Source organism: Sminthopsis crassicaudata, chromosome 2, assembly GCF_048593235.1.
Source record: "Sminthopsis crassicaudata isolate SCR6 chromosome 2, ASM4859323v1, whole genome shotgun sequence".
NCBI classification, from domain to species: Eukaryota; Metazoa; Chordata; class Mammalia; order Dasyuromorphia; family Dasyuridae; genus Sminthopsis; species Sminthopsis crassicaudata.
This window is the reverse complement of record NC_133618.1, coordinates 97,819,214-97,891,302: the sequence shown is the minus strand read 5'-3', so window position 1 is coordinate 97,891,302 and position 72,089 is coordinate 97,819,214.

The following is a 72,089-nucleotide window of genomic DNA, read 5'->3' as shown; positions in this document are numbered from 1 at the left end:
TAATCAAATCTGTTCCTGAATCATAGTGGAATGAAAAAAGATGGATCTTGAAATAAATGAAGGCTGGAATAAACAGAAACCAAACTAAAGACAAAGTTTTCAGAATTGCTCTGTTCTGCCAGATCTTTGTCATTTTTCAGATTATCTCAAAAAATACTGTTTGCCTCATTGTAAAACAGTACCCTAAACAATAGCACTATAATCACAATTGTTCCTTGGGCTAAAAATAGGTCATTAGCATGAATATCAGACACAATGAAATCCTGGAACATAATTATTTTGTTCAGGCTGAAATATTTTTTTGTATGTCTATCTCCTGAAAAAATTCCAAACATTTAAAAATTGGCTTATTTTTATATTAGCTGGAAAATAGAAAATAGTCTGAAATTCCAGGCCTCTTTTAATGCACTTAGACAGACAGTCCACTGGAGAGAAATGGAAAAGAAAAACATTTTTCAAAATGATAAAGATAATTTTACATGACAAAGACATTGTTATTCTATGCATTGTAAGGACAAAGTTCAAAATAAATTTCAAAGTAGACTATATTTAATTATTGGAGAAGTTACATTTGGTTTCTTCTTTGGGATAGGTTTGAACATAACATATGAAAAAGTGGATTTAAGTTCATAAATGAATTTATGCTTATTCATCTACATTTTCACATTATTCTTTCAGATTTCTAAGATTGCCTATTCCAGACCTAGTAAAAAGCATTGTTTGCTATAGGAAGGAGTGTAGTTTGTGACCTTGCAGTGGAATGAAACTAAATGGCTTTAAGAACTCTGTCACTTTGCCTCATTAGCCCCCTTGTTCTCAAAAACTGAGTTAGTGTCTCAAAGAGTGCTAGCCATATATATGAGACAGTTCTAGGTACATAATTATGAACACATAAAATTCATTGACACTTTCTCCCATAGAGTAATGTTATTATTTCTGACATTCTAACATTTCATTAATAATAAGCTCATTTATTCTTTAGTATCTTTTATTTCTGTCTTCTTCACTTTTTATTTATATATTGCTTAATTATATCTTAAATCCTGCCAGGAAAACTCAAAATGGTTCATAAAGAATAAATAACTGACTCAATAACAATAACAACATATATAAGTTGGCATAGATGCAAGCAATTGTGGTCAGATATACAAAAAAGATATTCCTTATTCTGGTGCTTCCAGATTGGGGTTGATATCAATATCTAATCAGAAATCCTGGACAGACATACTTTCTTTAACTCAGAAATGCAAAGCTAATCAAACTAACAACATATGTATATTTGTTATAAACAAAGGCTTTTTAAAGGGATTATAAATTTCCATTTGTATTTCATATTTTTAAAAAGTTTTTCAATTATACATAAAAAGAACTTTATTACCTTGATTGTCTACAATTTTGAGTTTCAAGTATTCTTTCCAGCCCCCCTCCTTGAAAAGACAAAGAAATCAATAAATCTTATATATGTGATGCAAATTCATCCATATTCATCATCTTCCAAATGAAAACAGAGACAAAAATCAAGAAAAACAAAGGAAAAAAAAATTAAACACAATATGTTTGATTTCCTTCAGATTCCATCAGCTTTTTCTCTGAAGATGAATAGCATTTTTCACCATAGGTCCTTCAGAATCTTGGATCTTTCTTTTGCTGAGAATAATGGAGTCCTTCACAGTTTATCATTATATGATATTGCTATTAAGGAATGATGTTGTTTTTAGATATCTTTTTGTATTTCATATTCACTTTCCCAATATAAAAATAATTGATATTTATTTATGACTTAAAAATTTCCAAATTTTTTCTCACTCCAGTTATAGCATGAGCAAGAGAAAAACATTGATTTAATGTGTCCTTGTATAGAGTTTAAGGACTTTCTAAAGTTAAACACAGCAAGTGGTTTGGATATTTTTATATAGTTAACAGCATAGTGAAATTACAGAAATATTTATGATTCCTAATTCTCCCAAATACACTATACATTATATCATGTGTCCTCACCCAACAGAATAATGTCCAAAATTTTAACAAATGTTCCTATTCTTACAATTCAATAATGAAAAATTCAATAACTTTAATTTGAATATTAATCTAAATAGAACAATATGCAAGATCTCTACTTAGCAACTGAAAAGAATGGAATTTAAATACTTGTTGAGAGGACACATCAAATAAAGCTTGTTTTACAAAAAGTACAATTGTGTGCACATTCCTCTACAATTGTGTACTTACTGTTAATAGAAACTATCAAATAAATATAAATACTAATTAAAATATTATTCAAAAAATAATAATAATATTGTTAATGCTCATTCATGATACATACATTGTTTCTCACTTATTCTCTAGGCCCACATATCAGTAATTAAATCAAAATGGAAAAACAGAGAATAGATTAATTTATGATATATGTCATTTAACTGTCTGATTTATTTTCTTTTTTTTTTAAATTAATTTTATAATTATAACATTTTTTGACAGTATATATGCACAGGTAATTTTTTACAACATTAAACCTTGTTCTCCCTTCTGTTACGAATTTTTCCCCTCTTCCCTCCACCCCCTCCCCTATATGGCAGGCATTCCCATACATATTAAATATGTTATAGTATATCCTAGGTACAAAATATATGTGCAGAACCAAATTTTGTTGTTGTTCTTGTTGTTGTTATTATTGTTGCAAAGGAAGAATTGGATTCAGAAGGTAAAGAGAAAAACAAAAAATGTTAATAGTTTACACTCATTTCCCTTTTTTTGGTGTAGCTGATTCTGTCTATCATTGATCATTTGGAATTGGATTAGTTCTTCTCTATGTTGAAGATATCCACTTCCATCAGAATACATCCTCATACAGTATCATTGTTGAAGTGTATAATGATCTCCTAGTTCTGCACATTTCACTCAGCATCAGTTGATGTAAGTCTCTCCAAGCCTCTCTGTATTCATCCTGCTGATCATTTCTTACAGAACAATAATATTCCATAACATTCTTCTACCATAATATACCCAACCATTCTCCAGTTGATGGGCATCTGTTCATTTTTCAGTTTCTAGCCACTACAAAAAGGGCTGCCACAAACATATTGGCACACAGGTCCCTTTCCCTTCTTAAGTATTTCCTTGGGATATAATCCCAGTAGTAGAACTGCTGGACCAAAGGGTATGCACAGTTTGATAACTTTTGGGGCATAATTCCAGATTGCTCTCCAGAATGGTTGGATTCTTTCACAACTCCACCAACAATGCATCAGTGTCCCAGTTTTCCCACATCACCTCCAAAATTCATCATTATTTGTTGCTGTCATCTTAGCCAATCTGACAGGTATGTAGTGGTATCTCAGAATTGTCTTAATTTGCATTTCTCTGGTCAATAATGATTTGGAAGACTCTTTCATATGAGTGGAAATAGTTTCAATTTCATCATCTGAAATTGTCTGTTCATATCTTTTGACCATTTATCAATTGGAGAATGGCTTGGCTTCTTATAAATTACAGTCAATTCTGTGTATATTTGGGAGATGAGGCCTTTATCAGAACCTTGAACTGTAAAAATGTTTTCCCAATTTACTTCCCTTCTAATCTTGTTTGCATTAGTTTTGTTTATACAAAAGCTTTTTAATTTGATGTAACCAAATTTTCTATTTTGTGATCAATAATGATCTCTAGTTCTCCTTTGGTCACAAATTCCTTCCTCTTCCACAAGACTGAGAGGCAAACTATCCTCTGTTCCTCTAATTTATTTATGATCGCTTTCTTTATGCCTAAATCATGGACCCATTTTGATCTTATCTTAGTATGTGGTGTTAAGTGTGGGTCCGTGCCTAGTTTCTGCCATACTAATTTCCAGTTTTCCCAGCAGTTTTTGTCAAATAATGAATTCTTATCCCAAAAGTTGGGATCTTTGGGTTTGTCAAACACAATCTGGCTATTTTTATTCACTATCTTGCCCTGTGAACCTAGCCTATTCCACTGATCAACTAATCTATTTCTTAGCTAATACCAAATGGTTTTGGTGACTGATGCTTTATAATATAGTTCTAGATCAGGTAAAGCTAGGCCACCTTCATTTGATTTTTTTTTTTCATTGCTTCCCTTGAAATTCTCGACCTTTTGTTCTTCCATATGAATTTTGTTGTTATTTTTTCTAGGTCATTAAAATAGTTTCTTGGGAGTCTGATTGGTATAGCACTAAATAAATAGATTAGTTTAGGGAGTATTGTCATCTTAATTATATTCGATAGGCCTATCCAAGAGCACTTGATGTCTTTCCAATTATTTAAATCTGACTTTATTTTTGTGGCAAGTGTTTTGTAATTTTGCTCATATAATTCCTGACTTTCCTTTGGTAGCTATATTCCCAAATATTTTATACTATTGACAGTTATTTTGAATGGAATTTCTCTTTGTATCTCTTGCTGTTGGATTGTGTTGGTAATGTACAAAAATATAGAGAATTTATGTGGATTTATTTTGTATCCTGTAACTTTGCTAAAATTCTGAATTATTTCTAATAGCTTTTTAGCAGAGTCTTTGGGGTTCTCTAAGTATACCGCCATATCATCTACAAAGAGTGATAGTTTGATTTCCTCATTACCTAGTCTAATTCCTTGAATCTCTTTCTTGGCTCTTATTGCCAAAGCTAGCGTTTCTAGTACAATATTGAACAGTAATTGGTGATAGTGATAGTGGGAAACCTTGTTTCACCCCTGGTCTTACAGGGAAAGATTCCAGTTTATTGCCATTACATATGATGTTTACTGACGCTTTTAAATATATGCTCCTTATTATTTTAAGGAATAGTCCATTTATTCCTATACTCTCCATTGTTTTTAGTAGGAATGGATGTTGGATTTTATCAAATGCTTTTTCTGTATCTATTGAGATGATCATATGGTTTTTATTAATTTGGTTATTGATATGGTCGATTATGCTAATAGTTTTCCTAATATTGAACCAGCCCTACATTCCTGGTATAAATCCCACTTGGTCATAGTGTATTATCCTGGGGATGATTTTCTGTAGTCTTTTTGCTAATATTTTATTTAAGATTTTAGCATCAATATTCATTAGGGAGATTGGTCTATAATTTTCTTTCTCTGTTTTCAGCCTAGCTGGTTTAGGTATCAGTACCATGTCCGTGTCATAAAAGCAATTTGGTCGGACTCCTTCAATCCCTATTTTTTCAAATAGTTTATATAGTATTGGAGTTAGTTGTTCTTTAAATGTCTGGAAGAATTCACATGTAAATCCATCTGGTCCTAGGGGTTTTTTCTTAGGGAGTTGGTTAATAGCTTGTTCTATTTCTTTTTCAGAAATGGGACTATTTAGACTATTTACTTCTTCCTCTGTTAATCTGGGCAAGCTATATTTTTGAAGGTATTCTTCCATTTCATTTCAGTTATCGAATTTATTAGTATAAAGTTGGGCAAAGTACCTCCTGACTATTATTCTAATGTCCTCTTCATTAGTGGTGAGTTCTCCCTTTTCATTTTTAAGACAATCAATTTGCTTTTCCTCTTTCCTTTTTTTAATCAGATTTACTAAGGGTATGTCTATTTTGTTGTTTTTTTTCATAGAACCAACTCTTAGTTTTATTAATTAATTCAATAGTTTTTTTTTAGTTTCAATTTTATTAATCTCACCTTTTATTTTTAGAATTTCAAGTTTCATGTTTGTCTGGGGGCTTTTAATTTGTTCCTTTTCTAGCATTTTTAGTTGTAAGCCCAATTCGTTCACCTTCTATTTCTCTATTTTATGCAAGTAGGCCTCTAAAGATATAAAACTTCCCCTTATTACTGCTTTGGCTGTATCCCACACATTTTGGTATGATGTCTCATTATTGTCATTTTCTTGGGTGAAGTTATTAATTATGTCTATGATTTGCTGTTTTACCCAATCATTCTTTAGTATAAGATTATTTAGTTTCCAATTCTTTTTTGGTCTATTTTCCCCAGGCTTTTTATTAAATGTTATTTTGATTGCATTATGGTCTGAAAAGGATGCATTTACTATTTCTGCCTTACTGCATTTGATTTTGAGGTTTTTATGTCCTAATATATGATCAATTTTTGTATAGGTTCCATGAACTGCTGAGAAGAATGTGTACTCCTTTCTGTCTCCATTTAGCTTTTGCCAAAGATCTATCATATCAAACTTTTCTACTATTCTATTTACCTCTTTGACTTCTTTCTTATTTATTTTGTGGTTTTATTTATCTAATTCTGAGAGTGCAAGGTTGAGATCTCTCACTATTATAGTTTTGATGTCTATTTCTTCTTGCAGCTCTCTTAATTTCTCTTTAAAGAATTTAGATGCTGCACCATTTGGTGTGTATATGTTTAATATTGATACTGCTTCATTATCTATGCTACCCTTTAGCAGGATATAATGCCCTTCCTTATCTCTTTTAATTAGATCAATTTTTGTTTTTGCTTGATCTGAGATGAGGATGGCTATCCCTGCTTTTTTGGCCTCACCTGAAGCATAGTAGATTCTGCTCCACCCTTTTATTTTTATTCTGAATGTATCATCCTGTTTCAAGTGTGTTTCATATAAACAACATATAGTAGGATTCTGGTTTTTAATCTAGTCTGCTAACTGCTTCCTCTTGATGGGGGAGTTTAACCCATTCACATTTATGGTTAGAATGACTAATTCTATATTGCTTGTCATCCTGTAAACCCCTGCTTATGCTTTTCTCCTTTTCTTCCCTCTTACCCCCCTACCCAGTATTAAACTTGTGAGCACCACTTGTCTTTCACAGCCCTCCCTTTTTAGTATCCCTCCTCCACCTTAAAGTTCCTCCCCTTATTTTACCCATTTTCCTCACAATTTCTGTATTCCCTTCCCCTTAGCTTACTCTTTCCCTTCCACTTTCAATGAAGTGGAAGAAGTTTCAACATAAATCAAATATGTCTATTGATACACACTATGTTCATCTCCCTCCTTTCTTTTTCTCAGATATAATAGGTTACCTTTGCCTCTTCATGAGATGTAGTACCACCACTTTACCCTTTTTTATATATAATTTCCTTTCCACCTTTGGTTTCTAGGACAAATACATGCGTTCTTTGAATATCTCTATGGCAGAAATATAATTCTCAAGATTTCTTTTCACCTTTTTAGAAATCTCTTCAGTTCTGTATTTGAAGATCAAACATTTTGTGTAGATCTGTTTTTTTCATCAAGAATATATGGAATTCATTTATTTTGTTAAATGTCTGTCTTCTTCCCTGGAAAAGGATGGTCATTTTTGCTGGGTAAGTTATTCTTGGCTGCATACAAAGTTTCTTAATCTTTTGGAATAGCATATTCCAGGCCCTTTGTTCTTGTAATGTGGATGCTACTATATCATGGGTTATCCTTATTGTGGCTCCTCCATATCTGAATTGTTTTTTTTTTTTTTTTTTTTTTTTTAGCAGCTTCCAATATTTTTTCCTTCTTCTGATGGTTCTTGAACTTGGCCACTATATTTCTTGGTGTTTTGATTTTAGGGTCCCTTTTCAGTAGTTGATTAATGAATTTTTTCAATGTCTATTTTACCCTCTGTTTCTTAAATGTCTGGGCAGTTTTCTTTGATAATTTCCTGGGAAATAGTGTTCAGGCTCTTTTTTTCCTCACATTTTTCAGGGAGTCTGATTATTCTCAATTTGTCTCTCCTGGATCTGTTTTCCAGGTCTGTTGTCTTTCCAATAAGGTACTTGACATTCTTTTCAATTGTTTTGTTTTTCTGGTTTTGTTTGACTACTTCTTAGTTTCTTCTTGAATCATTCATTTCTATTTGTTCAGTCTAATTTTCAATGATGTATTTTCTTCACTCACTTTTTTATATCGTTTTGTAATTGTCCAATTGAGTTTTTCAGTGAGTTTTTATCTTCTATGGAATTTTTTTTTCCATTTCATCCATTTATTTTTTAGAGAGCTGTTTTCTTTTTCCAACTCACTAATTTTATTTCTCAATGATTTGTTTTCTTTATCTACTTTGGATGAGTTTTCCAGACTCTCTTGCCAAGCTTCCCTTTCCTTTTCCCATTTCTCTTCTAGCTCTCTTGTGAGAGCCTTTTTGATTTCCTTTATGAGAGTTTTGTGTATTGAGAAGCAGCTCATATACCACTTAGGGGATTCCTCTGGAGACAATCTGCTTGTAGTCTCCTCAGGGTTTGAAGTCTGCTCTCTCTCCATACAGAAGCTGTCAATGGTTAGAGCCCTTTTAATTTTTTTTTTTTTTTTTTCATTTTGTCAGAGCAGGAATTGAAGAAAACAAATTGACAAGAGAAACAATTGGTCTGTTTCTGGGGTGGATGAAGCTGGATGGTGTTACTGAGCTTCCTCTACAGACTGCGTGAGACAGCAGCGAGACACTAGCAGGGCAGAGATGGCTGTGCTGTGGCTGTGCTGAGTTTGGGCTCTGAGGCTCTAAAAATGTGCTGAGTCACCCTGGGTGGGGGTGGGGTTGGCTGGGTCTGGAGAGGCTAGCTTTCCAGGTTTACCTCCAGTGTTTATTCCTTCTCTGCTACTCCTGGCTTGCTGCCAAGATAGAGTATCCACACTGGGGTAAAGATCATTTCACAGAAATGGCAGAGATCCCTTCCCCCTCTGGTCTGAGCAGTGTGAGCTGCCTGCCTTGCTCTTGCTGCTTGCCCACAGGCTGTGCCAGTCTGTTCCTCCCCTCCCCCAAACAAACACAGACCTTTTCTATGGAATTTCAAGGATATCTTCTGTTGGTGACTATTTGTGGGTTTCTTTTCCAGTCAAGCATTAATTCCGAGGCTTGTCATGAAGTAAGTCCTGAGAGAAAATGCGGAGCTCAAGCAGCTGTCTGCCTCCACGCTGCCATCTTGGCCCTACTGTCTGATTTATATGATGAATTGAAAACAGCATGAATTAATCTGTCTTCAATTTGATTAGTTATCATTTGGAAATATTGATATCACTGTGTAAAAAATTTTCATGATGACTAACTCAGAAGTATTTTTCCTTTCATTCCTTGGCCTGAGGATTTGCTGCTCAACAAAATCTTGACATGTACCACGAGAAGTGAAATTTCATGGGGTTTCATATACCTTTTCTGAAGTTACCTTCCTGTAGCATCATTATAATTTTATATTTAGTAGCAAGAACAGGTTAATAGGGCTAACTCTTCTGTTCTAAAGTTTCACGTTCACTTTGACAACAGGGTAAATTTTGAACAACTAAGTACAATTTCAAACAGTAGCTGAACAAATTACCCTCTATTATCTTTGTCTTGCCCAAATAAAATGCATTGTGCCCACAGGGAAGTCCAGAATCATAGTTTCATTTGCTACTATAAATTGACATGACTCATTCATTTTCCATTTAACCAACACCATTGTGCTTCTCCAGGGAATTGTGTAGTCCCCATCTTCTGGGCTATAGCTAACACTCTTCATGTATTCTTAAGCTGTGCTCCCTCCCACATGAGTTCTGTTACTCCTGGAAGTCACAATGATTGTCATAGATATGAGTGGCTAGGAGCAGTAGAATGTAAAGTCCAATGTCCAAATAAAAAATTAATATACCCTAATGATGTCAATAATCCCACAGTTTAAGAACCCAGTAATGAGAGAGACAGAGACAGAGTGAAAAAGAAAGAAAAAGAGGCAGAGACAGAGACACCAAACTTAAGGGGATACTTATCCTAAATTTGTGAAGAGTTCCCTGGAAGAATGGACACATCAAAATTATTTGATCCAGAAGCCATGAAGGCAGCAGAATTAGGCCCTCTGGATTACTTTTGTCTTTTCTACAATTAACTAAATAAAATTAGGTTTTATGTGTTACTCTGTGGTATCTCTTATATACATATATATATATATATTTAACTTTTTCATATATGTAGTATTTTATTTAATTGACAGCATATCTCTGATACATGTTCTTTTATAATACAACTTTTCAAGGGAACAGTGGAAATGCAGCATTGGTCAGACATCAAAGATGCCAAAATCATCCATTGCATCCTGGGCTATCTCCATTCTTCTAGACTTTTGTTGTATCAGCGACTTTTGTTGACTCTGAAAGAATGAGGCTGATGACTTTGTGCTCACTTAAATCTAAATAAAATGTAAGTCAAGACATTAACTTGAGATGTCATTAGTCTGCTTTGAAAAAAAAAAAGACAACAATGTCCTATGTCAACACTTCAACTTTTTCTTTGTTAAAAAGTTCATCTTATTCAATTTTTCTCAGTACTTTCCTCTTTCTTAATTTCTTTTTTCTTTCTTTCTTTTTTTTCCTTTTTTTTTTTTTTTTTTTTTTTTTTTTTTCTGTTGCTCTGAGGAAGCCAGAATAAATGTGAGAGAGGTGAAGTGAAACCCCTGAGGGAATTAAGTACTGGGAACCACACTGTATTCATCAGTAAAAATCATGTTAAATGGAAATGGTATTTCCTTTCTTCCAATTTGGCTTTCAAGAAAAATGAGAGTGAGAAACCAAGAACCACTATTTTCTATAAAGTTTCTGTTATGACTTTAACATTCAAAGGAATAAAAATTAAAATGCAGGTTAAAAGATGAAACTACAAAAAGCTCAATTGAAAATTTAAAGCATTGTAATCTGTCCTGCACTTAGCTTATAACTTCAAGGACATTGAATAAATTTCCTGAACTAGACTTTCCAAGCATTTCTAAGTGAGTGGCTCAATGGAATACTCAAGACCTTCTTCCTCTAAAGAAAGTAAGAAGTTAATCTCAGTTTTTCAATGAGTAATAAAGGTACTGATGTGGGTTATAGTCCCTTTCTGATTCCCAACCCTCATGGCTGACCTTTGATTCACAAATCCTGGTCAACACCCTTTTGAATTCCAATGGAAGATATCCAGGTTCTCCCAGCCCCCATTGGATCTGAGCCAATTTGGTCTGTCCCAGCCCCCATTCTAATGATCTGCTCAGGTTTCCCAACCCCCACCCCAAGCACAAATAAGTTTCCTCCTTATCTAAAATACCCTTTGAATTCTATTCAATTCTATTCAAATTCTAACCCTGGTTGATGCTCAAGCCAGAAGCCAACCTGGGACTCCACCCATGAGCCCCCTCAGATTATCAAAAGCCCCCCTATTATAAAAGGGGCAAAACTGGAGTCCACTCTTTGCAGAAATCCCAAACATGGCATCCTTATGCAGTCATGTCAAGAGTTTCTGCCCACCATCTCCGGTGCCCTTTTATCTCTACCCTCAACTTTAGTAACTATATTTTATTTCCAAACCCCATAATAAACCTCTTTTATAAATCTAGGTTTTCGGGTCTGTAAATTCCTTTACACTTTTGCACCGCTACTGACCTCATTTAACTCTGTATCTTTGTGCCAAATCTAAAGGGGTTGCAGGGGAGCTCTATTTGACTCCCTGTACCCAGAACCTGCCACTATTAAACCTAATTTCATTTAGATATTCCTTATCTAGTTCTCATCAGTATCTTGTTATCCCCTGAGCAGAGGAACAAAAGATTATTATGTTTGTAAAATCCTGTGTTTCTGAGCTCTAACTTTTTAGAAGTATTAATTATATCTAAAATAAATTATCATCTAATTGTAGAAATATGTATATATATAAAACAATTGCACATGTTTAACATAGTTTGGATTACTTGCCAACTAAGGGAGGGAGTAGGGGGAAGAGAGGGAGAAAAAAATTTTGAAGCACAAGGTTTTGCAAGGGTGAATGTTGAAAACTATATATTTTGAAAATAAAAAGCTTTATAAAAATAATATAAACCATTATCAAAACAAAACTTTTCTTGATTGAGCATCTACCTATTTCTCCTGAAACTCATTCATTTGTATTATTGTTGTTGTTCTCTGTTTTTCTATTTTTCAAAGTACAAATGGTTGTTGATTAACATCCTCTATGGAAATTCATCTACTTTGCAAGTAGAGACTCACAATTCCTCATGAAAGACTATCTTATAAAGAAATGAGGTAGTCAATCATTATCAATTAATCTCATTAAAGCTTTGGGCCATCTAGTAGCAGATAATTGGTAACATTTCCCTGTCACCAGGCCTATATATGTCCAAAAATCAAGTGTTTAATAATGAAAAGCTGAATTTTGTTTTAGTTGCTTATCAGTTTACTGTGTGACTGCTTTCACCAAGCAACATTGTTAGAACCAGGGTTGAATTATTTTCAGTACATTGCTGATTGAAGTCTTGGAATTTTGATGCATTTTGGGCATACTGTAAGACATCATTGACTTTACTGAAATCATTCAAAGCTATCTAGAGGTATTAGCTAGAAATGAAAAATAAAATGTAAATATGCACACTATTGTATCTATCTGAACCTGCCAAAGGCATGATATAAATAATAGTTTAAAGTTTTTATTCTAAATGAAAAACATTTTAACCCTCATCTTGGAGTTATTTGCTCTGATAGCATTTTCTTTCTGAAATTCATGAATGCTATGGTCAGTTAATTTACTGATTCTGTAACTCTCATTTACAACAATACTTATAAACTACTTTGTTATCATTTAAAATTCCTAAAAATAATCATTTCCCCACATACCTCTTCCTTCCAGTTAGTTATAAAAGTCAACTAGAATATAATAGAGTTGAAGAAGCATTGTTTCCTGAAGCATCAAGGACCCTAGAGAGTAAGATTTTATCTTGGCATTGCTTTTATAAAACTGATCATGCAGGTGATAATTTCCTTCAGGAAAGAATGAAATAATGAAGCAATCATTTTTTTTAAAGCACCAACTATATATAACAAACTCTGAATATATATAGATATAGATATAGATATATAGATATATAGATATATATTTAAAAAAACAACAACAACAATGATTTATACCACCAGAGAGCTTATAGTCAATTAGAAAAGGATATTTATAGTTTAGTAAGGCTAATGGTTCTTCCAACTTTAAATATTTTTCTCCTCCAAATTATTGTCTGATTTTCCCCTTTATTTCTTTACTTGTCTTCCTATTTTTTATCTAAATAAAATTATTTTTGTTAATTATTGCTCTAAAATGATGTTTGAAAGTATTATTTCTCCTTCATTGCTACTTTTTTCACTATTTCCCTTTATATTCTAGATTGTTTTCTTTGTATAAAATTAATTTTCTTCTTGTTTTGTTCATCTCTGTCAAATGTCTCCTCAATTATTATTAAATTTTAAGTTAATTTTAGTAACCATTTTTATTGTTGATTTAGTCCAGTCATGAACATTAGTATTTCTCTAATTATTTTTGTTGTAAATCTTTTTATTTTTAATCCATTTTGCAATATGAATCATGTTGGGAATGAAAAATCAGAGCAAAAGGGAAGAACCATGGGAGAGATTTAAAAAAAAAAACAGAAAAAAAGAAGTTAACATAGTATGTTCTTTTTCAGAATGCAGATAACATTTTCTTTGCAAAATCTGTTGGGATTGCCTTGGATCACTGAACCACTGAAAAGAAACAAGTCTTTCATAGTCGATTTGCATATTCTTGTTATTGTGTACAATGTATTCCTGATTCTGTTTTATTTGCTCAGCATCAGTTCATATAAATCTTTCCAGGTCTTTGTAAAATCAGCTTGTTTATCATTTTTATAGAATGATAATATTCCATTATCTTCACACACCACAGCTTGTTCAGCCACTCTCCAACTGATGGGTATCTACTGATTTTCCAATTCTTTGTTACCACAAAAAGAATTACTACAAACATTTTTTGCACATGTGAGTCCTTGTCTCTCCTTTATTATTTTCTTGCATACAGATCTAGTAATGGCACTTCTGGGTAAATGAGTTTGCCTGGCTTTTATAGCCTTTGGGCATGGTTCCAATTGCTCTCCAGAATGATTAGATCATTTCACAACTCCACCAATAATACATTATAGTCCAAGTTTTCCCACATCTCCAACATTTATCATTATATTTTCCTGTCACCTTAGCCAATCAGAGAGGTGAGAGGTGGTGCTTTTTTTATTTTAAATATTAGTTTTAAATTTGATCTGTATATGTGTATTTGCATTTTGTTTGGCTTACTTCCAAGTATTTTATGCATTTTGTATTAAGTTAGAATGGAATTTCCCATTCTATTATTCTTCCAAATTCTCTTATTTCTACATTAAAATATGCTGGATTTTATTACAATTATTTTGTAACTTGATTCATTATTGCAATTATTCATTATTTAAATATAGATAATTAGCTTCTCTGTATCTGGAAAGTAAATAGCTTCACCCTCAAATTTGTGAAGAACAAAACATTTTTTTTAAAAAATATATCATTTACACAGAGAGGTGGTCTTACAATTTAAGGGAATAATACATGAACAGATCATTATTTCTGATATTGTCATGTGACTACATTTGACCTGGGGAATGAAGGAACTAAAATCCCCTTTTAGATCTATGCTTTAATAGAAGTGAGGAAAGAGAACATATGGACATGTATGTATGTGTTCTTCAGTTATTCAGTTGTGTCCAATTCTTTGTGACCCCTTGGAGTATAGTACACCAGATCCTTATATTCTCCACTATTTCTCAAAATCTGGTCAAGCTCATTGTTTCTATGTCATCAGTTATTCACCATTCACCTCAACCTTTGTTGTTCTCTTTTTCCTTTGCCTTCAATCTTTTCCAATGTCAGGATCTTTTTCAGTCTTTTTCAACATCAGGAGACTGTTTTGTTTTGGGTTTTTTTTTGTTGTTTTGTTTTTTTTTTGTTTGTTTGTTTGTTTGATTGTTTGCTTTTTTCATTAAATAGGCAAAGTACTGAAGTTTCAGTTTTACTATTTGAATTCCAAGTTAATAATCAAATTAATTTCTTTAAATATTGACTAATTTGATCTCTTTGCTGACAAGAGATTCCCAAAGTCTTCTCCAGCACCATGATTCATAGGAATTAATTCTGGGGCACTCAACTTTCCTTATAGTTCAACTCTCATGCCATACAATTTTATTGGAAAAACTATAGATTTAACTATATGGATCTTTATTGCAAAAGTTGTTTCTGCTTTTTAGTATGTTGTACATTTTTTTCATAACTTTCCTCCCAAGAAGTATATTTTAATTTAATAACAGCAATCACTATCTGTAGTAATCTTTCAGCCCAAGAATACAGTATCTGACATTTCTTCTCCCTCTATTTGACAGGATGATTTGAATCTAGTTGCTAAGATCTTTTTTTTTTCCATGTTAAGTTTTGAACCAGCTTTTATGCTCTCCTTTTTTATCCTCAGCAAGAGGCTTCTTAATTATTCTTCACTTTCTGCCATCATAGTGATATAATTTAGCCAAGATCACTAAGTTTCTCCAGCAACCTTAATTGAATGTTTTAATTTTTGTTTTTACTTTTTGAGACAATAGTATTTATTTTTCCTAGATACATTACAAGAATTAGCTGAATTAGCATTCAATTTTACAATATTTTAGTTCAAAATTTTCCTCTCCTTCCCCTCTTCTCTTACAAAGACAGTTTGATCTAGTTTATACATGTACCATCATGTAAAACATATTTCCATGTCACAGTTGTGAAGGAAGAATCAGATCAAAAGGAAAAAAAAAAACACAAAAAAGAATAAAGCAAGTGAAAAATATATGTTTTGATCTGCATTCAGTGCATCAGTTCTTTATCTGGGTATGGATAGCATTTTTCATCATAAATCTGTAAGTGTTGCCTTAGATCATTATATTGCTGCAATAGTTATATAATTCACAACTATTTATCTTACAATATTCTTGTTACTTTTGTACATTATAGATTTCCCTTTGCATCAACTCATGGAAGTCTTTCCAGGTTTTCTGAGAACATCCTGCTCATCATTTCTTAGAACACAATAATACTCCATTATAATATCATACCATAATTTATTCAACCATTTCTTAACTAATAATGGATATCCCCTCAATTTCCAATCTTTTGCTGCCAGAAAAGAGCTGCTATAAAATTTTTATACACATAGGTCCTTTTCCTTTTTGTTTTTTAATCCCTTTTGTGATATATATCCATCAGTAGTATTGTTATATCAAAGGATATAAATGGTTTTATTGCTACTTATAGATACAAATTGCTCTGTGGAGTGGTTGAATCAGTTCATAACTCTACCAGTAATGAATTGTCTTTTTTTTTTTTTTTTTTTTACCAAATCTTTTCCAACATTTATCAGTTTCCTTTTCTGTTCTATTAGCCAATCTGATAGGTAAGTGATAGTATCCTGCAAATTTTCAATTTGCATTTCTCAATCAACAGTGAGATGGAGCATCTTTTTTTCCATATCACTGTAGATCTGATTACTTCATCTGAAAACTCTACCTTTTAATCATTTATCATTTGTGAAAACCTCTTATTTTTACAAATTTGACTCAGTCCTCTATATCCAAGAAATGAGGCCTTTATCAGAGATACTTTCTTCAAATGATTTTCACAATTATTATTATTAATTGTATTTCCACTATATTTATTTTCTTCCCTTCCTCCTTTCACTCTGTTCCTCCTCAAATGTGTTTTGCTCCTAATTACACCTTCCCACAATTGGCCTTCCCTATTACCAACAACCCCCATCCCTTTTTACTCCTATTCTGTAGAATAAAATAGAGTTGTATAACCAATTAACTATCTATATGTTATTCCCTGTTTGAGTCAATTCATATGAAAGTCAGGTTCATTACTCACTCTCATTCAAAAGATGGTTAAAATGCATAAAATTGCAATTTCATCCACAGAAGCACAGCCCTTTCTCATATAGACTTTTTTTCCTAGTAAATTTACTAGGAAATAATTTTACTAATTTACTAATTTAATTAAACAAATTTACTAGGAAATAAATTTGTTTATTTTTTAATACACATTACTTCATGAATCATATTGGGAGAGAAAACTCAGAACAAAAGAGAAAAACTATGGGAGGGAGAAAAAAACAACAAAAAAAGAAGTGAACATAGCATGTGTTGATTTACATTCAGTCTCTTTAGCTCTTTTTCTTTTGGATGCAGATGGCATTTTTTTGTTCAAAGTCTACCAGAATTGCTTTGGATCCCTGAGCCAATGAGAAGAACCAAGATTTTCATAGTTGATTCTTGAAGATTATTGCTGTTATTGTGCACAATGAATTCTCATTTCTGCTTATTTCACCTGGCAGCACTTCATGCAAATCTTTCCAGATCTTTCTAAAATCAGCTTGTTCATCATTTTTTATAGAACAATAGTATTCCATTATCTTCACATACTATAATTTATTCAGACATTCCCCAATTGATGGGCATCTATTCATTTTTCAATCTTTGTTACCACAAAAAAAGCTGCTACAAACAGTTTTGCACATGTGGGTCCATTTTCTTCTTTTATGTTTTCCTTGGAATCCTGTTGGAGTCCAGCTCCTATAGTGATAAAGGACATGACATACCGGGGCCAGGCAGAGAAGTCCTGGTTATGGACTCTTTGAAGTTTATTGATCAGAGATACAAATATATAATATATATATATATATATACCTCAAATGCTTATAGGTTGGATACAAAGTACACAATTAAAATTTTCATAGCCTAACAAAATTCTACTATGATGTAAATGATTAAACCCCTTAAGCTCCAGATCTTGGTTATTTAGACAGAGATGTAAATAGTTGAGATAAGCATCAAAGTAAAGTTTATTATACCATTATCTCATGTATCTTTCTCCCAAATACTTTTAGTCCCCTTGTGGACATTCTTTCCTGTCCTAAATTCAAAGGTTTAACTTTTAATCCAAAGAGTAGTGTTTGCATTTTGCATCAGTCATTAGATTATTAATTTGTTATGTTGACAAGCAGTCTCTGCTATTTCAATAAGGGAGTTTTGGTGAGCTAAGTTACTGTAAGACTCAAAACTTGGAATGGAGTCTTACCTCCTGGCTCTCTGTACAGCTCCAGTAATTGTATTGCTTCATCAAAGGGTATACATCATTTTATAGTCCTTTGGAAATAGTTCCAAACTGCTCTCCAGAATGGTTGGATTATTTCACAATTCTACCAACAATGCATTAGCATTCCAGTTTTCCCACATTCCCTCATTATCTTTTCCTGCCATCTTAGTAAATATAAGAAGGATGAGGTGGTATTCTATTGGTTTTGTTATTGATATGATCAATTATGTTAATAGTTTTCCTGATATTGAATCAGTTCTGTATTCATGGTATAAATCTCAATTGGTTATAGTGTATTATCCCGCTGATAGATTGTTATAATCACTTTGCTAATAGTTTATTTAAAATTTTTGCATCAATATCCATTAGGGAGATTGGCCTATAATTTTTTTTTTCCTCTGTTCTGTCTCTTCCTTGTTTAGATATCAGTACTATATTTGTGTCATCAAAGAGATTGGGCTCCTTTTTCACCTAATTTTTTTTTCAAATGATTTATATAGTATTGGAATTATTTTTTCTTTAAATGTTTGGAAGAATTAATTTGTTAATTCAGCTGGCCCTGGAGATTTTTTTCTTAGGGAAAACACCAATGGCTTGTTCAATTTGTTTTTTTTCTAAAATGTGACTATTTAAATAATTTATTTCTTCTTCTTTTAATCTGGACAATTTATATTTTTGTAAATATTAATCCATTTCAGTTAGATTGTCAGACTTTCTACTATAAAATTGGGCAAAATAGCTCCTAATTATTGTTTTAATTTTTTTTGTCTTGGTGATAAGTTCACTTTTTCATTTTTGATGCTGGTGATTTGTTTATTTTTCTTTCTTTTTTTCTAATCAAATTAACCAAAATTTTATCTATGTTGTTGCTTTTTTCATAAGACCAACTCTTAGTTTTATATATTAGTTCAATAGTTTTCTTAGTTTAAATTTTATTAATCTCTCTTTTGAGTTGAAGAATTACTAATTTGGTATTTATTTGGGAGTTTTTAATTTTTTCTTTTTTTTTAGCTTTTTTAGTTGAAAGCCCAACTCATTGATCTCTTCTTTCTCTATTTTATTCATATAGCTATTTAGAGGTATAACATTTTCCCTAAGTGTTAAGTCCAAGCTAGCTCCCTGGAGGCTTCCAGATCAGCCAGAGTCAGGATAAATTAAAGTCCTTGGTCTTTAGGGGGAGAAGTGAAGGAGGCAGACAAATTGCCATGAGGCTTGCCACCAACTTCTCTCTTCCTTGTCCTGCCGCTGCCAAGTGAGTTCTCACCTCTCTCACCCCACCCTCTAATCCTTGCCTACAATTATCTTAACATCAAACATTGAGTGAGCACCAATGGTGAGAAGGGCCATTTTCCCAAACATATGCTGATAGAGTCATTGTCTCATATCAAATAGGTAATTAGCCTTAAGTGCTCAGTTTTTTGTTTTTTTTTTGTTTTGTTTTGTTTTGTTTTGTTTTGTTTTTGTTTGTTTGTTTTTCATAGTTTCATAGTTTCAGCCTTTTACACTAAGAATTGATTCGGCTGAATCCTATAGGTTTGGCTATGTTGTCTCATTGTCAGCATTTTCTTGGATGAAATTATGCAATGTTTCTGTGATTTGTTGTTTGGCCCACTCACTTTGTTTTGTTTGTTTTGTTTTGTTTTGTTTTGTTTTTAATTTGATTATTTAATTTCCAATTGGTTTTTATTCTATCTTTCCCTCATTGTTTATTGAATATATTTTTTATTGTATTGTGATCTGAGGAAGGATTTATTATTTTTGCCTTTCTGCATTTGATTGTGATGTTATTAAAAGCTTAATCCATAATCAATTTTTGTTAAGGCGCCATGTACTGATAAGAAAAATATGTATTCCTTTCTATCCTTATTCAGTTTTCTCCAGAGTTCTATCATCTAGTTTTCATAGGATTTTATTAACCTCCCTAGTTTTTTTGTTGTTGTTGTTGTTGTTTATTTTGTGGTTAGATTTGTCTGATTCTGAGAGGGAAAGATTGAGATAGTCTCACTATCTCACTAATGTGGTCTTGTTGTCTATTTCTTGATCTAACTGGCTTAAAACTTTCTCTAGGGGAAAGGGACCACATGTGCAAAAAAGTTTGTGGCAGTCCTTTTTGTAGTGGCTAGAAACTGGAAACTGAGTGGATACCCATCCATTGGAGAATGGCTGAATAAATTATGATACATGAATGACATGGAATATTATTGCTCTGTAATAAATGACCAAATGATGATTTCAGAGAGGCCTGAAGAGACTTACATGAATTGATGCTAAGTGAAGTGAATAGAACTAGGAGATCTTTATACACAGCAACAAGAAGACTATAGGATAATCAATTCTGATGGAGGTGGCTCTCTTCAACAATGAGATGATACAAACCAATTCCAATTATTCAGTAATGAAGAGAGCCATCTACACCCAGAGATAGGACTATGGGAACTGAATGTGGAGCACAACATAGCATTTTTATTCTTTCTATTATTGTTTGCTTGCATTTTTGTTTTCCTTCTCAATTTTTTTCTTTCTTTCTAGATCTAATTTTTCTTGTATAGCAAGATTACTGAATAATTATGTATACATATAGTGGATTTAAAATATATTTTAACATATTTAACATGTATTGTACTACCTACTATCTAGGGGAAGGGGTAGGGGAAAGGAGGAGAAAAGTAGGAACAGAAGATTTTGCAAGAGTAAGTGTTGAAATATTACCCATGCATGTGTTTTGTAAATAAAAAGCTATAATAAAATAAATACAAAAAACCAAAAGAAAAAAAAAAAAGAAAACTTTCTCTAGGAATTTATTTGGCTGCTCTACTACTTGGTGCACCCACATTTAGTATCATTACTACTTCACTGTTTACAGTACCCTTTATCAAGATGCACTTTCCTTCCTTATCTCTTTTAATAAGATCTATTTTTATTTTGGTTTATCTGAAATCAGAATCACTACCCAGCTTTTTTTTTTAATACTTCTGCTAAAGCATAATAAATTCCATTACAGTCTTTAACTTTACTCTGTATGTGTCTGTCTCTGTCAAATATGTTTCTAGTAAACAACATATTGTATGATTGTGTTTTTAATCCACTTTGCTATTAGTTTCTGTTTTATGGGAGAGTTCATCCTATTCACATTCACAGTTATGATTTCCTGCTTTGGATTTTCCTCTATTCTGTTTTCTCCCCCATATATACTTTTGTTTTCTTTTTCCACATTGGCCTTAGTCTTGTCTTTTTTAATTACCCCACCAATTACCTTATCTCCTATCACTTCTTTCCCTCTTGTATCACCTTTTCCATAGTGCTTCTGCCTTTTCTTCTGTCCTGTTCCTTCCTTTTCTTTTCTTTTTCTCCTCTTATTTCTTTATAGGCTTAATTAAATTTCTTTACCCAACTGGATAATTACATCATTCCCTCTTAAAACTTAAACTGAGCAGATCAAGCTTCAGACAGTGTTCATCTCCTCCTTTCTTTCCTTCAATATTAATAGGTCTTTTGAGCCTCTTCATGTGAACAAATTGCCCCATTATATTTTTCCTTTTCTCTTTTGCAAGTACAGACCCTTTTCCACTCCTGAATGTCTTTTTCTTTGATGCTATTGTAATGCAGGAGAAACTGAGATAAGATAGAGATTAGAGAGTTTTAAATAATTTATTTGAAAAGCAAGATTGTGCTAGGGGCATGCTGCCCCCAGGGCTGATGTCCAAAGCATCCAGCAGCCAATGTGAGTTCTCAATGGCATTTATATGCAGGTGACTATAGGGATAGACTGAGGCAGAGTCAGAGCACCAAGAGTGGGAAGGGACTATCAATCCGGTTTTGACAGAGTGTCACCAGACATTTTAATAAATTGAGATTACAGAATAGGGAGAGGCACCAGACATTGTGATAAATTGGGATGGGAACATTCTGATGATATCTAAGATAGAAGGTCTTTCTCCTTATCTGAATCATCATGATTAGGAGGAGGATATGGTGTTGCAGGATTGAGTAGAACAATTAGAAACTGAGGCAGAATAATTCAGGAAACAGAGGCAGGACAATTTAGGGAAACTGAGTCAGGACAATAAAAGGGAACTGTGGAACAACACTATCAAATCAGAGTCTATTTCCAACTACACACTCAGTCCATGTGATGGTCCCCTTTGTCTCAGTTCTCTCAAGAGTTACAGATTTTGTTTTCTCATGTAGGTATGTAAACAGTTAAAACTTAAATTATATCTATTTCCCCCTGTTTATTTTTCTATGTTTCTCTTGAGTCCTGTGTTTATAGATAATGGTATGAAATATTTATTGAGCAAGGAGACAATATCAATTCTTTAGGTATCTTTTACTTCTACTCTTACTTCTATTTTTACTCTTTTGGAGTATCATGCATACACTTCTGTGAAATTTCAGGAAGGAGATAGGACTCATTCTGAGATGACTTTTTACTTCAGCCACTAGCACCAAGAAGCTACTTTCAATCTTCTGAGCTTTATCCATGTAAATAATTCATTCTCAAGAGTGCTATTATCATTTTGATGGGGGCCTTAGCATATATTATTCCTACCCTTCTTGACCATTGTCTTCATTTAATAGAATGTAAACCACTACAGGGCAGAGTGTATCTTTTTGTATTTATATATCTAGTACTTAGGTCAGTGTCTCATATGCTTACAACATTCATTAATTTATATATCCAATCATTTATATAATTTGTTAAAACATTTTCTTTTTAGTTCTCTTTGTCCTTCAAGTGACTTTGTCTGATGCTCATATGTGTTAGCAAAAACAAAAAATCACCTAATCAATTTGGTTCTATTTCTTGCTATACAGATCATTTATCCTTTGTAAAATATGCTTATAGGGTTCCTTTTGTCTTTGAGTTCTCAACGTGCACTTTAATGCCTACTAACAGTAGCCATTAGAATATGATTACTGAATTGAATCAAATTGATTTGAACTAAGTTGAACAGTCCTCTAGTGAGGGAAAATTCACCATTTCTTAAAGCAATATGTTGTATTTATCAATGGTTTGGTTTCAAGAAATCTGCTTAATTCACTACAGTTCCAATTGACAACTTAAATAACTTCAGATAATGCAATGTTGGCAAATCTTTCACCAGTTTCCCATCATGCTAACATCTAAGGGCATATATTTATTGCCTTTTTAGTCATTTAATCAATGGTCTCATAATTCCTAAAGAAAAGCAGTAAAATAAGTGTAAAGATGACTGCCATAAGAGTCAGAGAATCAGGATTAAAATCATACTTTTGACAATTTATGACTTTGAATAAGACATATCAACTTTTTAAACTTCAATTTCCTTTCTGTAAAATGTAAAGGTTAGATTAGGTAGTCTTAGAGGACTAGAATTTTGATCCTATTATGGAAAATAATTAATTTTATAGCACAAATATGATTATTCTTCTCAATAATATTTTACAATCCATATAAATTGGTTTGTAACATTAATTTTTTAAATATTCATTTTTATAACATTTTTGAATTTCAAAATTTTTCTCCCTCCCTTCCTTAATTCTATCTCCACAAGACGACTAGAAATCTGATATAGATAGCACAGGTCCATTCATTTTAAGCATATTTCTATAACTGTCCTGTTGTTAAAGAATAATCAGAATAAAAAGGAAAAAAAAGGATGAAAATAGTATTATTTGATCTATATTCAGTTTCCATAATTTTCTTTTTGAAAGCAGATGGCATTTTCTTTCCCAAGTTTGTTGGAATTGTCTTGATTTACTGTATTTCTGAGAAGTGCTGTCTATCATAGTTGATCACAGTATACAGTATATTTGTTACAGTATATAGTTTTCTCCTGTTTCTGCTCACTATACTCAGCAGCATTTAAGTCTTTTCAGACTTTTCTGAAATTAACTTGCCCATTATTTCTTATAAAACAATAATATTACATTACATTTATATGCCATAATTTATTGAGCTCTTCCCAGGTGAAAGGTATCCACTCAGTTTTTAATTCCTTGTCACCACAAAAAAGGGCTGCTACAAAATTTTTGCATGCCAGTTCTTTCCCCTCTTTTTATGATCCCACTATGTGTTGGTTACAGCTTCCCACAAGTCAGATTTTACTATCATTCATAGACACACACACACACACACAATGTATTTGTGTTTCTGTGTGTGTGTGAGAGAGAGTATGTGTATATGTGTGTGAAATACTAAATGTCAAATGTCTGAAGTAAAATATGTACTCAAGTTTTCCTGACTCTAGAGATGGTGTTCTATGCACAATGCCATCTATTTGCCCCATAAAGCGATATATACATATAGTTCATTATAGTGTAATGGATTCATAAAGAAAGTCCTTATTTCTCTATTAACCCTGAGACCTTTTTTTCCAAAGTTCTCATAAATGCTTACATAAAATTGCTTGAGTTCATGGTAAAATCATTCAGTGACCTTCATTATACTCTCTTGTTTATTCAAAAATTCCAAGGCTATTGAAGTGGAAATTTCTGAATAATATCTTATTTTTACTGATTATAGGTAAAAACTATTTTAACAATTTTTTTGTTTTGTTTTGTTGTTTTGTTTTTGTTTGTTTCTCCTTTCCTCTTTAAGTAGTAAGCACTTTAATGTGGGTTATACATGTGCAATTGTGTAAAACATTTCAATACTAGTCATTTTGTAGAAGAAAATGAAAGGGGTGAAGACAAGATGTCAGAGAGTAGACAGATCATTGCCTGAGTTCTTCCTGGCTTCCCTCAGATCAACATCACATTAAGCCTCTGAATGGGTTCTGGAGTGATAGAATCTATAAATATTTTAAGTGAAACAAATTTGCAGCAAACAATATTTTAGAAGAACTTTAGGAAAGATCTGTCTCAATCAAGCAATGGGGAAATTGCAGGCCAATGCAGGTGAACCATAGCACAGTGTAGGGCTGAAAGGCTTCCACATGCTGGGGGAACCTAGTGGGAGGCTTATAGCCAAAATGTAATAGCTTTTGCTACTCTGACCTGGTTCAGAAGTCAGTGGATCAGCAGATTATCTGTGAGGCTTCCAACAAAGCTACAGAAGGTAAATAGTAATCTTTGAACCAAAGCACAATAGGGGCATTGGCCATACCCAACCAGCATAGAAAGGAAGCCTGCAATCCTGGTCCCAGTGAAGCTAGGAAACCAGCTGTTTCTTGTAGAGGGTGCTTGATATAATCTACCCTTTACTCTAAGAGCAGACCTCAATCTTTAAAAATAAAAATAAAAAATAAAAAACAACAACAACAACAACAAAAACTAGCTCTAACCATGATTTGCTTTTATGGAAAAGGTAAGAACAGGCCTCAAAGTCAAAGACACTAAATGCAATATATGTCAAGATGAAGCCTCAAAGAGTGATATAGATTAGTCTTGGGCTGTCTTGGTAGAATTCAAAAAGGATGTTTAAAGAGAGTTAGAAGAAAAATGGAGAAAGGAAAAGAGAGATCTAGAAAAGGAAACACAGAAATTGTTTGAAGAAAATGACTCCTTAAAGAATAGTTTTGGTGAAATGGAAAAAGAAAACAGTTCCTTGAAAAACAGAATTTCTGAAATGTGAAAAAAAAATCTGTAAAGGGCTAGAACTGAGCAAATGCAAGATAAACTAGCACATAGGGCTAATTATCAATTGAACAATTTTCTATTAACATATGCTTGGAGAATGACCCTCCCCAGCTATTCTGCTCCTTTAGAGGAGATCATCAGATGCTGTGCCACAGTGAACAAAGAAGGAAAAGAGAGAGAGATGAGAGGGTGGAGTATGAGAGGCAAGATCATTCTTTTGGTGGTGGAGAGAGAGGAAGGAGGTTTGGAGATTGCTAGATCCAATTGCCTGACTGCAACCCCAAAAGAAGAATTAAGGCTTTTGCTTATCCTGACTCTGGCTGATTCTAAGATATCCAGGGTCACAACATTTGGTGTCCAAAGTGTGGGCCAACCACTCTACTTCCCCTGAAGTTCTCTGGTGACCAGGAAATTAGGTAAGCACTTTAATAGACAAACAAGGAACTTACTTTCTTAAACTAGTATCCTTTTATAGCTGAAATGGGGCAGATGTTAGGAAAAGATTTTCCCCTGTCCCCAGCCCCAGCCCCACCCCCACTTCCACCCCAAAGTGGCACTATAGAAAGAATGCTTAACTTAATTGAGAAGCAAAGTTTACTTATAACCTGGGTACAGATTGCTAGACTCTTGGGCACATTAAAATACACATCCTCTTGGTATTTAGAGGAAGAAGAAATAACTGTAGATAAATGGAAACTCACTGGAGAACAACTTAGTGAATTCTACAATAATACAGGTCCTCATTCAATTTCCACAGAGGTATTTTAAATATACAAAATAATTCAATTGGCTTTAAACAATCTTGCAAATTGTAGAAAAAGGAAAAGTTTTAGAAACATCCAGATGAGGAAATATGAGGGAAAAAAGAAAGACAATAGTCTCAAGACCTGACCCAAGGGCAATGGGACTTAAATGAGGTTCAAGGGCGTGGTGATTCTGGCTCTCTTGAGGCAGCTTCAACCCTGACTAGGGAGCAGTTTATTGATAGGCCTCCATCAACTCCATCTTCAAGGATGGAGGGAGGAGAAGTAGTGTGAGGGGCGGTGATATCACCAGTACCTCCTGCCCAGCAATCACCCCCTCCTAGGACTAGACTGCAAGTCTCTACTTAAAGCCACAGAAGAAGGGAAGGAAATAGGTAGTTATCTGAGACTTCAAAATTTTCCCCTGATTCAACAGTTTAACTCTTCAGGTCAAGAAAGCAGAAAATATGCTCCTTTTGATATAGACATCCTCAAAGACCTGAAAAAGGCTTGCACTCTTTATGGGGGTACATCAGCTTATGTTAAGATGTTATTACAGAATTTGGCTTATGAAGTCTTAAGCCCTAGTGACTGGAAATCTATAGCAAGGATATGCTTAGAACCTGGACAAAACTTGTTGTGGCTTTCTGAATATAGTGAACTCTGTAGGATACAAGCCCAAGAAAATAGTCAAAGTGGAATTAATACTTCACTCACCTGTGACCTACACCAACAGGTGTAGGTTCTTATGCAGAAGTTTCAGTACAGATTAATTACTCCATAGCAACATATGAGCAAATTGCTGCTGCTGATACCAAAGAATGGGTTTCTCTCACCAATAAAAAACAATAAGGGGGAGACCTTCACAAAAATTGTACAAGGATCAAATAAACCCTTTGCTGATTTTGTGGGATGTTTGCAGACAACTGTCATATGGACTAATGTGGAAAATACAATAACAGACATATTGGTAAGGCAACTTGCTAAAGAAAATGCTAATGAGGATTGCAGAAGGATTATACTAGGACTCCACAAGGCTGCTCCTTTAGAGTAGATCATAAGATGCTGTGCCACAGTGGGCACAAATACTTTTTATAGCCGGGATATGATGCAGACTTCCCAAGATCCCAATATGGGAAGACAGAGTCCCTTTTGGCAAGGGACTTCCAGAGAGAATCATCAATGCTTTCAATGTGGTAAAGAAGGACATCTGAAAGCTCAATGTTGGCATAGAGATAGAGTGAGAAAATAGGGTGGGAGAACAAGACCCAATACCCCATGTCCAAAATGCAACAGAGGGTTCCTTTGGGCATCAGAGTGTAGACTGATTCAGGGAAATGGGATGAGGGGCCAGATCCCAAGCAAAAAACACTTGGGGCATTATGGCAGCCAATGACACACCCAGAGATTGCTTAGAAGTCCAATACTTAGACATGACCAATCAGCCAGGCAGCCACCTGATGAGAGAAAGGGATTACACAATCAATCATCCAGGAAGCAACTTGATGGGAGAAAGGCATTATAATTAGGGAGAATAGAGTTGACAACTGAAATACCCCCTGGAGAGGTGAAATCTGTTCCTCTCCAGCCTATGGATCCTTTGCCTCCAGGCACAGAAGGCTTGACCATTTCACCTCCTGAGAGTACTTACAAAAAAACAGTGTTCATTCATACATTGATGTGGGAAACTAGGGAATGTGTAGATAATATCCCAGTCACTAACACAGGTAGACAATGTGTGATTTATCAATCAGGAGAAGTAGTAGCATCGGGTTTATTGATATTCCTAATAAGCAACCTGGTGATAGTTACCCATATTCTGACTCCAAGCAGCAAAACCTAGGAATATACTAGACATCAGCTGTGACAGCTGACTGACCTATGCTCACCATCTAGATAAATAGCATACCATTAGAAGGACTGGTAGACATAGGTGCAGATCGTACAGTCATTAGAAGTGCCAACTGGCCCAGTCACTGTCCAAAGACTAAGGCAGACACCTACATGTCTGGGGTAGGAGGATCAATAGCAGCTGAAGTTAGTGCTACCCCTTTGAGATGGATATTTGAAGGCAAAACAGGAGTTTTTACTCCTTTTATAGTTGAAAAAATCCCCATCAATCTGTGGGGAAGAGACATTTTCCAACAATTAGGGGTGAAAATGAGTACTTTGTTTTTTTATGCAGGGCTGTTTTTGAAGCCCTGCCAACACTTCCACCTGTTCCTATCCAATGGAAAACTGATATACCAGTGTGGATAGAGCAGTGGCCCTTAGGTAGCAATAAAATTCAGGCCTTATTAGACATAGTACAGGAGCAACTTGACCAAGGACACTTAGAACCTTCTCTAAGTCCTTAGAATTCCCCAGTATTTGTTGTAAAAAAGAAATCTGGAAAATGGAGGATGTTGACTGATTTAAGAAAGGTAAGTGAACAGATGGAAACTATAGGGACTCTTCAACCTGGACTTCCATCTCCTACTCAATTGCCTAGAGAATGGCCTCTGTGGGTTATAGACATTAAGGATTGTTTCTATTCTATCTCTCTAGATAAGGAGGATATGAAAAGATTTGCCTTTTCAGTGCCCAGCATTAACTTAGCTGAGCCTTATAAAAGATATGAATGGACAGTTTTGCCACAGGGAATGAAAAACAGCCCTACTATGTGTCAAATGTATGTTGCTGCTGCTCTTACTCCAGTAAGAAAAGCATTTCCGAAAGTAATGTTATTATATTACATGGATGATATATTGGGATGTGCACCTGAGGAACAAATGTTAGAAACATGTCTACAAAAAACCATAGAAACACTTAAGGAATTATAAATTGCACAGAGCTCCAGAAAAGATTCAAAGACATGCTCCTTTTCAATATTTTGGATATGAAGTATACTCTAAGGTGCCTACAGTACAGAAACTCTCAAGAACAGAGAAGCTAAACACCTTAACTGACTTCCAGAAATTGATAGGAGATATACAATGGATGCATCCCTTGTTAGGCTTGACTACCTGTCAATTGGAACCATTATATGACATTTTAAGGGGAGACAGTGCTTTAAATTCACAATGCCAGCTTACAAAAGAAGCTCAAGAGGCTTTGAGACAAGTTGAACTGGCTTTATCCAATGTGGTTGAAAGAGTCACTCAAAAACCCTTGGAAATATCAGTTTTTGCTACACAAGAGGCCCCCACAGCAGTCCTTCATCAAGGAGACAGTGTGATAGAGTGGGTGAATCTCCCAGCACAACCAGAACAAAGCCTTATTCCTTACCCAGTGCTTGTGGCTAGAATTTTATTAAAGTCCATTAAGTGAGCAGTACAATTATTTGGGATAAGACCTGACAAGATATACACCTTTTATACTAATGCACAAGTTAATGTGTGCTGTGAAACCATCCCAGAGTTGCAAATTTTATTATCCATGGCTCCAAATTTTACACATGTGTCTCCATTAAAGATAACCAGACTGTTACATAATTGGCAATGGATTCTGGAAGAAAAGGTTTCTAAAGTTCCTCTTAAAGGACTAACTATCTTTACAGATGCATACAAACATAATATTTGTGCTGTATACTCTCATGATTTAATTATAAAGAGAGTAGTCAGAACTCCTTTTCAGTCCAGTCAGCAGAATGAATTGTATGCAATCATTCTAGCTCTTAGCTATTATCCAGGAGATATAAATATAATATCTGATTCGGCCTATTCAGTAGGTGTGGTACAAAGAATTGCCACAGCCCAAATAAAATTTGTAGCCTCCAATATATATATCAGGTCTTTAAGGAACTTCAAGAGGAAGTGAGAAAGCATCCAGGTAAGATTAATATCTTGCATATCCACTCTCATAGTGGACTTCCAGGTCCTATTTTTGATGGTAATTCAAAGGCAGATAGCCTTCTAACTATGTTAGCTGCTGGAACTCTATCTTTCCAGAAATCAGCAAGAGTCAGGATCACTAAACGTCTTTATTCTAGATCTTTACCTTCGCCTCCAACGCCCGGTCACGAGTGCAAGTGAGCGTGAGTTCCACCACCCAAGTTTCTCTTGCTCCTCCCACACAAGTCACTTCCCTCTCTTTGTCTCACCAATCAAGTCAGCACAGAACCGCTGGGGAGGGTCAACCTTAAACAAGTTAATAGGGAACCGTCCAATTGGCAATTAGTCTCACGTGCTTCATCATCCAAGTGCATTGCTCAGTTCTAGCCCTTTACATCTCCCGCTTTCTTTTGTTTTAGACCACAGGAGGTCGCGCCATCCCTGACCTTTCAGGGAGATGAGAACCCCAAAAAGGACGTGATCACGCCCCCCCTGACTTCTCAGGAGGGGAGATGAAAGCACTAAAAAGGAGATAATCACGCCCTCCCTGACATCTCAGGAAGGGAGATGAGAAGCACCAAAGAGAAGTGGGGATTTGCTAGCGGGTTTCTGGATTGAAGGGCCTTATTAGAGACAAGTATGCACAAACCCATCAGCATGGGAGTTATTACACAAGCACATAGCAATAACGCAGAGGCTATTAGTGGTGACTCTCCCCACAATCAGTGCAGACTCGATGTGGTGTAACAAACAGGAATTGTACATGCAAATAGTGACATAACAAACAATATAAATCAACATGGTATTGTAAGAGATTTCCAGAAGTCCTAGAAGGAGGGTATGTAGACACCAGACACACATACCCCTTCTTCAGCAACCAAGAAATAGTCCAAAACCAATCTATTGTCCATTGCTTCACTGTTAGGGAATCCAATGATCCCCACAAGTTTTTGAAATCCCACATCAGTCTTTTTATATGTTAGGGAATCCAATGATCCCCACAAGTTTTTGAAGTCCAGCAACAGTCTTATGATGCCTCAGAGAATCCAATGATTCCTGAGGACTTTCAGTCCTACAATAGTCTTATGATGCCTCAGAGAATCCAATGATTCCTGAGGACTTTCAGTCCTACAATAGTCTTATGATGTCTCAGAGAATCCAATGATTCCTGAGACTTTCAAGTCCTACAATAGTCTTATGATGTCTCAGAGAATCCAATGATTTCTGAGGATTTTCAAGTCCAACAGTTTTTGATGTCCATGGGTCAAACGCCATAACTGCCAGGTTCTTTCAGTGGTGGGCACAGTCAGCAACGGAACCACCCGATGTTTCTTGGGCCTTCTCCTTCGTTTCAAGGGTCTGCTCTGTCTCTCTCCGATGGACAAGGCGAATACGGCTCGTTGGCACCCATCTGATTCCTTCTCCATCTGTAGAGATACAAGCAAACCCTCTCCCCCAAGCAGTTAACCTATCTGGTCCCTTCCATTCACCACTTTCTGGGTCTCTCCACATCACTTGGCGATTATCTAAAGACAGTGGAGCTGCTCGCACTGGACACTGCCCTTCCAGTGAGTTATAAAACCTGTCTGCTGGAGCCAGTGCATCTTTGTCAAAAATTAAAAAATTAATGGTATAGAGAACTAAATTTAGAAGTTCTCTAGGGTTACCCGTGGCTCCCCCTTTCTTTTGTTTTTGGAGGAGTGTCTTAATATCTCTGTTTCTTCTCTCTACTATTGCCTGCCCTTGAGGATTAAAGGGTATGCCCGTGGTGTGTAAAATCTTATACTGTGCACAAAAGTGTGTAAAATGTTTAGATGTATATGCAGGTCCATTGTCTGTTTTTATTGCTTGTGGCACGCCCATAATTGCAAATGCTTGTATAAGGAATTCAGTGACCACTCGGGCTGTCTCTTTTGCTGCTGGTATTGCAAATGTGAATCCTGAAAAGGTGTCTACCACGACATGGATAAAAGATAGACGACCAAAAGATTTATAATGGGTCACATCCATTTGCCAAATTTCATTAGGTCTCAAACCACGAGGGTTCTTCCCTGGAGGGAGTGTAGGAGCATGGAAAGGAAGGCAAGCTGTACAGGCTTTTACTATGCTCCTAGCTTCTTCTCTTGTTATTCCAAACTGCAAACGTAAAGCTCAGGCAGCCTGATGATATTTAGAATGAGACTCTTGTGCTTCTTGAAATAAAGGAGTACTGGCCAGCATGGTTAGAAGGCTATCTGCCTTTGAATTACCATCAAAAATAGGACCTGGAAGTCCACTATGGGAATGGACATGCAAAATATAAATCTTACCTGGATGCTTTCTCACTTGCTCTTGAAGCTCTTTAAAGAGCTGATATATATTGGAGGCTACAAATTTTATTTGGGCTGTGGCAATTCTTTGTACCACACCTACTGAATAGGCTGAATCAGATATTATATTTATGTCTCCCGGATAATAAGCAAGAGCTAGAATGATTGCATACAATTCATTCTGCTGAGTGGACTGAAAAGGAGTTCTGATTACTCTCTTTATAGTTAAGTCACGAGAATACACAGCGCAAATATTATGTTTGGATGCATCTGTAAAGATAGTTGGTCCTTTAAGAGGAACTTTAGAAACCTTTTCTTCAAGAATCCATTGCCAATTATGTAGCAGTCTGGTTATCTTTAATGGAGACCCGTGTGCAAAATTTGGAGCCATGGCTAATAAAATTTGCCACTCTGGGATGGTTTCGCAGCACACATTAACTTGTGCATTAGTATAAAAGGTCTTATCAGGTCTTGTCCCAGATAATTGTACTGCTCGTTTAATGGCCTTTAATAAAATTCTAGCCACAAGCACTGGGTAAGGAATAAGGCTTTGTTCTGGTTGTGCTGGGAGGTTCACCCACTCTATCACACTGTCTCCTTGATGAAGGACTGCTGTGGGGGCCTCTTGTGTAGCAAAAACTGATATTTCCAAGGGTTTTTGAGTGACTCTTTCAACCACATTGGATAAAGCCAGTTCAACTTGTCTCAAAGCCTCTTGAGCTTCTTTTGTAAGCTGGCGTGGTGAATTTAAAGCACTGTCTCCCCTTAAAATGTCATATAATGGTTGCAATTGACAGGTAGTCAAGCCTAGCACGGGACGCATCCATTGGATATCTCCTATCAATTTCTGGAAGTCATTTAAGGTGTTTAGCTTCTCTGTTCTTAAGGAGAGTTTTTGTACTGTAAGCACCTTAGGATATACTTCATATCCTAAATATTGAAAAGGAGCATGTCTTTGAATCTTTTCTGGAGCTATGTGCAATTTATAATTCCTTAGTGTTTCTATGGTTTTTTGTAGACATGCTTCTAACATTTGTTCCTCAGGTGCACATCCCAATATATCATCCATGTAATGTAATAACATTACTTTTGGAAATGCTTTTCTTACTGGAGTAAGAGCAGCAGCAACATACATTTGACACATAGTAGGGCTGTTTTTCATTCCCTGTGGCAAAACTGTCCATTCATATCTTTTATAAGGCTCAGCTAAGTTAACGCTGGGCACTGAAAAGGCAAATCTTTTCATATCCTCCTTATCTAGAGGGATAGAATAGAAACAATCCTTAATGTCTATAACCCACAGAGGCCATTCTCTAGGCAACTGAGTAGGAGATGGAAGTCCAGGTTGAAGAGTTCCCATAGTTTCCATCTGTTCATTTACCTTTCTTAAATCAGTCAACATCCTCCATTTTCCAGATTTCTTTTTTACAACAAATACTGGGGAATTCCAAGGACTTAGAGAAGGTTGTAAGTGTCCTTGATCAAGTTGTTCCTGTACTATATCTAGTAAGGCCTGAATTTTATTGTTATCTAAGGGCCACTGTTCTATCCACACTGGTGTATCAGTTTTCCACTGGATAGGAACAGGTGAAAGTGTTGGCAGGCCTTCAACAGCAGCCCTGCCTAAAAAACCAAAGTACTCATTTTTAACCCTAATTGTTGTAAAATGTCTCTTCCCCACAGATTGATGGGGATTTTTTCAACTATAAAAGGAGTAAAAACTCCTGTTTCACCTTCAAATACCCATCTTAAAGGGGTAGCACTAACTTCAGCTGCTATTGATCCTCCTACCCCAGACATGTAGGTGTCTGCCTTAGTCTTTGGCCAGTGACTGGGTCAGTTGGCACCTCTAATGACTGTGCAATCTGCAGCTGTGTCCACCAGTCCTTCTAATGCTATGCCATTTATATAGATGGTGAGCATAGGTCGGTCAGCTGTCACAGCTGCTGTCCAGTATATTCCTGGGTTTTTCTGCTTGGAGTCAGAACGTGGGCGACTGTCACCAGATTGCTTATTAGGGATCTGTATCAATAAACCCGATGCTACTACTTCCCCTGGTTGATAAGTCACACATTGTCTCCCTGTGTTAGTGACTGGGATATTATCTACACATTCCCCAGTTTCCCACATCAGTGTATGAATGAACACTGTCTTGTAAGTACTCTCAGGAGGTGAAATGGTCAAGCCTACTGTGCCTGGAGGCAAGGGATCCATAGGTTGGAGAGGAACAGATTTCACCTCTCCAGGGGGTATCTCAATTGTCCCAGCTGCATACAACTCTATCCTCCCTAATTGTAGTCCCTTTCTCCCATCATGTTGCTTCCTGGCTGACTGATTGTGTAATCCCTTTCTCCCCTCAGATGGCTTCCTGGCTGATTGATCATGTCTGGGTATTGGACTTGGAGGCACTCTCTGGGTGTGGCATCGGCTGCCATCATGCCCCAAGTGTTTTTTGCTTGGGGCCCTGGAGCTGGGCCCCTCATCCCGTTTCCCTGAATCAGTCTACACTCTGAGGCCCAATGGAGTCCTCTGTTGCATTTTGGACATGGGGTTTTGGGTCTTGTTCTCCCAGCCTGTCTTCTCACTCTGTCTCTGTGCCAACATTGAGCTTTCAAATGGCCTACTTTACCACATTGAAAGCATTGACGAGTCTCTCGGGAAACCCCTTGCCAAAAGGGATCCTGTCTCCCCATGTTGGGATCTTGGGAAGTCTGCACCATAGCCTGGCTATAAAAGGTATTTGTGCCCATTGCGGCACAGCGTCTTATGATCTCCTCTAAAGGAGCATCCTTACGTAGTCCTAGTATAATCCTTCTACAAACCTCATTGGCATTGTCTCTAGCAAGTTGCCTCACCAAAGTGTCTGTTACTTCATTTTCACCATTTGCCTGTATGACAGCTGTCTGCAAACGTGCCACAAAATCAGCAAAAGGTTCATTTGGTCCCTGTACAATTTTTGTGTAGGTCTCACCCTTGTAGTTTTTACTGGGGAGAGAAGCCCATGCTTTGATAGCAGCAGCAGAAATTTGCTCAAATGCTGTTATGGAGTAATTAATCTGTACCAAAGCGTCTGCATAAGAACCTATACCCATTAGTAGGTCATAGGTGATGGAAGTATTAGCTGCATTTTGACTATTTTGTTGGGCTTGAATTCTACAGAGCTCAGTAAATTCAGAAAGCCACAACAAATTTTGTCCAGGTTCTAAGCACACTTTTGCAATGACTTTCCAGTCACTAGGGGTTAAGGTTTCATAAGCCAAATTGTGTATTAACATTTTAACATAATCTGATGTAGCCCCAAAGACAGTGCAAGATTTTTTCAGGTTTTTAAGGACATCCATATTAAAAGGAGCATATCTTCTACTCTCTTGACCTGCAGAATTACGCTGTTGAATCACGGGAAAAATTTGAAGTTTGAAATCATTATCTACTTCTTTTCCATTTTCAGTTGCTTCAATAAGCCCTCTTTCTAATCTAGTTACAGGAGTGGGCAGTTGTTGGGAGGGGGGGCTCTGTGTGGGAGGAGGGGGGGGCGCTGATGAGGTCACCGCCCCTCCCACTACTCCTCCTCCCTCCGTCCCTGAAGGTGGAGTGGATGTGGGCTGATCAATAATCTGCTCTCTAGGTGGGGTTGAAATTTCTTCAGGACAATCAGAGTCTACACCCTCAGATTCCTCATTCAAATCCCCTTGCCCTCTGGCAATGTCCTGAGTTTGCCTATCTTCTATCTTTTGTTCCTCACGCTTCCTTCTCTGAGCCTTTTTAGAACTCTTCCTTCTTCTAAACTCTTCTTGATAGCTTAAGTCTAATAGAATCAAGTTGTATAGGTAAAATACCTCTGGGAAAATTTGACAATTCCCATTTTTTGAGTAAAATTCTTTCATTTCAAGTCCCACTAGCTTCCATTTATCTATACGTAGTTTTTCTTCATTTAAGAACCAAGGGGACGTGCGAATCAATGAGTGTATGAGATTATTCATTTGTGGGATGGGAACAAGTAAACTTTTCTCATCAATTATCTTAATTATATCCTCTATAGCATTGCTAGATGAGGCAGGGGCTGGGGTTGGAGCAGGGTCAGCTGAGGCCCAGGATTTACCTAACATCTGCCCCATCTCAGTTACTAGAGATTGCTGATTTAGTCCTTAACAAGGTAAGTTCCTTATTTCTATTAGAATACTCACCTAATCTCCTGGTCACAGGAGGACTTCGGTGGAAGTAGGGTGCCAGCCACACGTTGGACGCCAAATGCTGGAACTCTATCTTTCCAGAAATCAGCAAGAGTCAGGATCACTAAACGTCTTTATTCTAGATCTTTACCTTCGCCTCCAACGCCCGGTCACGAGTGCAAGTGAGCGTGAGTTCCACCACCCAAGTTTCTCTTGCTCCTCCCACACAAGTCACTTCCCTCTCTTTGTCTCACCAATCAAGTCAGCACAGAACCGCTGGGGAGGGTCAACCTTAAACAAGTTAATAGGGAACCGTCCAATTGGCAATTAGTCTCACGTGCTTCATCATCCAAGTGCATTGCTCAGTTCTAGCCCTTTACAGTTAGCCAATACTCCTTTATTTCAAGAAGCTGAAGAATCTCATTCTATATATTATCAGGTTGCCTGAGCTTTATGTTTACAATTTGGAATAAGAAGAGAAGAAGCTAGAAGCATAGTAAAAGCCTATATAGCTTGCCTTCCTTTCCATGCTCCTACACTCCCTCCAGGGAAGAACCCTCATGGTTTGAGACCTAATGAAATTTGGCAAATGCATGTGACCCATTATAAATCTTTTGCTCATCTATCTTTTATCCACTGTGTGATAGACAACTTTTCAGGATTCACTTTTGCAATACCAGCAGCAAAAGAGACAGCCAAGTGCTTACTGAATTCCTTACAGAAGCATTTGCAATTATGGGTGTGCCACAAACAATAAAAACAGACAGTGGACTTGCATATACTTCTAAACATTTTGCACACTTTTGTGCACAGTATTAGATTTTACATACCACTGTCATACCTTTTAATCCTCAAGGTCAGGCAATAGTAGAGAAAAGAAAAAGAGATATTAAGACACTCCTCCAAAAACAAAAGAAAGGGGGAGCCATGGGTAACTCTAGACAACTTCTAAATTTAGTTCTCTATACCATTAATTTTTAAATTTTTGACAAAGATGCACTGGCTCCGGCAGACAGGTTTTATAACCCACCGGAAGGACAGTGTCCAGTATGAGCAGTTCACTGTCTTTAAATAATCGCCAGGACATGTGGAGAGACCCAGAAAGTAGTGAAAGGAAGGGACCGGATAGGTTAACTGCTTGGGGGAAAGGGTTTGCTTGTATCTCTACATATGGAGAAGGAATCATATAGGTGCCAATGAGCTATATTCACCTTGTCCATTGGAGAAAGACCAAGCAGACCCTTGAAACGAAAGAGAAGACTCAAGAAACATTGGCTGCTTCTGTTGCTGACTGTGCCCACCACTGAAAGAGCATGGCAGTTATGGCATTTGACTCATGGCCATCAAAAATTGTTGGACTTCAAAACCCTCAGGAATCACTGGATTCTCTGAGACATAGTACTGTTGTAGGACTTCAAAACCTGTAGGAATCATTGGATTCCCTAACATATAAAAAGACTGTTGCAGGACTTCAAAAACTTGTGTGGATCATTGGATTCCCTGACATGTGAAGCAATGGACAATAGATTGGTTTTGGACTATCTCTTGGTTGCTGAAGAAGGCGTATGTATGACTGATGTTTACATACCTTCCTTCTAGGACTTCTGGAAATCTTTTACAAAACTGTGTTGATTTATATTGTTTGTTATATCACTACTTGCATGTATAATTCATGTTTGTTACACCACATCGAGCCTGCACTGACTGTGGGGAGAGTCATCACTAATAGCCTCTGCATTATTGTTATGTGCTTGTGTAATAACTCCCATGCTGATGGGTTTGTGCATACTTGTTTCTAATAAGATCCTTCAACCCAGAAACGCGGTAGCAATTCCCACTTCCCTTTGGTGCTTTTCATCTCCCTTCCTGAGATGTCAGAGAGGGTGTTATTATCTCTTTTTTAGTGCTTTCATCTTCCCTCCTGAGAAGTCAGGGGGGTGTGATCACCTCCTTTTTGGGGTTCTCACCTCCCTGAAAAGTCAGGGATGGAGTGACAACATGTGCTATGAAACAAAAGAAAGCAGGAGATGTAAAGGGCTAGAACTGAGCAAATGCAAGGTAACCTAACATGTAGGTTATCATGTAGGTAGCATGCTAATTACCAATTGGACAATTCTCTATTAACATATGCTTGGAGAATGACCCTCTCCAACTATTCTGTGCTGGATCAGTGAGTGTGGACAAAGAAGGAAAAGAGAGAGATGAGAGGATGGAGTAGGAGAGGCAAGATCATTCTTATGGAGGTGGAGAGAGAGGAAGGAGGTGTGAAAATTGCTAGATCGAATCCCCTGACTGCTACCCCAAAAGAAGAAGAATAAAGACTTTTGCTTATCCTGATTCTGGCTGATTCTAAGATATCCAGGGTCACAACAAAAATTCAATGAATAAAACAACTCATTTAAAAGTTCAATTGGCCAAATGCAAAATGAGATTAAAAAAAAAAGTCAACTGAAGAAAATAATTCACAACAAAATTATAATTGAACCAATGGAAGTGAATGACTCAATGCAACATCAAGAATCAGTCAAACAAAATAAAAAGAAAAGAACATGTAAAAGAACATAAAAAACTGACCTAGAAAATAGATGCAGGAGAGGTTATCTAAGAATTATTGGACTCTCTGAAAACCATGATTAAAACAAAGAGCCTAGACAACATCTTTCAAGACATCATCAAGGAAACTTGCCCTAATATCCTAGAATCAAAGGATAAAATAGCCATTGAAAGAATCCACCAATCATATCCTTAAGATCCCAAAATAAAGACTTCAGGGAATACTAGCTAAATTGCAGAATTAGTAGATCAAGGAAAAATACTACAAACAGCCAAAAAGAAACAATTCAAATATTAAGGAGCCACAATCATTATTACCCAGCACCTAGTAGCTTCCACTTTAAAGGACTGAAAGTCCTGGAATATGATATTCTGAACAGCAAAGCAACTTGGATGGTAGCTAAGAATCAACTATCCAGAAAAATTAAATATTATCTTTGGGGAAAAGATAGACATTAATTGAAGTAGGTAAGGGATTTTCACTTATTTTAGATAAGAAGAACAGAACTGAACAGAAAATTTGATCTTCAAATGCAGAACTCAAAAGAAGCATAAAAAGATAAAAAGGGGGAAAAAGATGGGAAAGTGACATGTGTAACACTTCAGAACTGTATCTTTGTTAGGGATATACTTAGAGAGTATAGGTATAATTTCACTTTACTGTGATGAAATAAAAAAGAAGCTACAGGTAGAAAAGATATTATAATAGAAGAAATTGAAAGGTGAGGTTAAATGGGGTAAATTACATCACACAAAGAGACGAAAAGAACTATTATTGTTAAGGGAAAGAAAGGATGGGGGATAAGCTTTCTTTTAACCCTTAATCTCATCAGATTTGGCTCAAAGGGGGACTATTAGACATATTTGGTTTAATATGGAAACTTGTTTCATCCAATATCGAAGTAGGAGGAGAAAGGGGAAAGGAAAGGGGGACATAATAGAATGGATAACAGAAATAGAAGCGGAAAAGAATAAAGAATAAGAAAGAGGAGAGAGGTTGTAAAAGGGGAAGGCAGATTGAGGGAGATGGTGGTCAGAAGCAAAACATTGGTGAGGAAGGAAATGGGGAAAGGAAAGAGAAAAACACAACTTGGGGAAAATAAGATAGTGGGAAATACAGAGCTAGTAATTTTAACTGTGAATGTGCATAGGATGAAATCTCTGATAAACTGAAAGTGAATAGCAGAGTGGATTAAAAACCAGTGTCTTACAATATGCTATTTACAAAAGACACATTTAAAACTGAAGGATACATACACAGTAAAGGCAAAAGGCTGGAGCAGAATCTATTATGCTTTAATAGAAGTAAAAACCTATCAGATTTAGGGATCCTGATCTCAGATAAAGCAAAAGCAGAAACAGATCTAAGTAAAAGGGATAAGGAAGAAAATTGCATCTTGCTAAAGGATAACATAGATAATGAAATAACATCAGTACTAAACATATAAGCACTTAATGGTATAGGATCCAACTTCCTGAAGGAAAAGTTATGATACCTGCAAGAAAAAATAGACAGAAAAACTATAGTGGTAGCACATCTCAATCTTGCTCTATCAGAACTAGATAAATCAAACCACAAAATAAAAAATAATGATATTAAGAAGGTAAAGAGAATTTTTTAAAAGTTAGGTATAATAGAAATTTAGAGAAAATTGAATAGAGACAGAAAGGAATATATATTTTTCTTGTTGGTACATGGGGCTTGCAAAAATTTTACTATATATTAGGGCATTAAAAATCCTCAAAATCAAATGAAGAAAGGCAGAAATAATAAATGCATCTTTCTCAGATCATGATGGAATTGAAATTACATGTAATAAAGGGCCAGGGAAATTTAAACCAAAATTAATTGGAAACTAAATAATCCTAAGAATGAGTGGATGAAAAAACAAATCATAGACAAAATCATAATTTCATCCAAAAGAATGACAGTAGACAACATACCAAAATTTATGGGATTCAACCAAAGTAATTCTTAGGGGAAGTCTTAGATCTTTACATGTTTAATTGTATAAAATAGAGAAAAAGAAGATCAAAGAATTGGAGATGCAACTAAAAAAGCTAGAAAAAGAACAAGTTGGGCAATTAGGTAGTGCAGTGGCTAGAGCTCCAGCTCTGAAATCAGGAAGACCTGAGTTCAAATCTAGACTCAGACACTTAACACTTCCTCTCCCTGTGACCCTGCGCAAGTCACTTAACCTCAATTGCCTCTACAAAAACAAAACAAAAGATATCCAATTAAATACCAAATTTGAAATTCTGAAAATAAAAAAAAGAGATTAATAAAATTGAATGTAAGAAAACTATTAAATTAATAAATAAATTTGATTTTATAAAAAAAATTAATAAAATAGATAAACCTTTAATTAAAAGAAAATCAAACTGTTAATCTCAAAAATGGAAAGGGGGAACTTTCCACTAATGAAGAGGAAATTAGAGTATAATTAGGAGTTATTTTGCCCTACTATATGTCAATAAATTTGATAATCTAAGTTAAATGGAGGAATACCTCCAAAAATATGGATTGCCCAAATTAACAGAAGAGGAAATAAATTATTTAAATAGTCCCATTTCAGAAAAAGAAATAGAACAAGCTATCAATCAACCCCCTAAGAAAAAATATCCAGGACTACATAGATTTACAAGTGAATTCTCCCAAATATTTAAAGAACAATTAATTCTAATACTATGCAAGCTATTTGAAAAAAAATTGGGAAAGAAGTCCTACCAAATTTCTTTTATAATATACATATGATGCTGATAGTTAAACCAGGTAGGGAGACAAAAGAAAAAGAAAAGAAAAGAAAATTATAAACCAATTTCCCTAATCAACTAAAAAAGTACTAGAAATAATTCACAACTTTAGCAAACTTGCAGGACACACACAAAAAAATCCACATAAACCATCAGCATTTTTTATATATTATCAACAAAGTCCAGCAGCAAGATATACAATGAGAAATTCCATTTAAAATAACTGTGGATATGTGCATACTCTTTGACCCAGCAGCGCTACTACTGGGCTTATATCCCAAAGAAATACTAAAGAGCGGAAAGACACATATATGTGCCAAAATGTTTGTGGCAGCTCTTTTTGTAGTAGCTAGAAATTGGAAGATGAATGGATGTCCATCAGTTGGAGAATGGTTGGGTAAATTATGGTATATGAAGGTTATGGAATATTATTGCTCTGTAAGAAATGACCAGCAGGAGGAATACAGAGAGGCCTGGAGAGACTTAGATCAACTGATGCTGAGTGAAATGAGCAGAACCAGAAGATCACTGTACACTTCAACAACAATACTGTATGAGGATGTATTCTGATGGAAGTGGAAATCTTCAACATAAAGAAAAACCAACTCACTTCCAGTTGATCAAAGATGGACAGAGGTAGCTACACCCAGAGAAGAAACACTGGGAAGTGAATGTAAATTGTTAGCACTAATATCTGTCTGCCCAGGTTACATGTACCTTCGGAATCTAAAGTTTATTGTGCAACAGGAAAATGATATTGACACACATTTATTGTATCTAGACTATATTGTAACACATGTAAAATGTATGGGATTGCCTGTCATCGGGGGGAGGGAATAGAGGGAGGGGGGGATAATTTGGAAAAATGAATACAAGGGATAATATTATTAAAATATATATATAATAAAAATTATTAATAAAAAATTAAAAAAATTAAAAAAAATAAAATAAAATAACTGTGGATAGTATAAAATATTTGGTAATCTATCTGCCAAGGGAAAATCAGGAACTATATGAACACAATTACAAAACACTTTCCACACAAATAAAATCAGATCTAATCAACTGGAAATTGATGATTTCATGGGCAGGCTAAGCAAATATAATAAAAATGACTATTACCTAAATTAATCTACTCATTTAATGCCATACCACTCAAACTCCCAAGAAAGTATTTTACAGATCTAGAAAAAAATAACAAAGTTAATCTGGAAGAACAAATGATCAAGAATTTCAAGAGAATTAATGAAAAGAAATTCCAGTGAAGATGGCCAGTGAAGATGCCAGACCTAAAATTATATTATGAAGCTGCAATCATCAAAATTATTTGGTACTAGCTAAGACATGGAGGAGTTAATCAATGGTTAGGTTCACAGGCAAAGCAGTCAGTGTCTATAGTAATCTAGTTTTTTACAAACTCCAAGACCCCAGATGTATGGCAGATACTAGGCATTAATCTACACCTAACACTGTATACCAAAATAAGGTTGAAATGGGTAAGCAACAGGAAGATTATATGATGATCAATTCTTATGGACATGGCTGTCATCCACAATGAACTGATTTTGTACAGTTTAAATGTTTTTATGATGAAGAAATTCATCTTCACCCAGAGAGAGGACAATGAGAACTGAATGTGGACCACAACTTAGTATTTTCATTCTTTTCCTTGTTGTTTGCTTGCATTTTGTTTTCTTTCTCATTTTTTTTTTCATTTTTCATCTGATTTTTCTTTCTCAGCGTTATATTTGTGGAAATATGTAAAAAAGAATTGACTATGTTTAACATATATTAGATCACTTGACATCTAGAAGAGGGGGTGTGGGGAGGGAAGAAAAAATAGAATACAAGGTTTTATAAAGGTGAATGTTGAAAATTATCTATGTATGTATTTTGAAAATAAAAATCTTTAATAAAAAAAGAAATGATCAGCAGCATGATTTCAGAAAGGCCTGGAGAGACATGAACTGATGCTGAGTGAATTGAGCAGAATCAAATGAATATTATATACTGCAACAACAAAGTTATACAATGATCCATTCTGATGTCCATAGCTCTTTTCAACAGCAAAATGATTCAGGACAGTTCTAATGGTCATGTGATGGAGAAAGCATCTGCACCCAGAGAGAGGACTGTGGGAACTGAGTATGGATCACAACATATAATTTTCACTTTTCTGTAGTTGTTTGCTTGCATTTTATTTTCTTTCTCATTTTTTTTCTTTTTGATATGATTTTTCTTATGCAGCATAGTAATTAATGAAACATTTGTAGAAGAATTGCACATGTTTAAGATATACTGAATTACTTCTCACCTTGGGTAAGGATGGGTGGGAAGGAGGGAGAAAAAAATTGGAGCACAAAGTTTTGGTAGGGTGAATGTTGAAAATTATCTATAGATATGTTTTGAAAAAAAGCTTTAAAAAAGAAAAAAGGTAATGAAAAAGAAAGAAGGAAGTAAGGAAGGAAAGAAGAAGGAAGGAAAGACAGAAGGAAGGATGGAAGGAAGGAAGGAAGGAAGGAAGGAAGGAAGGAAGGAAGGAAGGAAGGAAGGAAGGAAGGAAGGAAGGAAGGAAGGGATGGAGGGAGGGATGGAGGGAGGGAGAGAGGGAGGGAGAGAAAAAGGGAGGGAGGGAAAAAGGAAGGGAGAGAAAAAGGGAGGGAGGGAAAAAGGAAGGGAGGGAGGGAGGTATTTCATTACAAAATAAGGAATTTACTTCACTGAATGGAAGATAAAGTCACATTCATTTTTCTCTCTGGCTTACAAGGAAAGGCAAGAAAATCATATGTGAGTTATATCACTCTTCCAATCCCTTCATCTATCTTACTCTGTTATCTTTCAGCTTCTTCTGTGCTTTTATGCTCTCTGACAATTTAGTAGAAGCATGAGTTCATGACTGTTATTTGTTCTTACACCTTCACCGCAATGTCATTGTGTGGAAAGATAACATCAGTCTGTACATTGCATTATGGGCTGCACATTTCAAGGAGTTAGACATTTTCTTGAACTAATCCAATAAGACATTATAGTTTTGACAATGAACAATTTCGTATAACATTTAAATATTAATTGTAGATGGCAAGGACCTGGAAGGATGCATTTGCTAATTACTTATAGATACTATTCAAAAAGCCACATGATTATTCTAATAACATATCAACAAGAAAAACAAATTCCTCTGAGCACTTGCTGCACTGATTTCTGTTCAGTTTCTTCTACTAATTATTTTAAATTTAATTTCTTTGAAGAGGATATACACAATGAAAGGAATAAAGTTTTATTTTGAAGGCAAACTGAAATAGTTTTAATAATTTGTAGATAATTCTAGGATTTTCAAAAATGTGCTATTTTGAATGTTGAACATGTTATATTAGAAGAAATTATAAGCAATTGACTTTTTTATTATATTTTTTCAACAACAATGAAAATAAAGTGTTCAAAGTTCTCAAAAAAATTCATTATACTCCCATGTAAGCATTCTACTTTACTTAAAAATTCCAAGCTAATGGAGGTGGAATATTTAAAGAAACAATCCTTAATTTTTTCAAGATAATAAAATGCATAGTAGTTGATAATCAAGTCAAGGAATGTCAGAAACATTTGCTGAATATTTACTATATGCCAGCTGCTGCCCTGACTTCCATATCTTAATTGATGTATAAAAGTATATTTTCATTATTCCAATACAAAAGAAGTAAATATCCTGACGTGTAAATTTTTTCTTTGTATATGAATGAATTTTCATCTAATTTTCATCAAGAATTTTAAAATCATAACTGTTTTATCCCTTTATCCACTTATAATTTCTTTTTTATTATAATGTAAATTGGAAATTAACATTAACATTTAAATACTTCCTAAAATCAAGCCAAGTAATTTGTTATATACTTTTTAATTGTCTCATTATTTTTTCAGATTGTAAGATTTATTAACTCATATGAATCCAATAGAATTCTTTTATTTACATAAGTATGTATTGACAAAATTTATTGCCTCAGAATTATGATCAAATATTTGTACAGAAAATTGTGAAATTTGTTTAAATTTCCAGCCAATTTCACTCCTACTTTTTTCTGTTACAATGAATCATCATTGTCCTGAATAAGACAATAAAACCTGGTTAACAGGAAACTGATAGCAAGATTAAGTAATGAGAAAGTATTAAGACAACTGGCTGTTCTTGATGAACTCACGATATCTGATCCAGATGAATTCCATCATGAAAGAATTATTGGGGTTGTTTACTGAGTTACCATATGCTGTGTTCAAAGGTTTTAAAAGAGTGAGGAAGATACCTCAAGATTGCAGAAGGATCGATCTCCCAATTAAAAAAAAAATGTAGAAAATGAAGTCTGACAACCAGACTGTAAGACTTATTTAGTTTTTCTAATACCAAGATCAGAACTCTTTCTAGTATGCTCATCTGACTCCTATGCAGCCTCATCATATAAATTGATCACTAAATATTACTGTTATATTATATCACTATATCAAGCTGTCACTGAATAAAGCTGTGACATTAAGGATTGCTGTATAAAGCTAAAGTCATTGCTAGTGATATTTGGTATATTTTCCTACTGGATGTAGGTAAGATTATCTATTATTTGTTGATAAACAAGTTTCTGAATTTGAAAATGGTATGGGAAATGTCATTAAACTAAGTATTTTGAAAGTACCTTCTTTATAAACACTCCAATGCTTTAAAAAAAATTTTACAGAGGATGGAAATATGAATTTTGTCATCTTTTATAGGAAAAAAGATATATACAATAAGTTTATTCATGCAATAGGTTGAACTTGCACTCATAAAAGAGAATTATTCCTTTAATAAAAAACATTGAGTTCCTGACTTACTCTGGTAGAGATTAAGATAATTTTGTAAATGATCAGGTTATTGAATACATTCCTACATATATATGTATGTATATATATATATGTATGTATATATATATATATAATATGCTAGCATCAATTATACTATATATATATATATATATATATATATACATATTTAAAGAGGAATAAGCATTTAGTACAGTTAAGAGCAGATGAAAATAATGTGAGTTCTGATGGGAGAAGGGGTTTGAAATAACTTGAATATTAAATTATAAAAATGATTTCTATGACAGTAAAGCTTTATACCTTGAACAGGTCAAAGAAATAATGAAAAAGATGTTTATTTCAATAAGGAAATGTTTGATCTTGTAATCCATGAATTATCTAGTCATTTACATAGTATAATTAATTACTCCCTCACATACCTTAATATTTCTTCACCAGTATACCAAAATATTTGAAAATTCTATTTTATAAAAGCATAATCTCAAAAAAGAATATATTGACATTATTTTCACTTCAGTAAAAATGTGTTTGTCAAGTGATTGGCTTTTACCTTAGACTGCAATAAAATAAATGAACCTGTTTTGATGGAGAGAGAAGGAACAGAATGATCTTACAGTAAGAAGTACTGTCTATGAAGTAGTATAAATAGTGATTGAACCTTCCACATTGGAGGCATGGATAACTAGAGCACATTTTGATCAGTATGTGGATTGCAGTGTACATTTTGAAAAAAAGTAAAAATATGGACAGAAGAGAATGCCACCTGAATAGAAGATAATACCTCTCTCACTTGGGAGTACTTGATATTTAATGTATGAAAGTCATTTATGTATTGGAAGCCTTCCTTTTCTTTTTCAATTATAATTCTTCAATTGAAAATAGTAATTAGAAAAACCTGGATGGTTCTTAACAAATTGACAGGTTCTTAGTGGTCTGCTTATACAGTACATAGTTCTTAGCAATCTACTCACAAAATATGAAAGTAGGGAATAGCACTTCAAAATAATATCAAGAGGGCTAAAGTCCAGAATGGATTTATGCTGACTAGCAAAGCTAAGAATAAGTTAAATAATTTTATTTTATTTTTGTAGCTTTATTGGAATCAAAAGGTGTATAAAAGGCTTGGGACTGATATTCCTATATCGGTTTCTGTTAATACTGGTGGCACTGATTAATTTTGTGGGTTTTTGTGAGTTTCTATGTGTAGATACATATTTGTGTCTAATGATAGTCATAATTAAGGTGGAAGAAAAGAGAGAAAGGAAAAAGAAAGCTACATCATAATTTTATTATATATTTAAAAGGAATAACAAGATGTTCATCATTGGCAAATTCATGGTCAATTCTTTTTTGTCCTATTTTTTTCTATTATGTAATAAAAATGCTTGTTTTATTTCTTAGATTCAGGATTTAAAAAATATTGATTATGTGACCTGGAACAATTTATTTAACTTCAATAATGAATATTATATAACACTCACCTTCTAGGATTAGTGTAAGGAACAAATGAGATAATATTTGTAAAAATTTTAGTAGGTAGGTACTATATAAATACTTATTCCTTTCTTTTTTTCCATAAAAACCATCTTCAGATGCTTTAACCAGTCTTCATATATATGAATTTAAAACCCTTTACTCTATTCTTCACCTTCTTCTAGATAGCCTCCAGCATATCATCATTCTTAAATATACACATATGTCAAACCATATTATATAAGAGTATATTTACCAATTCTTTAAGTTATTCTTAATATTGCTAATATTGTATACAAAATTATTTTGGTTCTGCTTATTTGGCCCTTCATTATTTTGTGCAAGTATATCCATGTTTTTCTAAAATTTCAGGCCTCATCATTTATTTTAGTATAGTAGTGCTCTGTCACAATTATGTACCAAAACTTCTTTAGCCATACCCCAATTGATGGGCAACCCACAATGTCCAGTTATTTGCCACTATAAGAAGAGCTGCTATAAATATTTTAGGATGTAGTGTTTTTTTGTTTTTGTTTTTTTTACTTATTTTGGGCAACAGAACTAGTGGTGGTATAGCTAAATCAAAAGGTATATGTAGTTTAGTAGCTCAGCATAATTTCATATTGTTCTCAAAATGTTTGCATAAATTCAAAGTTCCATGAACAATAAATTAATGTCCCAATTTTTCTATATCTCCTCCAACATTTGTCACTTTCCCTTTCTATCATTTTAGCTAATCTGATAGATGTAAAAATATTTCAAAGTTGCTTAAATTTGTATTTCTCTACTCAGTAATGACTTAAATAATTTTTTGTATGACTATAAATTGTTTTGATTTTTTTTATCAGGAAACTGACTGTTTAAGACTGGATTTTGAACTCAGATCCTGCTAATTCCAGATATATAGAAAGAAAAAAATCTGCAGGATGGGTATTATAGCCAATTTCAAGAACTGTGCTTTAAAACCAGTCAATTGAAACAAGTCATAAAATTATTCTATCTGGCCCCAGAGTGGGGGGAACCCTAAAGAATAGTAAAACATTCAAAGGAGCAAATAGTTTCTTTATATCTAAGGATTTCTTAACATTTAAAGCTGTATAAAGAGGTATGGGTTCCCTTGAAATAATTAGCATTTCCCTTTCAAGCTGGATAAATGTCTGTAGCTTGCTGTAAATATATGGGAAAAGCACCTTGCCTCTTTCATACAAAATATATAAAATCATAAATCTAGTTAAATTTTGATTTCATATAAAGTTATTTAAATATATGTTGCCTTTCAAGAAGAGAGGTTTAAAATAGAATAGAGGTTGTTTTTTTTTTTTTTTTTTTTTTTGAAAACAAGAAGGGCTTCATTTATCAGGGACACTTTGATTGTGTGATCTGGACACATCACTGAAATTTTTAGAGCTCTAAGAAGAATTCTAAGACTAATAGTTGCAGAAAAATTGCCAGTCTGTTCTGATATAGGGGTATCATTATCCTGAATTTCCCATATCAATGTACTCACAAATACTTTCACTTTACATGTCCCTATGATATTCACTACAAACTCATAATGGCTTATATTAAGGCCTAAATAAATGTTTATGAACTAATTTATTATATTTTTCCCTCTTATATTTTGTCCTCCCTTTATTTCATAAAATTATTCTCTCCTACAACTCCTACCTAATTAATAATTATGAGTCTTCTTTTGCTGCTTTTTTCTCTTTTTTTTAAATCAAAGTAGTTTGCTGTGTTTTTTAATCAACTCAATATTATCTTCAATTTTATTTCTTTTTTTGATTTTTAGAATTTCTATTTTTCTGACACTTTTAAAATGATTAACTTGATTTACCTAAACATTTTAAAACTATGTGTTCAATTTCTTACTTTTATTTCTCTGTTTGAGTAATGTGAGTATTGTTAATGTGTAATTTTCCTCTTTTGATAAAATAAATTTTGGTACATCTTCTCATGAGATGATAAGATTACAGGTTTAGAATTGCAAAGGACTTTTGAGGCCATCAAGTCCAACTCCCTTAATTATATATAAGGCAATTGTTGAGAAAGGTTAACTGACAACCAAAATCATGCAGTTAATATCCAAAGTGAGATTTCAAATCAGGAATTTCTGACTCCAAGTCCAGGAATCTATTAATTATAATTTATTGCCTCCTTTTTATCCTTTTCATTATGACTCAACTGCTGGTTATTTGGTGTACTTGCTAGGTGTAAAAGGGCAGGTCACTTGAATTCTAGGCTAATTCATCAAAGGGGTATATTGATCAGGTTATTTAGACTGCTGGGCTTGACAAGTTTCTCACAAGAAATGGCATTTCTGATGGTTTTTTTGTCCACTGGGCCCTTTGGAGCAGTTCAATGTACAAGCAAAAACTTTTCTACTCAATTGAGGCTCAACTCAATATTATTGTTCTTTTCAGAACAGGCAGAGTGTCATACTCAAACATTGTTCAGTGATTTCATTTGTGTTCAATTTTTCATGAGCTCAATGACAGTTTTTTGCCCTCAGAGATCAGTGCCCCTCAGAGATGCATTTTGTCACCTCTCCATCTTGGGGTGGAAGAAATATAATCTCTCCTATTGGATCATTTGTCCTCATTCAAATTATGTTCACCTTAAAGTGATTTCACCCAAATTTATGTTGATCATAGAATATATATATATATATATATATATATATATATATATATATATATATATATATATATATATGCATATATATACATACATATATATGCATATATATGCATATATATACATATATATGTATATATATACATAAATATGTATATATATGTATATATATATATACATAATATATATATATATATATATATATATATATATATATATATATATATATATATATATATATATATATATATGATATTTTTAGATTGTTAGGTCTTTTGTTCTCTTCTCTAAATAATAAATCATAATCATTTTCTGGGAGCAGGTTTCTTGGGGAGATTCTGGAGGCAGCCTTAGTTTCAGTTCAGTTCAATAATCCCAAATGCAACCAGGACTTGAAGTCCAGATCCTTTATTGTATCCTTTAAAGTCCTGAATCTTTTTCCTGGGTCCGGTTAGCTTTCTTAGAGGCCTGTCTCTCTCCTTGGTTTCTGAGAGCTCTTGTCCAAATGTCTTCAGCCAGCTTCAGCCTCTGGTCCTCCCAATGTCTCCAGCCAGCACAAAGGTGGAAGTTGGAATGAATCTTGACTCTGAATCTCCCAGAAGTCTTCCCGAAGTCCTGAGAGCTTCCTGAATCTCTGGAAGTCCTTTCAAAGTCCTCCCAGGAAGTTCTCCTTGGCCCTGAGAGCTTCTTGCTTATATGCTGCCCACTGAGCACACACCAATCATTTCATCACTAGGAAACCATTATTTGTTGTAGGATTAAATCAATGCTAAATTAGATTTAACCATTGTCTCCTCAATTCGACTCAGTACCTTGTTTCAAGTTCTGGCCCATAACATCTCCTTGTAGGATCAGATTAGTAATACTGAACCATGCTAACTAAGATAATTATTGTCTTTATCCATTCCAGTGACTTAGCATCTTGTAAGAATCCTAACTTTTCACCCTAAAGGGATTTCACCCAAATTTATTTTGATCATAAGATATATATATTTAGATTCAGTTAGGTTTTTTGCAAAATGAATGGCAAGAAAGTTATAGGTATACTCTGTGTAACATATTAACTATTTCTGCAGTCCTTTTCACATGTAGTTTGGTTAAAATAAGCTTCCAACAACTGCCTCCAAAGTGTGGAATGCATCATTTAAATATGCTATAGCCTTATTCTAATATCAGTTGTCTCTGTCTCTGCCCCTTCAATTCTTCAGTTTTTATAAACGAGATACATTCTTATATGCCAAATATCTATTGCTATAGTTTTGATGACATTGGGGAAGTTGTCTCTTCCATTTTTTAACTTAATGTCCTCTACTTGAGTGATTTTTTCTAACATTTGTTTTTAACTATTATCTTACTTTTATTTTCTTTTAAAATCTCTACTATCATTCCTTTATACTTCTTTAATTCTCCTGACTAGCTTTTAGCTACTCTGAAAAGTCTTATTTAACTCTCTTTTTTGACATTTTTACTTATAGTTGTTAAAAATATTTCTTTGGGGGAAGATTTTTCTTTGTATTCATTTACTGCAAAGAATTTCTTCATGGTATTCAGAGCACTTTTGAACTCCTAGCTTCTACATTATATTTGTTTTCTTTTTTCTCCTGTAGCATTTTCTTTGGGAATATTCTTTCTTTTTCTATTGAATTTCTTTTTTATTTAAGCTGATGAATTTCCTATTGCTTGAGTGGATATTATGGAGCTAGATTTAGATATGTATTGGCCAGAAGTCCCTTGAATGAAAACCATTTCATTCCACAAATACTTGCCAACACACCTGTAGATTAGTATCACATTTGTTAAATATAGAGGGGAAATGAAAGATTATGAGAAGTATCACCTCACAGAACAGCAGAAACTAGTTAAGGGGAAAATAGGCTTACAGAAATTTTGGCATGGCATTTCAATCATCCTGATCATCTCCAAAGCATTTATAGATTAAACTTGGAAGGGGGACAACAAGTGATCCCAAAATGGAACAGATTTGAAAATATTTCTATATGAAGCTATTTTATCATCAATGACAGTGATACGTCCACATTTAAACTCTTAACACTTCAGTAATCAATGTGCTCTGAGAAGATGTGTAAATGGCATTTAAGCAGAATGACGTCAGGAAGAGCAGCTAGACTTAACAAAAATAAAAAAAGAAAGAAAAAATCAAGCCTGGTTCCAGAATAGTTTTAAAAATGCTTAAAAGTTTTTCTTTTAAGACACTTTAAAGAAAATTCCAAAAAATATAAATGTTATAAAATATACTTTTTATAAAAAGAAAAAGATGGAAAAAAGAAAGAAAAAGAAAATAGATCACTTATCACTTCTTTTTCTTTCTTTCCACATGTAGTTAGATGGTTGATAATAATTCCATATTTAAATATAGAAGTTCACATATATTAATATATACATATTATTTAAATCATTGTTATAACATTCAAATAGTACTTAAGGTTTACAAACCACTTTCCAAATATTATAATTTTATACTTTTAACTAGCCTGAGAGGTAGTTACATTTTACAAATGAAAAAAAGTGATGAAAAAGATTTGAAGTGACTTGTTTGGGATCAATAAGTTGAATGGCTTATGAAAGTGAAATTATGGCTTATGGCAAATGAAAATGGCTTAGCTGTGCCTAAAATTATATTATAAAGCAGTGGTCATCAAAACCAATTGGTACTAAGAAATAGAATTGTCAATATGTAGAATAGGTTAAGTTCACAGGACAAAATAGTCAATGACTATAGCAATCTAGCATTTGACAAAGCCAAAGACCCCAACTTTTGGGATAAGAACTCACCATTTGACAAAAACTGCTGGGAAAATTGGAAATTAGTATGGCAGAAACTAGGCATTGACCCACACCTAACACAGAAATAGAGGTAAACTATCCTATGTTCTTCTAATTTGCTTATAATATCACTTTTTCATAAATCATGATCCCATTTTGGCCTTATCTTGGTATATGGTGTTAGATGTGGGTCAATACCTAATCAATATTGCTGCTTGTAGTTTTTGATGCTTTTTTCCTTTTCTGTAGTTTTATATAGAGATTCATTAAATCTATAGCATTTCTTTATTATATTATAGATTTTCTGTTATTTTCCTACAGAAAAGGAAAAAAGCATCAAAAACTACAATTAGCAATATCAAAAACAGAATGGCTTGTTCATGAAAATTTTGAGAATAGTTTAGTTATAAAGTCCAGCCTAGCTCTTTGGAGGTACTCAGGATCAGTCAAAGTCCTTAGTCTTTAGGAAAAGAAGTGAAGGACGCAGGCAAGCCGCCACGTGGCTCATCAAAGATGGAACTTGGATTCTGGAGTCTGGAGCCTGAAGCCTGAAGTCTTCTCTCCTCAGCATGTTGTGTAGGAGAGGCTCTGATCTCTCTCTCTCTGCCCTTCAATCCTTGCCTAAAATTATCTCATCACCACACATTCAGCAAGTGCCAATCACATTACCATATCATCTAAGAATAAGCTTATAGAACCATTATCTCACACTGAATAGCTAATTAACCTTAAGTGCTACAGTTGTCTGATTCCAGTGCACTTTTTCAGAGTTTTAGCACTCTACATCTCCCCCTTTCTTTTGTTTTAGAGCACAGGTGGTGAGAACCCCAAAATGGAGGTAATCACAGCCTCGCTAACTTCTCAGGAAAGGAGGTGAAAACACCAAAAAGGAGGTGATCACCCCCCCCGGACTTCTCAGAAAGAGAGATGAAAAACATCAAAGGAAGTAAGGGGTCAAGCCAGATATTGTTAGAAGGTTTCTGGGCTGAAGGGTCTTACTAGAAACAGGTATGCACAAACCCATCAGCATGGGAGGTACACAAGCACATAGCAATAACACACAGGCTATTAGTGATGACTCCCCACAGCCAGTGCAGGCTCAATGTGGTGTAACAAACATGAATTGTACATGTAAGTGGTGATATAGCAATATGAATCAACATGTTGCTGTAAAACATTTCCAGAAGTCCTAGAAGGAGGGTATGTAAACAACAGTCACACATGAGCTTCCTTCAGCAGCCAAGAGATAGTCCAAAACCAATCTATTGCCCATTACTTCATCTGTCAGGGAATCCAATGATCCCTGGAAGTTTTCAAAGTCCTTCAACAGTCTTTTTATATGTTAGGGAATCCAATGATTCCTGTAGATTTTGAAGTCCTGCATTTTGAAGTCCTCTAACAGTTTTTTTATGTGTTAGGGAATCCAATGATTCTTGAAGGTTTTGAAATCCTGCATCAGTCTCATTAATTTTTGATGCCATAACTGCCAGGCTCTTTCAGTGTTAGGCACAGGCAGCAATGGAATCATTTGATGCTTTCTTGGGTCTTCTCCTTTGATTCAAGGGTCTGCTCTGTCTCTCTCTTATGGACAAGTCGAATTCGGCTCATTGGCACCCATCTGATTCCTTCTCCATCTGTAGAGATACAAGCAAACTCTCTCCCCCAAGCAGTTGTCCCTTCCATTCACCACTTTCTGGGTCTCTCCACATCACTTGGTGATTATCTAAAGATAGTGGAGCTGCTCATACTGGACACTGCCCTTCTGTTGGGTTATAAAACCTGTCTGCCAGAGCCAGTGCATCTTTGTCAAAGATAAAAAAGTTAATAGCATAAAGAGCTAGATTTAGAAGTTCTCTAGGGTTACTTGTGGCTCCACCTTTCTTTTGTTTTTGGAAGAGCATCTTAATGTCTCTGTTTCTCCTCTCTACTACTGCCTGTCCTTGAGGATTAAAAAGTATGCCAGTAGTGTGTATAATCTTATACTGTGCACAAGTGTTCAAAATGTTTAGAAGTATATGCAGGTCCATTATCTGTTTTTATTGTTTGTGGCACAACCATAATTGCAAATTCTTATATAAGGAATTCAGTGACCACTTGTGCTGTCTCTTTTGCTGCTGATATTGCAAAATAGAATCCTGAAAAAGGTGTTTACTACAACATGGATAAAAGACAGATGAACAAAAGATTTATAATAGGTCACATCCACTTGCCAAATTTCATTGGGTCTCAATTCACGAGAGTTCTTCCCTGGAATGTGCATAGGAGCATGGAAAAGAAGGCAAGCTGTACAGGCTTTTACTCTGCTCCTAACTTCCTCTTTTATTATCCCAAACTGTAAATGTAAAGCTTGAGCAGTCTGATGATATTTAAAAAGAAATTCTTGGGCTGCCTGAAATAAAGGAGTATTGGCTAATATGGTTAGAAAGTGATCTGTCTTTGAATTTACATAAAAAAATAGGACCTAGAAATCTACTATGAGAGTGGACATACAAGATACAAATCTTTTTTTTTTTTTTTTACTAATTTTATAATTATAACATTTTTTGACAATACATATGCATAGACAATTTTTACAACATTATCCCTTGAACTCCCTTTTCTGTTCCAAAATTTTCCCCTCCTTCCCTCCACCCTCTTCTCTAGATGGCAGGCATTCCCATATATATTAAATGTGTTATATTATATCCTAGGTACAATATATATGTGCAGAACCAAATTTTGTTGTTGTTGTTGTTGTTGTTGTTGTTGTTGTTGCAAAGGAAGAATTGGATTTGGAAGGTAAAAATAACCTGGGGAGAAAAACAAAAAAATGCTAAGAGTTTACACACATTTCCCAGTGTTCCTTCTCTGGGTGTAGCTGATTCTGTCCATCATTGATCAATTGGAATTGGATTAGCTCTTCTCTATGTTGAAGATATCCACTTGCATCAGAATACATCATCATACAATATTGCTATTGAAGTGTATAATGATCTCCTAGTTCTGCTCATTTCACTCATCATCAGTTGATATAAGTCTCTCCAAACCTCTCTGTATTCATCCTGTTGGTCATTTCTTACAGAACAATAATATTCCATTACATTCATAAACCATAATATACCCAACCATCCTCCAATTGATGGGCATCCATTCATTTTTCAGTTTTTAGCCACTACAAAAAGAGCTGTCACAAACATTTTGGCACATACAGGTCCCTTTCCCTTCTTTAGTATTTCCTTGGGATATAAACCCAGTAGTAACACTTCTGGATCAAAGGGTATGCACAGTTTGATAACTTTTGGGGCATAATTCCAGATTGCTCTCCAGAATGGTAGGATTCTTTTACAACTCCGCCAACAATGTATCAGTGTCCCAGTTTTCCCATATCCCCTCCAACATTCATCAGTATTTGTTCCTGTCATCTTAGACAATCTGACAGGTGTGTAGTGGTATCTCAGAGTTGTCTTAATTTGCATTTCGCTGATCAATAGTGATTTGGAACACTCTTTCATATGAGTGGAAATAGTTTCAATTTCATCATCTGAAAATTGTCTGTTCTTATCCTTTGACCATTTATCAATTGGAAAATGGCTTGATGTCTTATAAATTAGAGTCAATTCTCTGTATATTTTGGAGATGAGGCCTTTATCAGAACCTTTAACTGTAAAAATGTTTTCCCAATTTGTTACTTCCCTTCTAATCTTGTTTGCATTAGTTTTATTTGTACAAAAGCTTTTTAATTTGATGTAATCAAAATTTTCAATTTTGTGATCAATAATGATCTCTAGTTCTCCTTTGGTCACAAATTCCTTCCTCCTCCACAAGTCTGAGAGGTAAACTCTCCTATGTTCCTCTAATTTATTTATGATCTCATTCTTTATGCCTAAATCATGGACCCATTTTGATCTTATCTTAGTATGTGGTATTAAGTGTGGGTCCATTCCTAGTTTCTGCCATACTAATTTCCAGTTTTCCCAACAGTTTTTGTCAAATAATAAATTCTTATCCCAAAAGTTGGGATCTTTGGGTTTGTCAAACACAATATGGCTATTTTTATTCACTATCTTGCCCTATAAACCTAACCTATGCCACTGATCAACTATTCTATTTCTTAGCCAATACCAAATGGTTTGGTGACTGCTGCTTTATAATACAGTTCTAGATCAGGTATAGCTAGGCCACCTTCATTTGATTTTTTTTTTCATTAGTTCCCTTGAAATTCTCGACCTTTTGTTCTTCTATATGAATTTTGTTGTTATTTTTTCTAGGTCATTAAAATAGTTTCTTAAGAGTCTGATTGGTATAGCACTAAATAAATAGATTAATTTATGGAGTACTGTCATCTTAATTATATTTGCTCAGCCTATCCAAGAGCACTCAATGTCTTTCCAATTTCTCTCAAAGCGTCTTGAACTTCCTTGGTAAGCTGGCGTGGTGAGTTTAAAGCACTGCATCCCCTTAAAATGTCATATAATGATTGTAATTGACAGGTAGTTAAGCCTAATATTGGACATATTCATTGGATATCTCCTATCAATATCTGAAAGTTATTTAAGGTGTTTAGCTTCTCTGTTATGAAGGAAAGTTTTTGTACTGTAAGCATCTTATCTTGAATATTAAAAAGGAAAATATCTTTAAATTTTTTTCTGCAGCTATATGCAATTTGTAGCTCCTTAGTGTTTCTATGATCTTTTGTAGACATTCTTCTAACATTATTCCTCAAATGCACATCCCAATATATCATCCATGTAATGTAATAACATTACTTTTGGAAGTGCTTCTCTTACTGGAGTAATAGCAGCAGCAACATACATTTGACACATAGTAGGGCTGTTTTTCATTCCCTTTGGCAAAACCATCCATTCATATCTTTTATAAGGCTCAGCTAAATTAATGCTGGGCACTGAAAGGGCAAATCTTTTCATATCCTCCTTATCTAGAGGGATAGAATAGAAACAGTTCTTAATGTCTATAACTCAAAAGGTTATTCTCTAGGCAACTGAGTAGGAGATAGAAGTCCAGGTTGAAGAATTCCCATAGTTTCCATCTGTTCTTTTACTTTCTTAAATTAGTCAATATCCTCCATTTTCCAAATTTCTTTCTTACAACAAATACAAGGCAATTCTAAGGACTTAGAGAAGCTAAGTGTCCTTGGTCAAGTTGCTCCTGTACTATAATAATGACTGAATTCTATCACTTGTTAAGGGCCACTGTTCTATCCGCACTGGTGTATCAGTTTTCCATTGAATGGGAACAGGTGAGAATGCAGGCAAGCCTTCAACTGTAGCCTTGCCTAAAAAGCCAAAGTACTCATTTGTAATCCTAACTGTTGTAAGATGTATCTTCCCCTCATATTTATGGGGATTTTTCTACTACAAAAGGAGTAAAAACTCCTGTGTCATCTTCAAATGTCCATCTCAAAAGGGTAGTCTAACTTCAGCTGATAGTGATCCTCCTACCCCAGACACGTAAGTGTCTGCCTTAATCTTTGGCCAGTGATTAGGCCAGTTGGCACCTCTAATGACTGTACGATCTGTATTTGTGTCTACAAATCCTTATAATGGTATGCCATTTATATAGATTTTATATAGATAGTGAGCATAGGACAGTCAGCTGTCATATCTGCTTTCTAGAATATTCCTGGATTCTGTTGCTTGTAGTCAGAATCTAGGCAATTATTACCAGATTGCTTATTAGGAGTCTGTATCAGTAAACCTGATGCTACTACTTCTCCTGGTTCATATGTCACACATTGTCTAACTGTATTAGTGACTGGGATATTGTCTACACATTCCCCAGTTTCCCACATTAGTATATGGATGGACACTTTTTTATAAGTACTCTCAGGAGGTGAAATGGTCAAGCCTACTATGACTGGAGCAAGGGATCCATAGGCTGGAGAGGAACAGATTTCACCTTTCCAAGGGGTATCTCAGTATTCTCAGCTACAAACTCTATTCTCCCCAATTGTAATCCCTTTCTCCCATCAGATAGCTTCTTGCTGATTGGTCATATCTGAGTATAGAACTTCTAAAGGCTCTCCTTGTATAGCATTGGCTGCCATCATGCCCCAAGCATTTTTTGCCTTGGGCCCTGGAGCTGGGCTCCCCTTCCTGTTTCCCTCAATCAATCTACATTCTAATGCCCAGTGGAAGCCTCTGTTGCATTTTGGACATGGAGTTTTGAGTCTTGTTCTCCCCCCCTGTTTTCTCACTCATTGAGCGTTCAGATGCCCTACTTTACCACATTGAAAACATTGATGAGTCTCTCTGGAAGTTCCTTACTAAAAGGGACCCTGTCTTCCCATATTGGGATCTTGGGAAGTCTGCATCATAGTCTGGCAATAAAAGGTATTTGTGCCCACTGTAGCACAGTGTCTTATGATCTCCTCCAAAGAAGCATCCTTGTGTAGTCCTAGTATAATTCTTCTGCAAATCTCATTAGCATTTTTAAAAGCAATTTTCCTTATCATAATTTCTGTTGCTACATTTTCACCAATAGTTCTTATAACAGCTGTCTACAAATGTCCCACAAGATCAGCAAAGGTTTCATTTGGATCTTGTAATAGTATTATGAAGGCTGCCCCTCTATCTTGCTTCCTTGGGAGGTTGCTCCATGTTTTGATAGCAGCAGTGGCAATTTGATCATATGCTGGTATGGAGTAATTAATCTGAGCTAAAGTGTCTGCATAAGAACTTAAACCTGTTAGTTGTCATAGGTGACTGGTATATTAATTCTAGGTTCCTACTCTGAAAGCCACAACAAGTTTTGTCAGGTTCTAAGCATGTCCTTGCTATAGATTTCCAGTCACTAGGGGTTAAAATTTCATAAGCCAAATTCTCTAATAATATCTTAACATAAGATGATGTAGCCCCTAAAGAGTGCAAGCCTTTTCAGATCTTTGATAATTTCTAGATTGAAAGAAGTATATCTTCTTTTTTTTCTTGACTTGAATAGTTAAGCTCTTCAATTACAAGATAAGTTTCTATTTTCAAATCAGCTGTATTCTGCCCTTCTTTTGGGCTTTAAGTAGTGCCTTTTGTAATGGAGTGATGGCCCAGGGGGTTGGCTGGGGGGAGTGCTGATGGTATCACTGTCATTCCCCCTCCTCCTCCTTTCTCCACCCCCCAAGGTGAAATTGATGGGGGAGGGTCAAGAGCCTGCTCTGGTGTAGGTGCAGGTGAAGCTGGGCTGTGAGAGTGAGAATCACCAAGCCCTTTAAGTTCCTTCAATTCTCCATATCTTTCAGCTATCAGTTGGAGAATGGCTGAATAAGTTATGGTATACGAATGCTATACAATATTATTGTTTTATAAGAAATCAGCAGCAGCATATTTTCAGAGAGACCTGGAGAGACTTACATGAAGTGTTTAGTGAAGTGAGTAGACCCAAGAGAATATTGTAAACAGCAATAGCAAGATTGTATGATGGTGGGTATGGCTCATTTCAACAGCAAAGTGATTCAGGCAAGTTCTGATGATTTTGTAATGGAAAGAGCCATCTGCACCCAGAGAGAGGATTGTGGAGACTGAGTGTGAATAACAACATAGTATTTCACATTTTTTTTTGTTGTTTGCTTGAATTTTGATTTCCTTTTCCTTTTTTTTTTCCTTTTTGATCTAAACACAGATACACACATATACATAAACACACACACACACACACACACATAATTGCTTGCCATCTGTGAGAAGGGTTTGGGGAAAGGGAGGGAGAAAAATATAAAAAATAAAATAAAATCCAACCATAACTATAAGAGATATCCAAACAGAGTCCTAAGGATAATGAATTGGAAAAATATTTGAATTATTCACTGTCAAAAGCAATTAAGTCAGGATTAGAAGAAATTACTTAAGAACCATCAAGTTCCCTAGAAAGCATAATTAAACAACAATTACCAGTAAATCCCTGGGATCCATATTTCAATAAATCATAAAATAAATCCAAATCATAACTATTGGACACAGATGTCGAATTAAAGTTTACAAGAATGAAAAAACACAGACAAATCTTCTTGCTCTCCTTATTCAACATTGTCTAGAGTACAACCAATGCATCATATTCAAAACTGGGTCCAACCTGTTGACACATTTTCGTTGTCTTGTCAAATAACGATAGAAGAATTTGTTTCTTTTCTTTTCTTATCCTTTTTTAAGGATTAAAGCTTTTTATGTTCAAAACATATACATTAGATAATTTTTTAACAATTACCCTTGCAAAATCATGTGTTCCAAATTTTCCTCCTTTCCTTTTACTCCTTCCCTTGGATGGCAAGTAATTCAATATATGTTAAATATGTTAAATGTATGTTAAATCCAATGTATGTATACATATTTATACAATTATTATGCTGCACAAGAAAAATCAGATCAAAAAGGAAAAAAAAATGAGAAAAAATGAAATCCAAGCAAAATACAACAAAAGAAGTGAAAATGCTATGTTGTGATCCATATTAAGTTCCCAGAAACCTCTCTCTGGGTATAGGTGGCTCTCTTACTCACAAGATCATTTGAACTGGCCTCAATCATCTCATTGTTGAAAAGAGACATGTTCATCAGAATTGATCTTTGTATAATCTTGCTGTATTGTTGTTGCTGTATACAATGATCGCCTGGTTCTGCTCACTTCAATTAGCATCAGTTCATGTGCCATAACTTATTCTGCCATTCTCCAATTGATGGGGAGATACCTAGTTTTTAGTTTCTTGCCATTACACAAAGGGGTGCCACATACAATTTTGTACATGTGGGTCCCTTTCCCTGTTTTATGATCTCTTTGGGATACAAGTCCAGTAGTGACACTGCTGGATCAAAGGGTATGCACAATTTTTGAACATAGTTCCAAATTGCTTTCCAGAATGGTTTCAATTTCATTTGAAAATTTGAAAATTCATATCCTTTGATCATTTATTAATTGGAGAATGGCTTAAATATATATATATATATATATATATATATATATATATATATATATATATATATATATATGTATATGTATATGTATTAGAAATGAGGCCTTTAATCAGAACTCTTGAATGTAAAAACTTTTCCCAGTTTGTTCCTTCCCTTCCAAACTTGTCTGCATTGCTATTGTTTGTACAAAACCTTTTTAACTTAATATAATCAAAATTATCTATTTCCATTCAATAGTGTATTCTAGTTCGTCTTTGGCCACAAATTCCTTTCTCCAGAGATCTTAGAGATAAACTATCCTAGGTTCTTCTAATTTGTTTATATGACTCTTTATGTCTAAATCATGACCCCATTTTGACCTTATCTTGCTTTATGGTGTTAGGATCAATGGATCAATGTCTAGTTTCTGCCATACTAATTTCCAGTTTTCTCAACAGTTTTTGTCAAATAGTGAGTTCTTATCCCAAAAGCTGGGGTCTTTGGGTTTGTCAAATACTAGATTACTATAGTCATTGACTATTTTGTCCTGTGAACTTAACCTGTTCTACAGATTGATAACTATTTCCTAGCTAGAACCAATTGGCTTTGATGACCACTGCTTTATAATATAATTTTAGGCCTGGCATAGCCAGGACATCTTTACTTGCATTTTTTTTCCTTAATTCCCTTTAAATTCTTGACCTTTTCTTCTTCTAGATGAACTTTGTTATTATTTTTCCTAGATTTGTGAAATAATTTATTAAGAGTTTAATTAGTTTGGTGCTGAATAAGTAGGTTAATTTAGGTAGTATTGTCATTTTTGCCATATTCATTTGGCCAACTCATGAGCATTTGATATTTGTACAATTGGTTAGGTCTAACTTTATTTGTGTGGAAAGTGTATTGTAATTATGTTCATTTAATTCCTGACTTTGCCTTGGAAGGGAGATTCTCAAATATTTTATATTATTTACAGTTATTTTAAATGAAATTTCTCTTTGTCTCTCTTGCTCTTGGACTTTGTTGCTAATATATAAAAATGCTGACAGTTTTTGTGGATTTATTTTGTATTTTGCAACTTTGCTAAAGCTGTGGATTATTTCTAGTCATTTTTTTTCAGTTGATTCCCTAGTTGATTTTTCTCTAACTATACCATCATATCATTTACAAAGAGTGATAATTTGGTTTATGATTATCTATTCTAATTATTTTAATCTCTTTTTCTTCTCTTATTACCAAAGCTAACATTTCTAATTAAATATTGAATAATACTGGTGATAGTGGGCAAACTTGTTTCACCCCTTAGCTTATTGGGAATGGTTCTAGTTTGTCCCCCTCACATATGATACTTGTTAATGATTTTAAATAGATGCTACTGATCATTTTAAGGAAAACTGCATTTATTCCTATGCTCTTTACTGTTTTTAATAGAAATAGGTATTGGATTTTGTCAAATGCTTTTTCTGTATCTATTGACATAATCATATGATTTTTGTTAATTTGGTTATTGATATAGTCAATTAAGCTAATAATTTTCCTAATATTGAGCCAGTCCTGCACAAGGATCTTATTTGTTATGATAATATGATAATATAGATAATAAGTCTTCATGTTAGTAGGTATCTGTGTTGGAGAAAAATATTTGGGGTGTAGGGAATCAGTAACTTCAGAGAGGATTGTATACTAAGCCATCAATAGTCTACTACTCAGTAGGTCTTAAAAGACATGACCACACCATCTAGACTTCTTGTTTCTTATTCACCAATCATATCGGGAATCATTAAGTTTTTTACTGGAATTCCAATGAGGTAGGAGAGAACCTTGAATGTAGTTACAAATTTAACTAAAGAAATATACTACTCAAAAAAAATGAAAAAAAATATACTACTCAATTCATGGGGATGGTATCAGAAGACTTTTAATTCTTCTACTAAAAGGCACCTTTGGATTAGGTTAAAAAATATGTGAACCTGACTCCAAAAAAGATATCAGCTTCTTTTCATTATTGTGTCTACTTCTCTAAATCTCTATCTTAGAGACCTGAGAAAAATCGATTAAAATTCAGATTTTACTGATCTGATATCTCCTTCAAGGTTTGTATAATAAAGGTATTCAATGTAAAGTTTAAGTAATGCATGACATCTATCTATTGTTTCCAAGTAAAAGGAATGTTTTAATTTTAAAGTTTTATATATTTAAATTTTAAATTTTTTATTTTGAAGATTTATAATTATTTTGTTTTTCAAGCAAAGAGTTAACTAAATCTAATAATGCAGTGACCATATCTGAAAGTGTGTTCAATATTTAACATCTGTAACCCCTCCTCAAGACTCTCTTAAATGAATAGAGATATTAAATCTCTTTTTCTTCTCTTCTATATGCCACTTTAAAAGAAAAAGAGAAAACACTATACCTAGTCAAATAACATAGCTCACTCAAAATCTATAATATATGTGCTGTTGTTTTTCCTTCATTTTCAAAGAAGATCATTGAAATTACAGGGTGATGTCTTAACTTCTATGTAAATGGATTTAAATAAGGTAGAGTTCATCCCTCTAATACACTGACAGGTTTGAGGTCTGTCAGGTAAACTGGTTTAGCCTGTCTGCTGAGGCAATTTTATCAGGGTATAGCTATTGCTCATACTATTTAACTCTTTGTTACAGTAGGGCTTAGCTTTCAGGGTGAAAAATATACTGTTCCAAGCATCATTAATTTTACACAGCTCTTTTCTGAGATGCTTCTAGGAATCTGTAAATTTTCAGTTCTTCCAAGGTAGTGTGATTGAAGGAGAGATGGATTTACTTCTGCCCTGGTCTGTGCTTTGATAAATGAGTGGCCTCAAACAGTCTTTTCTGTCCTGGAATTATGAGGAGGGCACCCACTCCCTAGTGTGCAAGTTCTAGTGTGCTAGTGTTCCTCTCAGTACTGGGATTGTGATCCAAGCATCTGACCTAGGTCCAAGTACTGATACAACAACAATCTTTTATCAGTGATTGTAAATAAACCTCATTCTGGTCAGCTGTTCTACATTCTTACCATCTGTGAACTCAGAACTCTAAAAGCACCTGCTGACCCCACTGAATTGATGGCTCTCAAGGCCTACCTACTCCTGCTTTGCTGGGGTTTGGACTCTGCTGACATAGTCTTTCCTAGACTATAATCCTCTCTCACCTATTATAACAAACCTTTTTCTGCTGACCTTCCAAGTCTTCTTTGTTGTCTATGAGCTGAGAGATTTGGAAACCACTAATGTTGCCACTGAATCAGAGGTCCCAAGGATTTCTAGTTTGCTGGGACCCAGTTTTTATTAGGGGGCCTTGCAGAGACACTCCACTCTTACCCTGATAAAACAGACTCTCCGTGCTGATCTCTGAAGTTGTCTTGAGCTAGAAGATTGCTTCATCCCATTGTTATGTCTTCGGAGACTTTAGAATTTGTTTAGAGTTATTATTTAGAGGTATTTTAAGAGGTTTGGAGAACTCAGATGAGTCACTGTCTTTACTCTGCCATGTTGACTACATCTGTGTACAGCTAAATCTTAATTGGTTTGAATGATGAATCCTGTGAAGCAAATTTGTGCTATATATTTCTATTGAATAGGAATAAATTAGCTCTTTTACGTAATTATAACTTTATATAGTAAAAATTTGAATACATGTGACCCCTTCAGGAGATTCATCACACTAATTGACACCTAAGTGACTTGATTGGTCATCTCCATTTTCAGTTAGAAAGGTGCTAGGCTGTTTGCTAACAGTATAGAAGATAAAGATATTTTATCTACTTGGTGTTTTTAAGAATATAGTTGAGTATAACATTATAAAAGGTATATATATGAATAGGAAGTTATATTTTCTTGGTCACTTTTTTGATAATATCTGAATTTTTCAAACTGTTTGGTATTTATTTCCTTTTTGGATAACCCTAAGTCAGCCCTTCAACAATCTTAACATCACTTTGCTTACAGTAAAGACTTGTATATTTTTGGTATTTATATATTGCTCATTTTTTTTGAAAATTGTTTTATTTCTGCTTTTTCATATAGTGAACAAATATTGCAACTTCATTGTTGTTCTTTTCCTTAATTTTAGCTCTCTTTGTATAGAGAAAAAAACCAAAACCTTGAGAACTCTTTTCTATTTTTCATCCTTTGTTTTTCCATTTTAAACCTCAAATATATTTAAAGTTCCTTTAGGATTGCCAAAACCATGTGCAACTATTTTGTAGTTAAGCACTCCCACAAGAACATTATGTTAACATGGATTTGGGCAGGAGACAAAGTGACCCCTAAAACGCCAGATAGTCTCTAGCTCTTTTCCTATCTTAATGTAAAATTCTGGAGAAACTGCTAAAACAAATTTTGATATGTATTGAATCTAAGGTTTCAAATGGTAAATATGAATATCTCTTCTCACAAAAATGTTCAGTCTACTTTATGTGTTGAGGACATGAAATTGTCTTTATTTCCTCTCCCATGTAAATGATAAAAAATACAAATGACATATTGTATGAATAAATACACAAAAAATACAACATTTAGAAAATATAATACCCATAGTTTGACTCTCCTAAAAAGCAAAGACACTTTATACTGAGCAAATACTACATGTTTATCTATACCTATACCAACTGGTTAATTAATAATGACATGGAATGATTACCTGCACTCTTTAGGGATGATGTCAGTTCTTTACCTATAGAATTCTCTTCTTAGTAGTCCTTTTTCACTTCCAGAAGCATTCTGTTGAGGAAATTTCTGGGAGTTCAGAAGTTAGATTAATAGCTAAAAATGATTTGAACTTAGGTTTTACATACTGACTCTTGAATATGGAACAATGTAGGAAATCTCCTTTTTCTATTAAAAGACTAGGGATAGAGATCAGAATTATAAAGACTTTTTTTTTGTTTAGGTATTTGAACTTTAACTAGTTACGCAGGCTACAATAGTGTCTCTCATAGCCATTTATTTATGTTATATAATATCATTTCTTCCTCTCCCCCAATTTTGTGATACTCTAGTATAAATTAATGTAGAGAGAAATAATGACAAGGATTTAAGAAAGAAATCTCAACAAGAATCTCAGCCTCATATCTAGTTCAGTTTGATCAAAGCAAACAAAGGTCAAACAAGCTCTAATATCATTAAGTTGAATTTGTGGGGGATGAGTCCTAATTTTAAAAAGGGATCTCCTACTTAATTTCCCATAAGATTTATAGTCTTCTGTACTATTTACATGATCTTTGAAAGCCAGTACAAAAACTATGTAAATTCCTTATTATTTATTCCATCTAATAAATGTTTAGGCACATAAGTATTTATAGATATTTGATAATTCATTTATCATTTTTCTTAAAATGACATATTTGATTCATTGAATCACAATAATTTTTCCTAAAAATTTTAGTTGTTTAAAGATCAATATAGTTTTGTCTCCCTAGACTCATGTTTTCAATACTATAGTACAAATGATTAATTGGATATTGAGATTATTGCTGCATAATATGGAATTGTTGGTAATTTCTTTTAAATAAAGTAAATTTAGCAGCCTTCTAATGAAATTAAGATGAAAATGAAATCTTCAACAATTGTTTCATAACTAACATTGAAAATCTGTGACTTCAGAGAAATTCATTTTCCAAACTAATTATGAAAATTTTCTCATCAAATTATTTATGTAAGCGTAAACAAATGATTATAAATTGAAAGTAGAATATTCCCTGAGTTTATCATCCAATTATTATAGGATTTTAATTCATCTTTCCAAAATATTTATGATAAATGATTGGTCATTTAAAGCATCTTCCCTTCTTCCAAGGTACTCAAAACATTTTATAAATATAAACAGCCTAGTATGTTCAATAAGTTAATTACCGATGCATCCATTGTTTCTTAAACAAAGTTAAAATTTTCATAATTAAAAAAAAACAAATAGATCTTTTAATCAGTTAATAGGTTATTTTTGAATGTTTTTTTTCAGAGGACCGCAGATAGTGGGGCAACTCTGGGTAAGGTATAAGACGCTTTAGCCCAGAGGAAACCTGCTGGCAGTGTCTGGTTTGGCTCCCCATTTCCTTTTGGTATTCTCAACTCTCTTCCTGAGAAATCAAGGAGGGCATGACCACCTGTGTTCTATTTGAATCAAGGGCTACTTACAGCAGGGTACTTATGGTTACCACATAGTCAGTGTGATTGATGAGAAAATGGTTCTCTAGTTCACACATACTTAATGTGCTGTAATGATGTAATCACACTGAGGTATTTAAGGGCTAAGAGGACTGGAAATAGAGACATTCCATCCTTGACCATCCTGGTAGTTCTCTTGCCTTCTTAACTTCTCCACTAAGACCAAGGCTGGTCTATGGATGCTCAGAGAGCTATTCCAAACACTACATTTTGGTGCCTGATTAAGGACCTCAAGAAGGACATTACATTTTGGCGCCCAACATGGGGCACACTACATAATGGGTCACTAAATGTGGGGCACTAGATGTGAGGCTCTAGACCTGAGGCCCCACTCAGCAGACCCACTATCTGAAGAACTCTACTCTATTTTTTTCTACAAAATTTTACAATGAATTATTAAAAAAGACATGTTTTACAGGCATTTCCAAAAGAAAGCCATATTCATTAGAAACCCCATCATTGCTTCATTAAGAATAGTTGATGCCAGAATTGACTGATTTCCCCTATCCATTTTTGCATAGAATAATTAATTGAAATGAAAGGGATGAAATAGTCATACTCTATCATGTTTTAAAAAGAAATTTTACAAACTTACTCAAAAGACTTTTTTGGACAAGATGAGCAATTGAGATTAAATCATTGTATAGTTAAGTATTTTTCAGAATGGATAAATAACTGTGCTCCAAAAGTCATGTTAAATATACATGTTAAAGTGGAATGAAATATTTAGTGTAGTGTCCTTGGGAATCTCCAATTTGTTCCAATGCTGCTTAAATAATTTTAGCAATGGCTAAAAATTTGTGTAAATATTCTTTTTTAAACATATGTACAATTATTTTATTTTATTTTCTAGTAAAGTTATTTTTGATACACATTGCTTTATGAATCAAGGTTTCAGAGAAAAATAAGAGCAAAAGGGAAAAAAAACATGGGAGAGAGAAAAAAATCAGAACAAAAAGATGTGAACATAGAATGTATTGATTTGGTGTAAATTTTCTTATAAAATTTTCAATCAAAGTGCATCTGGGAAAATAGTTATACAAGTTAAGTTCCAAGAGAAACTCAACAAACTAGAATATTAGACAATATAATGTAATATAGATCAATGTAAAATCTCATACTTTTGTTAAAATATGACCACATGAATACATGACATATAGAAAACAGATAATTTGGAAAAAAAATCAATTTTGGTGCATAGTGTCTAATCACAGCCAACAAAGCCAAAAAATAAACTTAGAAGTTTAAATATTAGAAGCCTACTATTGAGATTTTAACGTGTGAAAGTCCCATGATAATCCTCCCTGGTCAAGCCAAACTGGAGAACTATGTTCAGTTTTGGATGGAAAGGAGGCAGGGCACAATTTCATAAAGATATTGAGCATTTATACCACATCTACAGAATAATGAGTAGTGCAGAATTGTGCCAGTTAAAGGAAATAAAAAGGATTATTCTGGGAAGCAAAAATGTTTGGAAATAGGAAAGCTGTTTATGTGTCTTGAAAAATCTATCATGTGGAATAATAACATTTACAATAGTATTCTAAGATTTTCAAAGTACTCTTTGTGTTATCTCATTTGATTCTTTATAACCCTATGAGGTATGTAGTATTATCATCCCCATTTTCTGGAGGAGAAAACTGCAGAAGTTAAAATAAGTTAAGCTACTTTCCTAGGGTCACATAGACAAGAAGTGCTTGATCTACAATTAAAATTCTATCCTTCCTGATTCTGAATCCAGCATTCTCTCCATTATGTCATTTAACTGATTCTCTTGGAAGGAATAATATTATGACTTGTTTTGCTTGATGGAAACCAGGGGGGAAGGGGAAAGAAAGAAAATCTTCATAATTAGTGTTATGGGTACATTCTAAAATTATATGAGCACATTCAGAAGCTAGTATCTCCCATCACCATACATCTTTTGTAAGTGACTAGACAAATACTTGTGGGAGATGTTTACTAAATATTACCATTCATTAACCACTTAGACTAGAAAATTAGATAGCTAAACATTCCTTCCAACTGGAGATTCTTTTTTTCTTTCTTTTTTTCCTGAGGCAATTGGAGTTAAATGACTTGCCCAGGATCATACAGTTAGGAAATATTAAGTTTCATAGCCCAAATTTGAACTCAGGTCCTCCTGACTTCAGGGCTGGTGCTCTATCCCTGTGCCACCTAGCTGCCTCTCAACTGGAGATTCTTTGAAAATCTAAGAACTAATAGTGACCTTCAGGATTAATCTATTCATCATCCTTTAATGCAGGTTGAAATAGGAAACTTTATTGTTAAATAACTTATATTACACTATTTTTCACAAAACATTTCTATTACAGTAGCTCCCATAGGGATTTGTGCTAAGAAGTGTATGTGAACCACATATTACGAACATTTTTATTAAGCTTTTTATTTTTTTAATGTCAGTTGTCAACAGACTGAAAACAAGAACAAAAGATCTTGAACACATTCTATTTTTGTGAACATAGCATGAGTTTTTTTTTAATGGAATAAAAGTAGAGAAAAAGGATATTGTACACGTGACCTTCCTATGGAGACAGGTAAAAGAAGCAACAGCAGGATGCTTGAAAATCTTGTGATAAGGGACTTTATTTTATGTTTGTATGTGGGGAGGGAAATACCTGAAAACTCATTGATTTTTTTACTCTTTTAACTTCTTAGAGCACTATAGTTACCCTTTCCTCAAAAATAAAATGTTCTCTTTTCAAAATGGAGCTATGTTAAAGAGACTTATTGACTCTCAAAATCATGGAGGAGCTTAGAAATCATAGTGTCCAATCCAGATATTTTTTAATTATTTAATAGTTTTTATTTACTAGATATATGCATGGGTAATTTTACAACACTGACAATTTCCAAACCTTTGGTTCTAATTTTTCCCCTCCTTCCCCCCCCCCATGGCAGGTTGAGCAATACATGTTAAACATGTTAAAGTATAAATTAAATACAATATATGTATATATGTCCAAACATTTGTTTTGCTATATAAAAAGAATTAAACTTTTATATAGTGTACATTAGCCTGTGAAGGAAATCCAAAATGCAGGCAGACAAAAATAAAGGGATTGGGAATTCTATGTAGTGGTTCATAATCATCTCCCTAAGTTCTTTTGCTGGGTGTAGCTAGTTCAGTTCATTACTGCTCTTTTGGAACTGATTTGGTTCATCTCATTGTTGAAAATGGCCATAGCCATCAGAATTGATCATCATATACTATTATTGCTGAATTATACAACGATCCTGCTCATTTCACTCAGCATCAGTTCATGTACGTCTCTCCAGGCTTTTCTAAAATCATCCTGTTGGTCATTTCTTACAGAATAATAATATTCTATAATATTCATGTACCACAATTTATTCAGCCATTCTCCAATTGATCCAAACCAGATCTTAACAGGGATTACTTCTGCAACATCCTCAATTGGAGGCAGACTTCCCCAGGGAAAAGAAACTTTCTAAATCTAAAGAAAACAAAACAGGGTTTGTTTGTATTTTTGTTGTTGCTTTGTCCTCTGAAAGATCTCACCT